The sequence below is a fragment of the Macaca mulatta genome, chromosome 10 (assembly GCF_049350105.2).
Source record: "Macaca mulatta isolate MMU2019108-1 chromosome 10, T2T-MMU8v2.0, whole genome shotgun sequence".
Lineage (NCBI taxonomy): Eukaryota > Metazoa > Chordata > Mammalia > Primates > Cercopithecidae > Macaca > Macaca mulatta.
The window spans coordinates 12,591,447-12,651,279 of record NC_133415.1 but is presented as its reverse complement, the minus strand read 5'-3'; the positions used below and the strand labels follow the sequence as shown (position 1 = coordinate 12,651,279).

The 59,833-nt window shown below is 43.9% G+C and overlaps 1 long non-coding RNA gene across 1 annotated transcript; it reads left to right on the top strand.

Annotated features, from left to right (window-relative positions):
• Nucleotides 1-14,322: 14,322 nt before the first annotated feature.
• Nucleotides 14,323-38,610, top strand: LOC114670587 (uncharacterized). Its single transcript, XR_003720281.2, has 6 exons — nt 14,323-14,458; nt 14,642-14,817; nt 29,685-29,842; nt 31,926-32,042; nt 34,297-34,356; nt 36,639-38,610. It is a non-coding gene; the product is annotated as an uncharacterized LOC114670587 (long non-coding RNA).
• The last annotated feature ends 21,223 nt before the right edge of the window (nt 38,611-59,833 follow it).

Sequence of the window (59,833 nt, the reverse complement as noted above, 5' to 3'; positions counted from 1 at the left end):
CGCTGGCTCTTAAAGGAGCCGCGCCGGCGGAGGGAGCAGCTGCCGGCGGACCCGATGGGTACCCGGCTTGTGGGCACGCTGCGGCCTTACGCTTATAACCCCCTCCCCCATCTTGCTGGCGCCCGATCGCTGACACCCTCTCCTCGCCTCTTAATCCCCACGCGAGTCTCACCAGGCCCCGGGCGGAGAAGGGCTGTGGAGCCGGAGTCTCTCCGCCAACCCGCGTCTCCCGCAGTAGCCTGCAAACAGTTAAAAATGATGCAGCAGAAATGCAGTTGCTGTTGCCTTGCCAGGCCTTGCGGGAATTTCTTTAAAACATCGCCCCCCATCCATTATTTATGTATTCGTGGGAGTGTGGTTTTGTAACCAGTTCAGAAGAGTTAAAACAAAAACGCCACCGCAGGAAAGGGGTGTGCAGCGAATGGGGCCGAGGAAGGCCTGGGTGACCGTGGGCATCTGACTGCGGCCGGGGTCTCGGGCGACACCTGCCCTCGCCCGGGAGACCGGGGAGGACTCGGCGGGTCCGGTGTGGCAGTGAGGGAGGGAGAGGGACCGCGGGCAGGAACGGGTCTCCCTGCACCCCACCTTGGGCCCACAGCGGGTCATCATCTGGTTATTCGGCAGAAGCCGCCTTCGCGGTCATATCTGTGTTTTCCGATTCCCAGCACCCCTCCCGGCCCCCCGACCCGGCCGCGTCCCTCTCCCCGCCCGCAGCTGCGCGAAGCTTCCGCCATTGCTCTGGGGAGCCCAGACCCCAGCTTCCTACTTGGGGAGGGGCGGGGGATCGAGCTGGGGCTGTCCGGGAATGGACACGAAAAACAGCCCTGCCGCGCAAAACGCTCCACTTTTTAAATGTTGAAATTACTTGAACTTTATTTCCCATTATGTTAGTAGTCTTGTTCTTTGTAAAACAATTTTTAAAAATACAGATAAAAAAGCAACTGTCCATAACTCCCATAAAACCATTGTTAACATCTTCACCAATCTTCCAGCCTCTGCTTTATGCCTACATGAACTTACGTACACCTGTGTACGTCTGTGTATGTATATGTATGTATATACATACACATTGTCTGTAGATTTGATTTTTTAACAAAATGGGATCACGCTATTCACACTGTTCTGGAATCTGCTTTTCTCCCTTAATGCTATAAAGTGGACATCTTTCAGTGTCATTAAATACAGATTTCCCCATCCTTCCAGTGACCACCTTGGGGTTGAGATGGGGTTGGGAGGAATGGGGATTGTGAAGAGTCAGGGTTGTATCTTGTGAACATCAATGGCTCATTAGGAAAGATTTTTACGTTTCTGTGCTACGATGCCAATTCTTGGGTTTCAAATCCACCATATCAAAATGTTAGTCTTTTCCTCCCGGCAGATTTGTCCAACTACTACCTTGAAAGAAATCCCTCTCCTCACTTAAAATAAGTATGTTCTAGGGAAACACCTATTTGCTGGCCAGCCCAAGGTGAGCTGCTGTGGTAAAAATAGAAATGTCCTCCTGGGAGATGTGGGTGGTGGTGGATGGGCAGGCGAGTGGAGTGGGTATGAGAGTGTGTGTGTTTGGGCTGAGGGAGACATGCGGGCGATGAAGCAGGTGAGTTCACTTGTTGATTCATTCAGCAGTGTTTGTGAGCCCTTGTGAAGCACCAGGCTTTGTGTTAAACCATCAGGAAACAAAAGCGCCCCAGGCTGAGGAGTTCTCAGTGGAGTGAGAAAAGCACAGTGTGACTAATGCTAGAATAAAAGTGTAGGAGTTTCGTGTTGCTGCTGTCACAAATTAACACAAGCTCAGTGGCTTAAAATGACTCAAATTTGTTATCTGATGACTCTGGAGGTGGGAAGTCCCAAATCAGTGTTACTGGGCCCAAGTAAAGGTATCCTTAGGGCTGGTCCCTTTTCGGAGGCTGGAGGAGAGTGTCTGTTCCATGCCTCATCCAGCTTCTAAATGTTGCTGGCATTTCTTGGCTCATGACTTCATCACTCAAATCTCTGTTTCTACGATCCCTTTGCTCACTTCCTGCCTCTTTTTCTTTTCTTTTTCTTTTTGTTTTTTGTTTCGTTTTGTTTTTGATATGGAGTCTTGCTCTGTCACTCAGGCGGGAGTGCAGTGGCACAATCTCCGCTCACTGCAACCTCTGCCTCCCGGGTTCAAACAATTCTCCCTGTCTCAGCCTCCCGAGCAGCTGGGATTACAGGCATACGCCACCACACCCGGCTAATTTTTGTATTTAATAGAGATGGGGATTTCACCATGTTAGCCAGGCTGGTCTCGAACTCCTGACCTCAAGTAATCCGCCCGCCTCAGCCTCCCAAAGTACTGGGATTACAGGCGTGAGCTACCGCATCTGGCTTCTGCCTCTTTCTTATAAGGACGCTTGTGATTACATTGGGTCTGCCCAAATAATTGAGAATGATCTTTCCATCTCAACCTCCTTAACTTAATCAGATCTGCAAAGACCCTCTTACCATAGGGTAACATGGATGGTAAGTAAGGTATCCTATCCACAGGTTCTGGGGGCTAGGGCATGGACATCTTTGGGGGAGGCATTGTAAGCTTACCATAAGAGTCTGAACAGGATGTCTTGGGGGTGGACATGGGGGAGCAACCTACTGCCTGGAGGTGAGACTGGGAGGCCTTCTCAGAGGTGGAGACCTCTGATTTGGGGCTGGAAAGACAAATGGGAATTGGCCTATGAGTGAAGAATGGGAAGGGTGTCCTGGGTGGATGTGTCAGCTTGAACAACAGAACACATCAGAGCCTGAGAGTGTGTTTTGGGGATGGGAAAGAAGTCTGCTATGGCCTGGGTTGGTGCAGTACGGCAGAGGATGGCGGTGGAAAGATGGGTTGGGCCTAACTTGGGAAGTGCCTTGAATGCTGGCTAGGTTTGGACTTTGCCTCGGGCAGTGGGAAGTGTGAGGGAGTTTTGAGTAGAGGAGGGACGTGATCAGATGAAGTGGGAATGCGGGCAGCCAGGCTTGGGTCCCTTTTCTTTTGGTAAGCATATGGTGTTGTCCAAGTCCTTTTCTCCTCTCTGGATCTTAGTTTTTCAACTTCAAAAATGGGGGAGGAACTGGCCCTTTTTAGTGCTCTATGACATTTTTTGGCAGATGACTTTGTTTTTTTTTTTTGGAGATGGAGTCTCGCTTTGTTGCCCAGGCTGGAGTGCAGTGGTGTATCTTGGCTCACTACAACCTCCGCCTCCCAGGTTCAAGTGATTTGTCCTGCCTTGGCCTCCTGAGTAGCTGGGACTATAGGCACATGCCACCATGCCAGGCTAATTTTTGTATTTTTAGTAGAGACAGGGTTTCACTATGTTGGCCAGACTGGTCTCAAACTCCTGACCTCGTGATCTGCCCGCCTTGGCCTCTCACAGTGCTGGGATTACAGGCGTGAGCCACTGCGACCAGCTGCAGGTGACTGTTTTGAAAATCTGTTCTTTTCAAGTCATTCCAAAATTTCGGAGAGATTTATGGACCTCTCACATGCCCTTCCCTTGTTTATGAGCCCCTGGAGAAGATAGTCTCTATGCTATGAGAAAAAAATCCCCTCTACCTCTGACAGTCTGTAGTTCTGAGGTTTGGTAGAACATCATGAAGGAAAAAAATTGATCTCTTAGCCTGTGGGACTTGTTGCCCAGACAGACGGCAAATCAGTTTCCTATGAAATTGTGAACCAAAACTATATGAGACAAATGTCAATCAATTTAGAAAGTTTATTTTGCCAAGGTTAAGGACGTGCCTGGGACACAGCCTCAGGAGGTCCTGATGACATGTACCCAAGGTGATAGGGGTGTAGCTTGGTTTTATACATTTTAGGGAGATATAAGACATCAATCAGCACTTTTTTTTTTTTTTTTTTTTTTTGAGACGGAGTCTCGCTCTGTCGCCCAGGCTGGAGTGCAGTGGCGCGATCTCCGCTCACTGCAAGCTCCGCTTCCCGGGTTCATGCCATTCTCCTGCCTCAGCCTCCCGAGTAGCTGGGACTACAGGTGTCTGCCACCACGCCCGGCTAATTTTTTGTATTTTTAGTAGAGACGGGGTTTCACCGTGTTAGCCAGGATGGTCTCGATCTCCTGACCTCGTGATCTGCCTGCCTCGGCCTCCCAAAGTGCTGGGATTACAGGTGTGAACCACTGTGCCCGGCCCAATCAGCACATTTAAGATGTACGTGGGGTTCAGTCTGGAAAGACGGGACAACTTGAAGTGAGGGTTTCCAGGTCATAGGTAGATAAGAAACAAAAGGTTGTATTATTTTGAGTCTGGTCAGCCTTTCACTGAATACACAATTTACATGTGAGGAGGGGTAGAGGAAGAGTCACTTATGCCTCAGCCTGTCTCACTGAATCTGCGTTTTTACATAAGCGACAGGCCAGAGGAAGCAATCAAATATGCATTCGTCTCAGGTGAGAAGAGGGGTGGCTTTGAGTTCTGTCCTTGTCCCACCATCTGTGAAGATAAACTGTCAATTTACATTGCCAAGGCGAAATTCAACACAACGGTTTCAGGGTGAAGATCTTGAGGCCCACATGGAAATTCCTTGGGGGCAAACTGTGAAGGAGATATGTAGTTTTTTAATCTTTGTAGCTATCTTATTTAGGGAAAAAATGGGAGCCAAGTTTACCTGATGCAGTCCCCAGCTTGACTTAGTGATTTTTGGGGTTCAATTTTCAACCCCAAGAAAGGCAACAACTTTCTTTCTTTCTTTTTTTGAGACGGAGTCTCACTCTGTCACCCAGGCTGGAGTGCAGTGGCGCGATCTCAGCTCATTGCAAGCTCTGCCTCCCGGGTTCACGCCATTCTCCTGCCTCAGCCTCTCGAGTAGCTGGGACTACAGGTACCCACTGCCACGCCCGGCTAATTTTTTGTATTTTTAGTAGAAACGGGGTTTCACCGTGTTAGCCAGGATGGTCTCAATCTCCTGACCTTGTGATCCACCCGCCTCGGCCTCCCAAAGTGCTGGGATTACAGGCATGAGCCACTGCGCCCAGCCAACAACTTCCTTTTCGGCTTCGTGATTTGGGGGTCCTGAGACTTACCTTCCTTTCATTAAAAAAAGTCTGTAGTACAACAAACAAAAATTTAGTGGCTTAAAACGCAATAATCTATTATCTCTCATGATTCTGTGTTTGATGGGCACCTTGGATGGTCCTCTTTCCTGCTCTTGTGTAGGGTAACTGGTGTGGCCACAGTCACAGACAAGGCCAAGGCTTCAAGCATACGTCTGGAGTGATAGTACTGGATGCTGGCTGGGCTTCTCTCTCCTCCTGGTCTCTCATCATTCATAGTCTAGTTTAAGCTTCCTTACGTGGTTCCAGGAGTCACATAAGGTGAGAGACACACAAAGCCTCTTAAGGTCTTGCCTTGGAAGTTACACAACGTTGCTCCCACTGCATTCTATTGGTCAAAGCAAGTCACAAGGTATGGTGAGCAGATTTCAAGGCCACCAAGGTTCCTGCCTCCCCCAACCCCGTGTACATACCCTATATAATCCCTTCCCTTTGAGCATGAGAGGGACTTAAGGAATGTGTTGGGATTTTGCTCCCATGACTAGGTTATATTGATTAAACAGGCTGGGCGTGGTGGCTCCTGCCTGTAATCCCAGCACTTTGGTAGGCCAAGGTGGGTGGATCACCTGAGGTCAGGAGTTTGAGACCAGCCTGGCCGATATGGTGAAACCCCATCTCTACTAAAAATACAAAAATTAGCCGGGCGTGGTGGTGGACACCTGTAATCCCAGCTACTCGGGAAGCTGAGGCAGGAGAATCACTCGAACCTGGGAGACGGAGGTTGCAGTAAGCCAAGATTGTGCCACTGCACTCTAGCCTGGGCGACAGAGCAAGACTCTGTCTCAAAAACAAAAACAAACAAACAGGGTTTTGTAGACATCATTAAGGTCCTTTCAGTTGACTTTTACTTATTCAAAAGGGAGTTTATCTTGGTCTAACCTAATCAGGTGAGCTCTTTGAAAGACAGTCCAGGCCTCTCCCAAGGGGAAAGGTTGGAAGCAGCAGAATCACTCTCCTGTTGACTTTGAAGAGGCAAGAGCTGCCATGTTGTGGAGGGGGCCATGCGGCAGGAATGGTGGTGGGTGGTTTCCAGGAGCTGGGGACCGCAGTCCTACAATCACAGGGATCTGAATTCTGTGACTAGCCACTGAGCTTGGAGGAGAACCCTGAGTTTTCAGATGAGGATGTGGCGCCAGCTGACACCTGGATTTCAGCCTGTGAGACCCTGAGGAGAGACTCCAGTGAAGCTGTGCCTGGACTTCTGAGCCACAGAAACTGAAACGATAAAGGGGTATTGCTTTAAGCAATTAGTGGTAGAGCACAGCAAACTAATATATCAGGCCAGCCCAGATTCAGGAACAGGGAAAGAGACTCCATGCCTGGATGGGAAGAGTGGCAAGGTCACACTGAAAAGGGGACGCACAGCTATTATTGTAATAACTGACCTCAAGGGTCCCTAGTTGGCACACAGCTCATGCTTAAAGCTGATGGGATCCCTGGGCCAGACACTCCTTTCACAAAGGCACCTGCAGAATTCTGAGCATCTTACCTTATGTGACTTCTGCCAGTTGGGTGTGGTTGGGACTCATGGGCTATGCCTCCATGTCCTTAGCATCAGACACATGTGGGTGCCTCATAAATGTCTGTGGGACAAATCAAGGAATGAAGGTGCTGAACTGGGCTTTCCAGGGATGGAGAGTGAGGCCTTTGCCAAACAGGGTTTGTCTGCACCTGGGGCAAGGAGGGTCTCAGGGATGGGAGGAGGTAGCTTTGTCCCAGGCTTCGACTGTCAGCCTGGCATCGTTGAGGCACAGAGTCTCTTAAGGCTGTGGACAGTGTCAGAATCGGGAAAGAGTGCTTTAGCTCCCGTCTTATTGAACATCTATCCAAGTCCACTTTCCAGAATGGACTGTCCTCTCCCTGATGCCAGGAGTCAGTGCCTTGAGCTTGGAACCACAGGCCACAGGCCTTCATTCTGTCCCTGATTTGAGGTCCTGGAGTGCTGGGGTGTGGGTTAGAATGTGGAGGGTGTAGCATCAGCTGGACGTTTAACTCAACAGAGAGTCAACTCTGCACTTGTCTCCATCATTTAGAAAATGTAAAATGATATTCTGCAGATGTCCTTATCACTATACACTGCACATTGCTGCAACTCAACCCATTATGTGATTGTCTTAGTCACATGTAAGTGACTTATTAAGGAACTGTTCCCAGGGGAGATTGCTAAGGGAATGAGTAAAGCAAGATAGGAAAGTGAAGGAAGCAAGCAGAGAGCAAGGCGTCGAGCTAAAGTCCTGCAGTGGGTGGCCCCAGCCTCACTCCTCAGGGGATCTGGAAAGTAAGTTATTCCTCAATATTTGCCCCCACCCACCAGACCCTAGTTACAGGCTACAGGGCAAGGGTGGGGGGAATGTTGATCCCCCAGACACATGCTGCTTTCTGCCTTTGTGTGCAAAGTGGCTTCAGTGCCCTGGGGATGGCCTTTGGAAGGAGAGCTATAGATGCTGGCTGCTGGAGGAAAGGCACGTGGGTGGGCTTGGGGGAACATAGAACAGGGACCCCTGGGGATCTGAGCTGGGAACAGATGTTACTGTGGAGGGTTGAGGCACAGCAGCTGAGTATGGTACTTTATAGGCTCTGTAAACTCCAAGCTGCTCCCACCCCAGGCCCTTGGTCCTTGCTGTTCCCTCTGCCTAGAACAGTCCCATCTTCTCCCAGGGGTGGCACGGTGGCTTCTTCAGTTCTTTCAATCTCTGCTCAGACGTCACCTCTTCAGAAAGATTTCCTCTGACGACCTTATGTAAAGGAGCCGCAACTCCTACCCACCACCCTCTCTTCCCATAGATGGGAAAGGAAAATGCAAACTCAGGACCCAAATTCACTATCTTCCAGGTATGTCCCTGACCTTGGCAAAATAAGCTTCTCGATTGCTCGAGGACTGTCTCAGACACTTTTTGGTTTACAATGTCTGTTTTTTTCCCCCTGGTCCTTAACACTATCTGGCATTGTAGGAATGGTTTGTTTAATGTGAACCATTTATTTAATGCCTGACTCCCTCACTAGACGCCAGGATCCACAGTGGCAGGGACTTTGCCCATCTGGTTCCCACTTTCTCTCCAGTGCTAGCACAGGGCCCTGCACACAGTGTGTATCCCATATATATATATATACACACACATATATATATATTCAATTAATATTTGTTGGATGTGCCATTGAAGGGCCTGTTAAGAGTAATTTTGACCATATAACATGTATAGGGATTCAGGCCCAGCAACTGCTCACTGCGTCTCTCTCGCCTTCCCTGCAATGGGCTCTGGGAATGCAAAGTAGAAAAGATGGGATTCCTGCCCTGGAGGAACTGAGATGCACGGACGGATGGATGTGCACACGGATGAATTTCAGCGGTGCAACTTTTCATCATCAACCTCTCTGAGCCTCAGTGTTCTTCATCTGTAAAATGGAGATAATCATTCCTATCTTGTAGGATTATCGTAAGGATAACAACATATGATATATATCAGCATCCGCAACTGTGTTGGGCACACAGCAAGTCTGCAATGGTGGAAGTGTATGTTTATCTATGCCCTGAGCTAGGTTATACCTCAAGAGAGATGAACATCACACCCCTATCCCCACGACACACACACACAACGTATACACTTACATATTTTTCTTTCACTGAAAGTATATTGGACCAATTCTAGAAATTGAAGCTATATTGGCCAAAAATAACAACAGCTAACACTTTGTATAGAACTCCTTATAGGGCTCATTCCTGTAATCCCACCACTTTGGGAGGCTGAGGCAGGAGGATCATTTGAGGTCAGGAGTTTGAGACCAGCCTGGCCAACGTGGTAAAACCCCGTCTCTACCAAAAAAATACAAAAATTAGCTTGGTATGGTGGTGGGCACCTGTAATCCCAGCTATTTGGGAGGCTGAGGCAGGAGACTGTCTCGAACCTGGGAGGTGGAGGTTGCAGTGAGCCAAGACCACGCCACTGTACTCTAGCCTGGGCAGCAAGAGTGAAACTCTGTCTCAAAAAGAAAAAAAAAAAAAAAGAGCTCATTATGTTTCAAGGACTCTTCTGAGAGCTTTACATTCAGTATTAATAATTTATTTTATTTATTTTTTCTTCTTTTCTATCTCTACCTGATCAGAGAAAAGGTGTTAATAATTTGATCTCAAAAGGATCCTACGAGGTGGATGCTGTTATTATTCCATTTTACTATTGAGGATACTGACTTTCTACCAAATGTGGAAGACTCAGAGATGAATGAAACTTTCATTCTTCCATTTAATGCCCTTCCCTTATCTCTTCCTGCTGCCCAACGAGACCAGCCACGTGATGCTATTTGACCTAGGAAGCTGTGGACAAAGAAGCCAGAGACGAGAGTTCAGGGGACAGTGTGAGCTCCAAAGAATAGAAACATGTAGAGTTCCTTCTGAAACGTTGCGCTGTGAACTTCTGTGCCTCTGAAGACAGGCTTGCTATTTTTAGAAAGAGGGCAGCAGAGTTGTTGGAAATATGCCCGAATACGGTCATGATTGGGCAAGGGACACGGGAAACGCCAATTTTGGCAAAGGGATTATTTGGAAGTGCAGTTCTGACCAAGTCATTCCTCTGTTTAAGATGTTTCAACATTGAAGGAGCCAAACTATCAACAGTGAAAAAACCTCTCAGTGGCTCTTGCTGTCTCTAGAGGAAGCCTGAGCTCTCTTTCTCGTGGCAGAGCGGCTCTTCCCCATGTCCCTACGCCCTGTACCCTCAACCTGCACACCTTCTTCCTTGGGTGTCTTTGAACCACCTGCTGTTCCAGGGTGGTCCCCGCTTTTCCACACATTTGTACCTTCACCAGGGATGCACCTATACATCTTTCGAAACTCAGTTCTGGGGTCTCCTGTATGAAGCCATATCTGGCCCTCTCAGGTAGAACTGGGAGAACGGCCTTCCTTTGCCCCATTTGGGTGTGTATAGAGTGTCAAGAACACTGGAGAGTTCTTCCTGGTGACTTGCCACCTCCCTGCAAAGCATGAGCTCCCTGAGCGCAGGGCCCCCTGTGCCTCCGGTTCACTGGACAGGGCCTGACACTAGGTAGCCAGTCAAGTAATATTTACTGGGCTTCAATCATATGCTTGTACTATTCTAGGAGCTGGGGACATGGCAGAGAACAAGACGGACAGAGTCCCTGCCCTCAAGAGTCTTGGATTCTTATGGGGGCAGCAGACAGACAAAAACACACAAGACAAGGTGATTTCAGGTCAGATACGTGTTGTGAAGAGGCTGAATAGGGTTGCACGGTGGAGAGGAACAGGAGAGGAACGGGTGCGGTGCTCAGCAGGGTGGCTAGGGCCGGCCTGTAGAGCAGCCACATCTGAGATGAGACCCACACCAGGAAAAGGAGCCGGCTGCATAGATCTGGGAGAGGAGCTTTCCTAGCAAAAGGCCCTGAGGCAGGGACACACCTGACATATCTGAGGGACAGAAGGAAGCCAGTGGGGCTGGAGCCGAGTGGACACAGAGAGTGAGGTCAGCGAGGGAGGCAGGGCCCTGCAGGCCGTGGAGGAGAGCCTGGGCCTTGATCCAAGTACAGGGAGGAGGCCCCCGGTGACAACTCACTGCAGAGGCAAAGGGGCCTGGCACAGCAAGCTGGATGCAGAGGCTGAGCCCTGGGTGAGGTTCCGAGGGCCAAGAGGCAGATGCATCTCCAATCTGCTGCAATGCAGCCTCCTCGATGTATATTCAGAGAGGCAACAGGCTGTACATTAAAACGGAAAGAGCTGGAAACTCCATGCCTGGATACCGTCTCACAGACGGGTGCACAAGACAGAGGGAGCCATTGCCCTCTAGTCTGCTAGTTACTTAGGGCTTCTCTACAAAGACACTTGGAAATACAATGATTTAAAGAAGAGTGTTTGTTTCTTTCTTCCACAGCAGTCTGGCTTGTCAGGCCAGGGGCCCCCAGCAAGGTCTGCGGGACTGACGAGGGGTGGCCAAGGCCACGGTGGGAAAACTGACACCTGGGCAATTGCAGATAAAATCCAGGGGCGCTTCTGGCTCCCGCGGGCCCCTCGCCTGGACACCTCTTTCCAGGGAATGCGAAGCAGATGTGAAGAGATGCAAAGCTCTGGTGTGATGTCTGTCATCTCTCAGCTCTGTGCCAACTTGTCCTCTTCCTGCTCTTCCTGTTTTGCTGGGAAGCAGGTTTTTTTTTTTTTTTTTTCTTCCAACTACATTTCAGTGGTTTAGGGGGAATGCTAGTTTCTCCAGCTTCTTTTTTGCTTTAAGGAAAGGTTAGGGCACCCTGACAGGGGGGTGCTGGGAGGCTGGTGCTCGCTTGGGTTCCATTCTGCCAGTTCTTTTTTTTTTCTGTCTTTTTTTTTTTTTTTTTTTAATGGCGTTTTGCTCTTGTCGCCCTGGCTGGAGTACAATGGCGCTCACTGCAACTCCGCCTCCTGGATTGAAGCACTTCTCCTGCTTCAGCCTCCTGAGTAGCTGGGATTACAAGTGACTGCCACCATGCCTGGCTAATTTTTGTATTTTTAGTGGAGACGGGGTTTCGCCATGTTGGCCAGACTGGTCTCGAACTCCTGACCTCAAGTGATCCGCCCGCCTTGGCCTCCCAAAGTGCTGGGATTACAGGCGTGAACCACCGCGCCCAGCCCCATTCTGCCAGTTCTGCTGAACTGTGTGGACTCTTGCCCTGGAGCAGAGGGCTGGCATATGGCCGGAGAAGGCTGGCCACTGACCCGTGCTGCTGACCGCCTGCCCTCCCCAGCATTCTGGCCCCGGTGCGGTGCCTATCCCTGCTCATAGCGGGAACCGGTGTCACCTGGAGCCTGCCGCCCTGGCGGGAGGAGGAGGGCCCCTCACTATGCATCCCCTCACCTTTGCCTTTTCCTCCTCATCCCCTTCCCTGGGGTCTTGAGGGGGCCTCTGAGGGGGAGTGACAATATCAAAAGCTTGCTGATAGGAGATGGCCTATGTGGTTCCTGTTCCTGTTGTGACACAGCAGTTCTGGAATTGTTTTAGGAGAGAAACTTCAAGAGGTTAAATGAGAAAGGAGCCTTCTAGTGGGTTCATTGAGCTCTGCTTCCAAAGCACACACCCAGCAGAGAAGCCCCGAGAAAGTGCTGGGCCCAGCTAAGCACCCGAGATCCTGTGCCCAGGGACACACCTGGGCCTCCCAGACAATCCTGGGAGGGATTTTCCAAGGGTGTGGAGTTCTTGGTGAGGCAGAGTCAGCCAATAGAAGAATGCATCAGTGTGATTATGTAGTTAGTTTAGAACCAAACCCAATTTCGGGAGTCCCCGGCTCTGGGAGACTGCCCCCACCTTCATCACCACCAAAATGCATCATCTTTCTTCCGTCTCTCTAGTGTCGTGTGTATGACTCCAATTTGTGATGTATCCCCCACCGCCTGGAGAGGCAAGGACGGCTGTTATCCACCTGGGAAGTCCGGCTGTCCAGGGTGGGCGTCACCTGTCGGGGGTGCCAATAAGGACGCCGCCTAAGGGAACCGCATCCTGATATTCATGTTCTGAGCCATGGGGGAACCCTGCTACACTCCAGCCTCAGCCTCTGGGACAGGTTGGAGCCCCAGTGACTCTCACATGGAGATAAGACATCCCTCTGGGGGACACTGTGCGCCACAACCTCAACCCATTTGGGCTGGGGATTCTCTGTCCCTCGGGTCCTGTGTGACCTGCAGCTACTGAATGGTGTGTAGAATTGGAAGAGTTATGACCAAAGGCCAGTTCCTGTGTGAATTTAAGGGTAGTGGGTGGTTAGTCCACGGGCCTACTGAGAACTTGTCTTATTCTTTTTTTTTTTTTTTTTTTTTTGATGGAGTCTCGCTCTGTTGCCAGGCTGGATTGCAGTGGAGCGATCTTGGCTCACCGCAATCTCTGCCTCCTGGTTTCAAGAGAATCCCCTGCTTCAACCTCCTGAGTAACTGGGACTACAGGCGCGCACCACCATGCCCAGCTAATTTTTTGTATTTTAGTAGAGACGACGTTTCGCTGTGTTAGCCAGGATGGTCTCAATCTCCTAACCTCGTGATCCACCCACCTGGACCTCACAAAGTGCTGGGATTACAGGCGTGAGCCACCACGCCCGGCCCGAACTTGTCCTATTCTTGACCCCACATAAACAGAAATAAGAGGTAACAGGACTGTCTCAACCTCATATACACATTAATGTGAATTTTTTGGATGCCCTGAAAGGTAGATTTTGTGTGCAGAAACAATTATCCAGGGGTTTTCTTAAGTTTAAAAAATTAATATTTAATTTTATTAAAGTTGTAAATAAAAGGAAAAACCTAGTTTGTCCTTACACTTTTAATTTCAGCTGAAATAACTTATTATTTTAATTATAGATCTAGCAAATTTAGCAATCACTTCTAAGAAGGCTCCGATTAATTTTAGTATCATTTATGAAATTAAACTCCTTTAAACTTTTCATATTGCATTATTCATCACATATAATATATTTGCTTAACTTCCTAAGTATAATTGGTTGACAAACCTTCTTAAGCGCTGAAGCGATTCTTATAAATTGAATACATTTAGCATATAAATATGAACTTGAAGTCTGACTGGCTGTTCCAGTACTATGTGTAAAAGAGCAAATCCCAAGTCCAGATCATTTACTCAGTTACACATTTAAAATTGTAATCATTTACTCAGTTACACATTTAAAATTGTACTCATTTACTCAGTTACACATTTAAAATTGTAATCTATTATTTTAATAGACTGAGTTCTCTTAAATATTATAAGAATATAAAATAGAAAAACCACCTTAATATAAAAGATGGCCGGGCGCCGTGGCTCATGCCTGTAATCCCAGCACTTTGGGAGGCCGAGGTGGGCGGATCACCTGAGGTCAGGAGTTCGAGACCAGCCTAGCCAACATGGTGAAACTCCATCTCTACTGAAAATACAAAAATTAGCCGGGCGTGGTGGCAGGCACCTGTAATCCCAGCTACTTGGGAGGCTGAGGCAGGAGAATCACTTGAACCTGGGAGGCGGAGGTTGCAGTGAGCCAAGATCGAGTCACTGCACTCCAGACTCCGCGACAGAGCGAGACTCCGTCTCAAATAAATAAATAAATGATTAAGATTTTGTTCTTTTTACATTTCTGTACATAATTCAAGTCTTCCTGGGGGTAAAAACTACTTACTCACTAAGGGAATAATTCAGTCATTTCAAACCACTTTTGAGGGTCTCTACTCAGCCGTTCGATGCTGCATAATGGTTCAGGATTCTTGCCTGTGACCCTGATGAGCCATTCCGGGGTCTATTTATAGATGCTTATCTCAAGACCTTCTGTGTGGGTCATCTCAGAACCCTTGGGACTGCCTTTGTCAACAACGTTGGGTTTGAGTCATATCACTACGGAATTCTTCCCTCTGTTCATGGAAATCTGGTAACTACGTCAACGAGGTAATTTCTACAGAACTATTGGGTTTTTTGTTTCTTTGCCTCATAAGATATAAAAATGTCTAAAGGCCCTGGAACGTCACAGTATTAACAGCTGATGCGTATGGAAGGCCTATTATGTACTGAGTATCATTCTCTGTGTTCTTCATTTGTTAATTTGCTCAATCCTTTTTTTTTTTTTCCGAGATGGAGTCTCACTCTATCGCCAGGCTGGAGTGCAGTGGCACGATTATATTCACCTAGAAGTTTGTGAACACTGTTCCTCTTTCAGCAAATCTATGTTATAGATGATGCTGGATTTTAGGCATCCAGAAAGGCCTGAGATTGGCAGCTATTTGTTGACAATTCGATGGCCATAAAAGGTAAGCACTTAAGATAACCAACTATTAAAAGACTGAGAATGAGGGTGGTGGGGAGTATTCAGGGGACAGGAGAGCAATACATTCTGGTGATGCCATTTTGGTTCATTATTCAGCAATTTTTTTTTTTTTGATGGAGTCTTGCTCTGTTGCCCATGCCAATCTCAGCTTGCTGCAACCTCCGCCTCCCAGGTTCAAGTGATTCTCCTGCCTCAGCCTCCTGAGTAGCTGGGATTACAAGTGCTCGCCACTATGCCTGGCTAATTTTTGTATTTTTAGTAGAGATGGGGTTTCACCATGTTGACCAGGCTAGTCTCGAACTCCTGACCTCAGGTGATCTGCCAGCCTCGGCCTCCCAAAATGCTGGGATTACAGGCGTGAGCTACCATGCCTGACCTGAATTAACATTGTTAAAATGTCCATACTACCCAAGGCAATCTATAGATTCAATGCAATCTCTATCAAAATTTCAATTGCTCCTCTTTAAGTGGAGGCCTCTGGCAAATAAATAAATAAATAAATAAATAAATAAATAAAAAAGAAAAAATCCAATGGAATTCTTCACAGAAATAGAAAAGAAAAATCTAACATTTGCGTGGAATCAAAAAAGGCCTTGAATACCCAAGCAATCTTGAGAAAGAATAACAAAGCTAGACACATCACAATCTTGCTTTCAAACTATATCACAAAGCTACAGTAATCAAAGTAGCATGGTACTGGTATAAAAAGACACATAAACCAATGAAATAGGATAGAGAGCCCTGAAATCAACCCATGCTTATACTGTCAACTAATCTTCTGCAAAGATGCCAAGAATACACAATGGGGGAAGAGTAGTCTCTTCAATAAATGTGTTGGGAAAACTGGATATCCACATGGAAAACAATGAAATTGGACCTGTATCATACACCACACACATAAAAATTAACTCAAAATCAATAAAAGACTTAAATGTAAGAACTGAAACTGTAAAACTCTTAGAAGAAAACAAAGGGAAAAAGCTCCTTGACATTGGTGTTGGCAATGATTTTTCATATATGACACCAAAAGCATAGGCAACAAAAGTAAAATAAAGAAGTAGGATTACATCAAGCTAAAAAGCTTCTGCACAGCAAACAATCAATAAAATGAAAAGATAATTTATGAAATAGGAGAAAATATTTGCAACTCATATATCTGATAAAGGGCTAACATCCAAAATATATAAGGAACTCATACAAGCCAATAGCCAAAAAAAAAAATAACCTGATTTTAAAATGAGCAAAGAAATAGTAATAGACATTTTTTCCAAAGAACACAGCAAGTATGTGAAAATGTGCTCAGCATCACTAATCATCAGGCAAATGGAAATCAACACCACGTGAGCTAGCAACTAACATTTGTTAGAATGGTTCTTTTGAAAAAGACAGAGATAGTAAATGTGGGCTAAGATGTGGAGGAAGACAAGGGAACCCTGGACACTGTTGGTGGGAATATAAATTGGTACAGCCATTATAGGAAACAGTATGAAGCTTCCTCAAACAATTAAAAACAGTGCTACCATTTCATCCAAGAATCCCACTTCTGGATGTATATCCAGATAAAATAAAGTCAGTATCTTAAAGAGAAATCTGCTCTGTCATGTTCATTGCAGCATTATTCCCAATAGCCAAGATATGGGAGCAACATAAATGTCCACTGACGGATAGCTAAAGAAAACGGTAAATATATACACATTGGAATATTATTCAGCCATAAAAAAGGACGTCTTGCCATTTGTGACAACATGAACCCAGAGAACACAATGCTAAGAGAAATAAGCCAGACATGCAAAGAAATATTGTATGTCTCACTTATATGTGGAATCTAAAGCGCACACACACACACGTAACAATGTGAGGTAATGGATATGTTAATTAGCTTGGTTATGATAATCATTTCACAATATATACATATATCGTTGTGTCATATATGAAATCATCATGTTGTATACCTTCAATATATTCATTTTTTTGTCAATTATGATATCAGTTTTCTCAGTAAAACTGAGAACAAACAAAACCAAATGAAATAACAATGGTAAGAAAGAAGCTAGTAAAATATATCCTGTAATTAAATCCAAATAATCGATGGTGCAGCTGACTGTAAATTTTAAGCAAGAGTCAAGTAGAAACATTTATTGAGGGCTTACTTTACACCAGGCATTGTGCTAAGTGCTTTCTGCACCTGTATCACCTCATACAATCCTCACAGTAGCCCTATGAGGTTTATACCACTATCAGCCCAAATTAGTCTTCTAAAAATTTATTTATTTATTTTTGAGACAGGGTCTCACTCTGTCACACAAGCTGGTGGAATCTTAGCTCACTGTAACCTCAAACTCCCGTATCATCCCAAATTTAAACGAGTCAAATGGCAGTTAAAGGACCTATCTGGGATCACAGAACTAATGAATAACACAATCCAGATCCAGACCCAAGCCCAGACTATCTGGTTCCAGCACCTGGTTCTCAGGTTCTCAGCCTTTGCAGTGTGTAGCGCAATTTTTACCAAAGAGTTCCTGAAATGAAAGCAACATAACTTAAAAAAAAAAAAAAGGCCGGGTATGGTGGCTCACACCTATAATCCCAGCACTTTGGGAGGCCAAGGCGGGTGGTCAGGAGTTGGTGAAACTCCATCTCTTCTAAAAAAATACAAAATTAGCTGGGTGTGGTGGCACATACCTGTAATCCCAGTTACTTGGGAAGCAGAGGCAGGAGAATGACTTGAACCCAGGAGGTGGAGGTAGCAGTGAGCTGAGATCGCACCACTGTACTCCAGCCTGGGCAACAAGAGGAAACTCTATCTCCAAAATAAATAAATAAATAAATAAATATCACAGATGGAAGCCCGAGGTGATTTTAATGAAACCTCTGTGAAGCAGTGAGGAAAAAAGGTGTGCTAAAATTATATCATTTTTAGAGCAGATAATTTTATACATATTGATGAATTCTTTTTAAACTTTTCAAAAATGCCAACAGCTAATTCTATTTATCCCAAAATGGGAATCACTTTGTTTTTCCTGATTATAAAAATGATATATAGTCATGGTAAAAAATTAAACACTCCGGCCGGGCGCGGTGGCTCAAGCCTGTAATCCCAATACTTTGGGAGGCCGAGACGGGTGGATCATGAGGTCAAGAGATTGAGACCATCCTGGCTAACACGGTGAAACCCTGTCTCTACTAAAAAAATACAAAAAAACTAGCTGGGTGAGTTGGCGGGCGCCTGTAGTCCCAGCTACTCGGAGGCTGAGGCAGGAGAATGGTGTAAACCCGGGAGGCGGAGCTTGCAGTGAGCTGAGATCCAGCCACTGCACTCCAGCCTGGGCAATAGAGTGAGACTCCGTCTCAAAAAAAAAAAAAAAAAAATTAAACACTCCATTAAGTCCAAAGAAGATAAACGTCATTCTAATTCCCACTACCCAGTGATAAACTATGGTGCAGTGTGGTGAATGACCTTCTAGACCTCTTTTTTTTTTTTTCGCAAATATGTACACAGATGACTATGTGTATATCGGATCGGCATGTGGGTGTGGGTATAGGTGTATCCACCTATCTCCATGTCAAGAAATATAGATCTTGCCTGGCACAGTGGCTCATGCCTGTAACCCCAGTGCTTTGAGTGGCCGAGGGGGCAGGTGGATCACCTGAGGTCAGGAGTTTGAGACCAACCTGGCCAACATGATGAAACCCCATTTCTGTTAAAAATACAAAAATTAGCTGGGCGTGGGCACGCCTGTAGTCCCAGGTACTCGGGAGGCTGAGACAGGATAATCGCTTGAACCTGGGAGGTGGAGGTTTCAGTGAGCCGAGATCGCACCACTGTACTCCAGCCTGGGTGACAGAGCAAGACTCTGTCTCAAAAAAGAAAAAACAAACAAAGAAAGAAATATAGATCTCCATTGTCCCTTTAACAGTGCAGAGTAATCCACTGTATGGCTGTGCCATTATTCATGTATATAATCAAAAGTTAATGGATCTAAATGTATGGTTTTCAGTTTTTTGAAATTACAAAGAGGCTGCAATGAATATCCTTAAACACATGTTTTCATGCACTTGCCCAGTTATCTTCTTGGGATACCTTTAGTGGAGTTTAGGGAAAATTCACTCACATTAGGGACATTATACACTGCTGAGTTTGACCCATCACATTCAGTCATGGATTCTCTGCAAACCCAGGGGCCGCCCAGCTCCCCTGAACAGTGGTCTTATTCTGCTGGGTCCTTGTGAGGGCGTAGCATAGCCTCACATCCTAAATTAAATTCAGTTCACTGGCCATTGCTCGGAAAACTGGCGAGAGAAAAGAGCCTTTGCCCCTCCGCAGCCGGGGAATTTCCAGATTCTGAAATTGTCCTGCCCAGACACAGTAAATAGTTTGGCCACAACAATCTCTGCGTCCGCCTCCCTCCCATCTGTCTGGGCTGCACATGCCCGTAATAAGTTTTTCATTCGTGACAGGCTCAAGCATCCTTTTCTGAAAGGAGATGAAGGAGATAAAAGGGTCTGGGCTCAGAATTTTGCAAACAGAACCCACGGAGGCTGTGCCAAGACAGAGATGGCGGCTCGATGGCCAGCTAATTCTTGTTTATCCAACAAGCCACGCTAGTTGCTGGGGAGACCCAGAGAAATGAGACACAGTCCCTGCTCATGGGAGTTAGCTGTGTAGTAGAGTTGATAGACCCATGGGGCCACGGAGCGGGTGTTGGAGATGGGGCAGAGGCTACTCCATCATCACAGACTTCAGAATGTCTTTCCAGCAAGACTAGCCACATAGTCTGCCTTTAAAGTCCCCTGGTAAGTCACTCAAAATGATATTTTCAAGTGTCTACCATTTACATCTTCTGGGTGTTGGGGATCGACATCTGTTATCACAGGAAATGGTGCTTTTATTATCGTTGGAACAGGTGGATGAGGATGTCAGCCCTCCTCTGGCAGGACCAAAGCACTGGTCATCTGCAAAGAGAGGACGTTTGGGTGTCCTCAGACTTGGGCAAGGTGCACGCTAGGCTTTAGAGAGCCCAAACCAATTATCCTCCAAATGTCCTCTATACCTGGTTTTTCTATGTTAGGGTTTAGGACCCAATCTGCTTACATCCACAAATCTCTTTTAATTTAGAACAGTCCCTATTTTCATATCGTGAATTGAAGGAATTAAGCTACTGTCCGATAGAATATTCTACCTTCTGGATTTCACTGATTGGTTTCTTACTGTGAATTTGGATAGTTCTGTCTTGTCTAACATACCTCACTGAGTAATTCAGAAGGAGAAAGTAGAAAAAAAAAAGTCAGTGAGTGTAGAAAAGACGAGAGATGAGAATTGTGGAATTACAAATTTTACTTAATGGGAATTTCCAGAACATTTCACCAAGTAACTGCAGACATTACATTATTTTCAAGCACGTCTGGAACATTTATGAAAATTGACCATTTATCTTGCCAAGAAGCAATCTTTTGTTAATGCCAAAAGAATGGATTGAACAAACAGTACTTTCAGACCACTGTGTACTTCAATAAGAAATAAATAATAAAAAAAGCGTAGAAATAGAAAAAACTTTTAAATAATTCATGAGTAAACAAAGAAAGCATAACCGGTTTTAGAATATGCTTAGAAGCAAACAATAACAAAAATTCCACGTATCAGAACATACGAGAGGCTTATGCTATAGGAGAAAGAGCCTGAAAATCAATAAGCCAAACATTTAACATGAGAAATTAGCAAGAGAACAGCTGAGTAAATCCTAAACAGTAGAAAAAAGAAAGTTTACAGGTAAGAGCAGAAATAAATGAAACAGACAGCAATCATAAAAGAGACGTAATGAACAGAGTCAAATTTTGTTTTTTTGAAAAAACTAATAAAACAGGCAAACCTTTGGCAAGACTAATTAGGAAACAGAGATGGGACCCATAAAGTATAGCAGAATTGAAAGGAAATTGGCTGGGCGCGGTGGCTCACGCCTGTAATCCCAGCACTTCGGGAGGCTGAGGTGGGTGGGCCACCTGAGGTCAGGAGTTCGAGACCAGCCTGACCAACATGGAGAAACCCCATCTCTCCTAAAAATACAAAATTAGCCGGGCATGGTGACGCATGCCTGTAATCCCAGGTACTCAGGAGGCTGAGGCAGGAGAATTGCTTGAACCCGGGAGGCGGAAGTTGCAGTGAGCTGAGATTGCGCCATTGCACTCCAGCCTAGGCAACAAGAGCAAAACTCCATCTCAAAAAAAAAAAAAAAAAAAAAAAAAGAAAGGAAACATGACTTCAGATGAAGAATCAATTTTAAAAATGTGATAATATGATGCAACCTTCTGCCAATAATTTTGAAAATGTAAATCAAATTGCACGAATTTTACATTTAAGATATTTTAAATGTAAATAATGTTTTAACCATTTAAAAAATTGAATTGGTGATTAAAAATCTTCATATCAAAAAAACAGCAGGACTAGATTTTTTTTTTTAAACAGGAGAGTTTTACCAAACATTTAAAGAATGAATACTTTCAAATACAAACTATTCCAGCAAGTAGAAAAATTACCAATACTCCCTAATAATTTTTATGAAGTTGGCTTAATCTGCTTGTTATCCCAACCAAAGACTGTTTGAAGAAGGAAAATATAGGACAATCTTTTCCATAAACAAAATATCAGTAAACTGATATAAAAGATGTATTCTTTTATAAGCCATAAAAGATGTATTCTTAAAAATTCCCCACAGTGAAGACTTTAGTAAATGTTAAAAAATCCAAGATAATGCATCATGGCCAAATTGGATTAGAGTACACTAGAATAGATTAGAAAATTAAGTAATGTAATTTTTCACATTAACAGATAAAAGGAGAAAAACCATAGGATCATCTCAATAAATACAGAACAGGTGTTTGATGAAATTCATCCTCTATTTATGATTTAAAAACTAAACAAATTAAGAATATAAAGAAACTCTTTTAACCTAATAAAGGATGTCTTTTTGTTATTTATTTGTTTATTTATTTTATGAGATGGAGTCTCGCTCTGTCACCCGGGCTGGAGTGGAGTGGCACAATCTCGGCTCACTGCAACCCCTGCCTCCTGGGTTCAAGAGATTCTCCTACTTCAGCCTCCCGAGTAGCTGGGAATTACAGGTGTGTGCCCCTACACCCAGCTAACTTTTGTATTTTTAGTGCAGATGGGATTTCACCATGTTGCCCAGGCTGGTCTTGAACTCCTGACCTCAGATGATCCACCTGCCTTGGCCTCCCAGAGTGCTGAGATTACCAGCATGAGCCACCACGCTCAGCCATAAAAGATGTATTCTTAAAAATTCCCCACAGTGAAGACTTTAGTAAATGTTAAAATGTTAAGGTCAGTAACAAGCCAAGGACACTTACTTTCACCATTCTATTCAACATTAAAGTATAGTAGGGCCAGGAAAAATGAATGAAGGATATAACATTGGGACAGAAGACACAAAACTGCCATAACTTCCAGATAATATGATTACTCTGTCTCATAGTGGAACTGCCTAGAACAATGCCTGGCATGCAGTAGGCTCTCAAAAAATATTTGTTGATCATTATGTCGTGACTTACTTTATCTTGAGTTATTTTATTTATTTATTCTTGCCTTGAAGCCTTCTGTTTTTTTCCCCAATCTGAATACTGAAAGATGTATATGTGCTTTTTTCCTTCTTTTTTTCTTTTTTTGGAAACAGAGTTTCACTCTTGTCGCCCAGGCTGGAGTGCAGTGGCGAGATCTTGGCTCACTGCAACCTCTGCCTCCCAGGTTCAAGCGATTCTCCTGCCTCAGCCTCCCAAGTAGCTGGGACTACAGGCATGCACCACCACACCCGGCTATTTTTTGTATCTTTAGTTGAGACGGGGTTTCACTATGTTGGCCAGGTTGGTCTCGAACTCCTGACCTCAGGCAATCTGCCCACCTCAGCCTCCCAAAGTGCTGGGATTACAGGCATGAGCCACCATGCCCGGCTGATCCTGGACTTTTGTTGTTGGGAAATGTTTTAGTACAGGTGCAATCTCTTTCCTTGTAAGATTTATGTTCAGATTTTTTATTTCTTCTCAAACCAGTTTTGGTAATTTGTGTGTTTCTAGGAATTTGTACATTTCATCTGGGTTACCTAATATATTGCTGTATTATTCTCCCATAATCCTTTTTATTTCCATAAGGTTGGTAGTAGTGTCCTCGCTTTCATTTTTGATTTTAGTTTTTGGCATTTTTTCCTTTTTCCTTAGTCTAGCTAAAGCTTTGTTAATTTTGTTGATATTGTTTTTTCAAAGATCAACTTTTGTTTTTGTTGATTTTCTCTATTGTTTTTCTATTTGCTATCTCATTTTTCTCCATGCTAATCTTTTATTTTTATTATTTCCTTATTTCTGCTAGCTTTCTGTTTAATTTGCTCTTCTTTTTCTAATTCCTTAAGGTATGAAGTTAGGTTATTGATTTGAAATCTCTCTTTTTTGATGTAGGCATTTACTGTTATAAATTTCCCTTTGAGCATCACATTTACAGCACGCCGTTATGTCCTTGCCTTTTAACAGGAAAGTTTAATTAATTCAAATTTATTATGATGACCTATATATGAATTTATGACTACATCTTGTTTTCTTGTTTATTTATTTTTTTCCTGTTGTTTATACCTTGCTCTTTTTTGGACTGTTTTGAATAGATAAAGATTTTTCTCTCATTTCTGTTTTTCCACTTTGTTAGTTTGGAAGTTTTATATTCTGTTTTTATTCTCTCAGTGACTACCCTACAATTTATCATATACATTGCAGCCTGAAACTCCTGGACTCAAGTGATCCTCCTACCTTGGCCTCCCAAAGTGTTGGGACTAAAGGCATGAGCCACTGCATCTGGCCTATCATATACATTCTAATGTTAACCAATCTCTTTTCTCTATTTTATCTTACCTGTAACAGAAATTTTATTTTGCTTCCCTTGCAAACTTCATATTATGGAAAATTTCACATATATACACAAGTAAAAAACAATATAGTGATATCGGTGTGGTGGCTCACACCTGTAATCCCAGCACTTTGGTAGGCCAAGGTGGGCGGATCACAAGGTCCAGAGATGGAGACCATCCTGGCAAACATGGTGAAAACCTGTCTCTACTAAAAATAAAAAAAAATTAGCTGGGTATGGTGGCACGTGCCTATAATCCCAGCTACTCTGGAGGCTGAGGCAGGAGAATCGCTTGAACCCAGGGGGCGGAGGTTGCAGTGAGGCGAGATCGTGCCACGGCACTCCACTCCAGCCTGGTGACAGAGTGAGACTTTGTCTCAAAAAAAAAATATGTGTATGTGTGTGTGTGTATATATATATGTATATAGTGAACACCCATGTTCAACAGAGTGAGAGTTCATCTCAAAAAAGTATATATATATAAAATATGTGTACATATATATAAAATATGTATATATATAGTGAACACCCATGCACCAATTATGTCTCCAACAATTATCAATATTTTGCCAATCTTGTTTCATCTATTTCCTTATTTTTCTTTTTTTGTTTTCTATATTATTTTAAAGTAGATCTCAGACATGTCGTTTCACCTGTAAATACTTCATTGTGAAACTTTAACTCATAAGGACATTTTGTTTTTATATAACCACTGTCTAATAATTACATTGTTTCTTACTGTCATTCAATATTCAGTTCATATTCAAATTTTTCTGTTTCAAAAGCATCTTTTCAGGTTTTTTTCCAGATCAGGATTCAAACAAAGGCCACACATTGCATTTTATTGCTGTTCCTTGTCTCTTTTATTCTATAGGGCACCTTGTTTTATTTTCCTGCCACTAATTTATTAAAAATCTGGTCATTTTGGAGTGGCATGTCCTACATTCTGGATTTAGCTGATTGCTTCCTTGTGGTGCCTTTTACCTTGTTCTTCTATCCCCTGTATTTTCTATTAACCAGTATGTATGTCTAGCTAGCTAAATTAGGTTTAGATTTATTTACGTAGGAAAGAACACTTCACAAGTGATGCTCTTACTTCCTGTTTCATCACATCATAAAGCATATACGGTCTGGTAGTCTCCATTTTCTAAATGATAATTTTCATAAATGGTTTCAGGTGCTATCAGCCTAATCTCTTCCTTATGAAGTTCCCTATCCATTTTTCACTTAACAGATTTATCATTCATTGATGATCATTGGCTACATCCATCGTTTCATTGGGGATTGTAAAATAGTGATTTCCTACCATTTTTCTGCATTTAGTAGCTGAAATTCTTCTATAAAGAAATTTCCCTCATGCACTATTTAAATCGACCCATCTTAGTAAAAAGAAAAAACTCAAACAACAAAGAACTCTTCAAGTTGGCTTCTGTGTCCTTTGATGTGATCCCAGCAGTCTGTGATAGCTTCCTTTTTGTCCAACACAACATATTCTAGGCAATTTTTACAATTCCTGCCCCAGACCTGGAATCAGCTGTTTTGTTAAGAAACACTAGTTCTTTAGGGGAAAATGATATTTAGAGACCACAATCTGGGGACTGAGAAGTGATCATTACTAGTGTGTTTTCATGCCTCCCAGGATTTTCAGTGCACATATTGGGAAATGACCACATTCTAAAAGAAAAGAATTACGAGTTCATACTGATATTTCCAGTTCAAATTTATGATTATAAGAGTTTAACTCAAAATATTTGATTTAATACTTGTATATATTTTCTTCTTTCACTGAAAATTTTTGTTTTTGTTTTGTTTTGTTTTATATTTGGAGATGGGGGTCTCTCTATGTTGCCCAGGCTAGGGTGCAATGACTGTTTACAGGCACAATTGTAGCACACTACAGCCTTGAACTCCTGGGCTCAAGCGATCCTCCTGCCTCAGCCTCCCAGTCTATAGGTGTGCACCAACGCACTCGACTGAAAATTTTGGTTTTTTTAAATGAGCAAACGTATGTATTATTTGGCTTATCCTATAATATACCTATAGGTATTCCAAAATTAATAATTTCAAAATTACTACTAACAACAAGACCCTGAATATAGTTTGACATTTCTATGTAGTTCTTTTTGTCTTTAGAGTATTTCCCACTAGGAATGTACACTTAAAATACTGTGTTTTAAAGTAACATGAAATAATTTTTTAATGTTCTTATGCTACTAACTTGATATATTTTAGTTTAGCTTGTTTAAATTTGTTTTCAATTTTTAGGGATTTTTTTTCTATTTTGATTTAATTTTATTTTGTATTTATGTAAAATTTGCTTTATTTTAAAATGAAAACTGTAAAACAAGGCGTCTTCACAGAAGTCTCCTTTCCATCCTACTTTACCCTGTTTACTGCCTTCCTCTTCACATTGTATAGATTTTTGGTTTGGTTTGTCCTCACCTTGCATTGCTCCCTTTTTGGAGACACGTTTTTTTTTTTTTTTTTTTTTTTTTTTTTTTTTAAATCACATATAACACCTCTTTATCAACTTGATATATCAGATTTTGTATGATAACATCAGGGTTTCAGGCTACAAATCCAAATTATTCTCCCAAGTAGTATTATCTAAATCCAAAACCATCTTGAATCTTTACCCAACCTCCTCCGTACACACTTAGAGAATTTTTTTTCTTTTTTCTTTTTTTTGACAGAGTCTCCCTCTGTTGCCCAGGCTGGAGTGCAGTGGCATGATTTTGGCTCACTGCAACCTCCGACTCCCAGGTTCAAGTGACTCTCATGCCTCAGACTCCTGAGTAGCTGGGATTACAAGCATGCACCACCTCACCTGGCTAATTTTTTTTTTTTTTTTTGTAGTAGAGACAGGGTTTCAACATGTTGGCCAGGCTGGTCTCAAACTCGTGGCCCACTTAGAGGAATTTTATTTTAAAATTCTTTATTTATTTGTTGAGATGGAGTTTCACTCTTGTTGCCTGGGCTGGAGTGCAATGGCGCAATCTCGGCTCACTGCCACCTCCGCCTCCTGGGTTCAAGAGATTCTCCTTCCTCAGCCTCCCAAGAAGCTGGGATTACAGGCATGTACCACCACACCCAGCTAATTTTTGTATTTTAGTAGAGACAGAGTTTCATCATGTTGCAGGCTAGGTTTTAGGGAGAGATGATGATGATGATGATGATGATTATTATTATTATTATTTTCTTTTTTGAGATGGAGTCTCACTCTGTCACCCAGGCTGGAGTGCAGTGATGCAATCTCGGCTCACTGCAACCTCCGCCTCCCAGGTTTAAGCGATTCTCCTGCCTTAGCTTCTCTAGTAGCTGGGATTACAGGTGCCCACTACCACACCCGGCTATATTTTGTATTTTTAGTAGAGATGGTGTTTCACCATGTTGGCTAGGCTGGTCTCGAACTCCTGACCTCAAGTGATCCTCCCACCTCAGCCTCCTAAAGTGCTGGGATTACAGGCATGAGCCACCACATTGGGCCCACTTAGAGGAATTTTAAAAAGAATACTTAAAATTTTGGAGTGCCATGTGGTTAGTATGTGAAAATATTTAGGTTTGCCCTAAAACCTTCTAATTTATGGGTGAAAATGCCTGCTTCAATCCATATGTGTTTGTGTTTATATTTTAATTGCAGGTGATCCTAATGTAAAACTTCTAATTTATTACGGAGCTTTTGATAAAACCAAGTATCTACTGACTCATGTTTAAAATTCAAATTTCTCAAAGCATATTATGAAATATGCCCACATTATATTTAAAAAACTAAAAATAAATAATTATTGAAAAAAGCTATTGTGTCTTTGGTTCTTTACCCCAAAAGTTCAAGTGGAATTTTATTTATTTATTTATTTATTTATTTTTTTTGAGACGGAGTCTTGCTCTGTCACCCAGGCTGGAGTGCAGTGGCCGGATCTCAGCTCACTGCAAGCTTCGCCTCCCGGGTTTACGCCGTTCTCCTGCCTCAGCCTCCCGAGTAGCTGGGACTACAGGCGCCCGCCACCTCGCCCGGCTAGTTTTTTTGTATTTTTTAGTAGAGACGGGGTTTCACCGTGTTAGCCGGGATCGTCTCTCGATCTCCTGGCCTCGTGATCCGCCCGTCTCGGCCTCCCAAAGTGCTGGGATTACAGGCTTGAGCCACCGCGCCTGGCCTCAAGTGGAATTTTAAAAATAGATTTACATAATGTTCTATTTATTTATTTTTTTATTGAGACAGAGTCTCACTCTGTCGCCCAGGCTGGAGTGCGGTAGCTTGACCTTGGCTCACTGCAATCTCTGCTTCTCAGGTTTAAGCATCCTCCCAGCTCAGCCTCCCAAGTAGCTAGGACTACAGGCGTGTATGCCAACACACATGATTAATTTTTTTTTTTTTGTAGAGACGGAGGTCTGCCGTGTTGCCTAGGCTGGTCTTGAACTACTGGACTCAAGTAGAAGTCTTGCCTCAGCCTCCCAAAGTGCTGGGATTACAGGTGTGAGCCACTGTACCCGGCCTAGATTTACATAATTTCCACTAAAACCAATTTATAAAAGACAGTAGGCTTTATAATTGTATCACATTTCCATTGTAGTACACTTCAGTTGTGGTCCTATGATAATACATTTGCAGAAGGTTTTGCCTGTTTAGTTTTAGTGCAAAAATTCAGGTTTTTGCATGGAAGCAGGCTGTGCTATGCGTCCAATTCCCAATGTTGTATTTTGTAGTAATTGCACTTAACCTTAGGGAAACTAACAAAATTACTAAGCTTTAAAATTCAGATTAAATGTAAAATGTTGGCTTTCATTATACATTTCCTATAACTGTAATTGAGAACACATACCATCTCTCAAATTTGAAAAAAATTTAGAAAAACAACAAAATTTATATATGCTTTACAGATAGTCATACCTGAGCTCTTGAGATTATCTTTGAAATTTAATACACCAAGCTCTTTCCTTGAGGAAAAACTTTCTATCCGTAAAATAATCTGAAATCAGAGTTGCTTCTAATCAAACACACTTAAATTTCAGTATCTATAGGCCGGGCGCGGTGGCTCAAGCCTGTAATCCCAGCACTTTGGGAGGCCGAGACGGGCGGATCATGAGGTCAGGAGATCGAGACCATCCTGGCTAACACGGTGAAACCCCGTCTCTACTAAAAATACAAAAAACTAGCCGGGCGAGGTGGCAGGCGCCTGTAGTCCCAGCTACTCGGGAGGCTGAGGCAGGAGAATGGCGTGAACCCGGGAGGCGGAGCTTGCAGTGAGCTGAGATCCGGCCACTGCACTCCAGCCTGGGTGACAGAGCAAGACTCCGTCTCAAAAAAAAAAAAAAAAAAAAAAAAAAATTTCAGTATCTATTTAGTGTCTTCTAGTACAGTAGGATTCTTTATTGGAAATAGAAACAATTTTTGGCTGCAATATTCTGAGTTTAACCCGAGGAAAAATATTCATTTTGATTAATTTCTGATTTTTCAGATGTTCTACTTTCAATAGACTAGTGAAATGCTGTCGTTTCTGACCTTTTATTTTTTTAAATGTGATATTCTCTTTATTAAATGCATAAACTCAAACTCCTAGTTATTTTTGGGATTTCAAGTTCATTTTACACTTTGTATTATTTAAGAAGAGCACATTTTAACAAACTCTTGCTAGAGATTTGATTCATGCTTGGTTCCATTTACAACCCCTTTATTCTTTAAGTTGCATTTATACATTTAGCATCTTTAATTTCCTTTGCTACTATTTTAATTGCCTGACCACAATAGTGACATGTGACCTGAGACCACAAACTTCTCTCCTTCTTTCTTGTATCTCTGAGATAAACTGATCATCCTGGCTACAGTATCAGCCAAGGAGTAGTGTAATCGAGTATCCCAACCTCAAAATGCATTTTAAAACTTTTTTTTTTTTTCCTTTCTTGCTTTCAGCCTTGAAACATACTTTGAAATTCTTTGTTTCTCTTTTTCCCACCAGGTGCTCCCGTGCACGATGCTGGCATATCCGATTACATGCTTGCTTAGAAATTTCAGGGGGCAATTTTGAAACAAGCCAGGCAGAGAGACCCAGCTGCTGAAGTTAGTCCACCACCACTGGGCTGAGGACAGGATGACACAAACCAGACCTTCAGATGGGTAATTATCTGAGATAGCCATCAGAACAAGACATGCAGACCTGCATTCTCCTACACCACTCCCGCATGTTTTCTACACCTTTTTCCTTCTTAAATCCCTTCACTCAGCCCAGAAGGCAGCGATGGTTCCTTTGAAGATTGAGCCTGGCTGTGATCCCATTTGCTAAAATTTGACCAATAGAAGTCACTTTCCTTTCACTACATACCAAGCTTCTCATGCTTTGACTTCTGAGCAGTGAGCAGCTGGACTTGAGCTGATTACAGACTTGGTGCCTGAGTGAGGAGCTGTGTGTTTTGTGCAGCTCAGCCTGTATGCCTGGTTTCCAGCGAGTGGAACAGTTGGCCAGGCAGTGGACTAGGGCTTACCCGCTCATGGTACTAGGCAGGGCAGGGCCATTTGCAAATGCTAGCTACTTGTGGCCAGTGGACCCTGCTACTGGGGCCTCGGGAACTCCCAATAGATGCAGAGACTGCCTTTGTCTGGGGTATTTTCCTTTGCCTCCCTTTCATGGCATCAGGTGCTATCATGCTCTGATGGTGTAAGGAAAGCAGCATTCAGTAAGTTGATGGCCTTCAGGACTGGGTAAGTGAACCAGAGTGCACCTGGGGTCGTCTGTCTCTGCCATCTGGACTGTCCAGCCACCTGGACCTAGCATAGGTCATCTTGGTGCCATCTGAGCCTCCATGCCATCTGCACCTAACACAGGTCACTGTGTGGTGCCTTCTGGGTTTGACACAAGATCTCAGGACTTTTCTCCAGTTTCTTCTCTTTGGGGATTGGTTTGGAGTGCTCTGTCTGCATGGGATCTGTCTGTGTTTGTGTCTCTGTTTAGAGTTACCCCTTTCTCCAAGGGTGCTTTGGACCAGTCTCCATCTCACCCACCAAGACTAGGTCAGAAAGTATCAAGATAGGCTGCTTCTCTTCTCGCCAGGGGAGAAAGTTTCCAATATCCTAGCCCCTAATGTTGTCATTCTCTCTGAGACTTCCAGGGTATTTCCTGAATCCAAGTCAAGCTTTGTGGGGGGAGAAAGCAAGTCAACTCTCTTTTCTAGACAATCTGAAACTCCACCTGGTTACATATTATGGCCAACTTTTGTGTACATTTTAAGCTGATGGGCAAATTACAGTAAGGGAAATTCAGAGGTCAAATAGTTAACCTGCAACTCTACAGTTAAGCAGAGTCTTCTAAGGCTATTTCTCTTTTCTTTTCTGCCTTCTTTGAATCTGCTGTTATTAAGCTACTGGTGTTGAGATAAAACTTACTGTTTCCACGTTACTTGGAGGTTTTGTTTTTCTTATACATTTCAGCCAGTTCTGGCTAAAATGGAAACGCTAGAAACTCACTTGAAACTGCAGAAAAAAGAAGGGTAAAAAGGTTTTCAAAACCAAACTGCCATAGAGACTGCTTTACCCAAATTTTGGTTCACAGCTTTCCTTAAATTGGGGTAAACAGCTTTCCTTAGCCATGTGAACAGGTTCCAATTTCATGGGAAAAATAATTTGGATCCAGCTATCTTTTATAAAGTGGTGAGTCTGTACTGCTATCTTATGGCTGGAGTACCAAAGTAAAAGCCATCAGATCTTTGTGCATGTAGGTGTACATGTTTAGATATGCTTGTGTGTACATACATGTATTATGTTGTATATTGTGTTTAGCATGTTGCCAAATTGGATTATAAGTAAATGAGTACTCAATAAGTCCAGATGCTTTTCAAATTCACGTGAATCTTTGGTAAATAAAACTAAAATTTTTGATAGAAATGTCTTCAGAACTGTCAGCATACGTTTTTGTCTGAGTTTATTAACCAAATAGTTTTATATTTGTCTCTGTCTACATATTAAGGTGTCAGAGTTTAACATAAAGGTTATAAGACTATAAACCCAAACAAAACCAAAATTATCTTTGTGTAATTTTTTTCGACAAAAAGACTAATTTAGATTGTTGGTTTAATTAAAACAGCTGAATCTTCTGAGTTATTGGCAAAATGTGTTTACCTTTAAGGTTCTTGGGTGTTCACCTGCTATTCAGACTTTTTAAATGGTTAATAAATAAATAACTTTATTTATTTATTTATTGAGATAGGGTCTTGCTCTGTTGTCCAGGCTGGAGTACAATGGTGCAATCTTGCTTCACTGCAACCTCCTCCTCCCAGGCTCAAGTGATCCTCCCACCTCAGCCTCCCAACTAGCTGAACTACAGGTGCTAATTTTTGTATTTTTTTGTAGAAATGGAGTTTCTCCATGTTGCTGAGGGTGAAATAAATTTAAATAATGACTAGATATGTTTAACACCTCAGTTTTCAGAAGTAATCTAGATAAACTGTTAAAAATGGAAAAAATTGAGTACATGAAATTGAGATAAATTCATGTAAGTGAATTCTTGTATAATTTAAAATCTTAACATTATTTTCAATTGAATAATAGATGCTGTTTTGGATGTCTGTGTCATTTCCAATTAAGAAAAAAATAATGTGTGTGAAAACATGTTATAATATTATAATATGGGAAAACGTAATATTATGGAATGGTTTATAATATTATGGAATGGTTTGTTTCATCTATAAAATACTAATATCTGACAAAGAGTTCAGGATTTCTTGCTTCATAGGTTTTTACTAAAATTTAAGGTTACCAAGAATAAAAATTCTAGTTAATACATGATCCTGTAAGTTGTGTTATTGAAAACTAACACAATACTTTTATGTAATTTGGGTGTTATTTAAAAGTTACTTCTAAAAGAAGGTAGAAAGGACCAGTAAGTAGGAGAGAGATGTTAAGAAAGTTGTGGTTATGAAGATGTATTTTTGGTAAGAAAGGTTATAAAGAAAATAAAATGGTTTTGTATAAAAATATAGTCTCATATGATAAATTTTTGTCCTAAAGAAAAATGATTATTTAGGAAAGAGAGAATTATAGGACAAGTCAGAAATGCTAAGCATGTCATGTATGGTCTGTGTAAGTCGCAAAATGCTCATGAAGGGGAATTTATAAAAGGAATTTTGTGGGGTTTTTTTTTTTTTTTTTTTTTTTTTGAGGTGGAGTCTGCTTTGTCGCCCAGGCTGGTGTGCAGTGGAGTGATCTTGGCTCACTGCTACCTCCACCTCCCAGGTTCAAATGATTCTCCTGCCTCAGCCTCCCAAGTAGTTGGGATTAAGGGCATGTGCCACCACACCCAGCTAATTTTTGTATTTTCAGTAGAGTCAGGGTTTCACCATGTTGGCCAGGCTGGTCTCAAACTCTTGACCTCAGGTGATCTGCCTGTCTCGGCCTCTCAAAATGCTGGGATTACAGGCATGAGCCACCATGCCAGGCCTATAAAAGGAATTTTGATTAAGTTAGCTATGATTAAAAGGGAATTATTCATAATAGTCTTTCTAAAGAACAGTCCCCTATGTTTAAATGGGGTTTTCTTAAGGTATTGATTTGCTCTTAATGAAATTACAAGAAAATTTGCTTTTTAATTCTATAACCTGTTTCTTTTGAAAACTTCTCAGATTCATATCTCAAAAGTTCAGCTTTTGTTGTATCTCACTGCATTCAGCTTTTTCTGACTTTTTCTCCTGACCTTTTTTCCTGACCTTGTGATCCGCCCGCCTCAGCCTCCCAAAGTGCTGGGATTACTGGCGTGAGCCACCGTGCCCAGTCCAGATAAAAATATTCTTTAAGAAAAAGTCATTACTAAGGATAGAGAGGGTATGTACATAAAGATAAAGTATTTTAATTCACCAAGATGATAAACTGATTTAAAATTTGTACATATCTTATAGCCTTAAAATGAATACAGCAAGAATCAACAGAAGAAAGAAAAGAAACCCAAGAAGAACTTGACAAATCCACCACCATTATGGAAGATTCTAACATATTTCTATCATTGGTAGATCATGCAGAAAAAAAACCCTGTAAGAGTGTAAAAGATTTGAATAATACTGCTAACCAGCTTGATTGAATGCTCATTTATAGAATGTTTTGCATAAGAATTAGATAATACACATTCATTTCAAACTCCTGTGGAACATTTGTGAAAAATGACCATATATTATACCATAATCAAGTCTCAACAAAGACTAAAGATTGAAATTATGCAGTTCACCTTCTGTGATTATATTGTGTAAATTATAGATCAACAACAAAAAATACATTATTAATACACTTGGAAATGAAGATGTTCACTTTTTATACAATCCATTAGTCAAAGACAAAATTCTAATGGAAATTAGAAAAATGTTAAACTGAAAGATAATGACAATATCACATATTAAAACTTGTGGCATGCAATTAAAATAGTACTTAGAGAAAAATTGATAGCCTTAATTTCATACAATGGAAAACAAGGGAGACTAAAAATTAATGAGCGAACCATCTATCTCAAGAAGTTAGGGAAAAAACTGCAGCAAAATAAAAAGAAAGAGAAGGAAGCTAATTACTATTGTCTGAATGTTTGTGTCTCCCCCCAGAACCATGTGTTGAAGTCGTAACCTCCAATGCGATGGTATCAGGAGATGGGGCAGTTGGAGGTGAGTAGGTCATCAGGGTGGGGCCCTCATGAATGGGATTAGTGCCTCTTATAAGAAGAGGCACAAAAGAGATGATCTGTGTCTGCCATGAGAGGGCATAGCCAGGAGGCACCCTCTACAAACCCGAAAGTGAGCCCTCATCAGACACTGAATCCATTAGAGTCTTGATCTTGGACTTCCCAGCCTCTGGAACAATGAGAAATAAATTTCTGTGTTTATAAGCTATCCAGTCTATGGTATGTTATTATAACAGCCTGAACAGACTAAGACAGAAATAATAAAGGGTAGGCCAAGTACAGTGGCTCACACCTGCAATCTCAGCACTTTGAGAGACCAAGGTGGGTGGATCGCTTGAGTGCAGGAGTTGGAGACCAGCCCGGTCAACATGGCAAAATACCATCTCTACTAAAACCACAAAAATTAGCCAGGCATAGTGGCGTGTGCCTGTGGTCCCAGCTACTTGGGAGGCTGAGGTGGGAGGATTGCTCAAGCATGGGGATCAAGGCTACAGTGAGCCATGAATGCACTGCTGTACTATAGCCTAGGTGACAGAGTGAGATCTGGTCTCAAAAAAAAAAAAAAAAGAGAGAGAGAGAGAGAGAAAGAGAATACCTTAGTAAGTGGCACAATCCATCTTTCTGGCTTCTCAGCATTTGTATCAACACAAATCTGACTTTCAAACAAGAGGACAGGCTGGGTGTGGTGAAGGGGTGGCCTGCCCCTCCACACCTGTGGGTGTTTCTCGTAAGGTGGAACGAGAGACTTGAGAAAAGAAATAAGACACAGAGACAAAGTATAGAGAAAGAAAAGCGGGGGCCCAGGGGACCGGCGCTCAGCTTACAGAGGACCCACGCCGGCCCCGGCCTCTGAGTTCCCTTAGTATTTATAGATAATTATCTTTACCATCTTAAAGATAAGGGAGTGGCAGGACAATAGGATCATTTTTAGGGAGGAAATTAGCAGTAAGACATAAGAACAAGGATCTCTGTGACATGAATAAGTTTAAAGGAAAATCCCGTGCCTTGAGATAAACCTTTTAGCAACGTTGTTTCATCCTATCACATGGGGATAAACCTTGGACAATACCTAGCTTTTCTAGGAACAAAGACGCACCCTGCACGCCCAAAATCCATTAAACCTTGAGTTACCACAGCACATGTCTCTTGCAAGGACAAGGTTGGGGGTAGGGTCACAGATTAACAGCATCTCAAATACAGAACAAAATGGAGTCTCTTATGTCTACTTCTTTCTATATAGACACAGTAACAGGCTGATCTCTTTCTTTTCCCCACATGTGGTGGCTCATGCCTGTAATCCCAGTACTTTAGGAGGTTGACATGGGCAGATCACTTGAGGCCAAGAGTTTGAGACCAGCCTGGCCAACATGGCAAAACCCTGTCTCTACCAAAAATACAAAAATTATCTGGGTGTGGTGGCACACACCTGTAATCCTAGCTACTGGGGTGACTGAGTCAGGAGAATCACTTGAACCCAGGAGGCAGACGTTGCAGTGAGCCAAGATTGTGCCACTGCACTTCAGCCTGGGCAATAGACAGAGTCTCCGTCTCCAGACAAAGAAAAAAAAAAAAAAGACAACTCTATGTTTACACTTAACAGGATGCAACTATCCTTCATGCAGATGAAGACATTCTCAGTCTCTCCCCAAAATGGGGAGATGCAAAGATTCCAACAGCATTGTATTCATCCCTGGACAATGTTAATAACCCCTCAAATCCAGTCACAGTGCTGGCTAAATATTCCATTATCTAGATACTGAATTGGAAAGTTAACTTCCAACAAAACTTATCAAAAAATAGATAATAGGAAGGGGGAGAAAGAAGGAAAAAAAGTGGTTAACATATACAAACACATACACACACACAAACACAGCAAACAAGGAAGAAAAGGTTCACAACTGCTACAGTCCTTGTTTCTGTAATAGGTCATGTGGCTGTAGTTGACATTTCAATTCTGTCTTCCACTCTTCCTTGCACATATCTTTTGCTCTCAAGTGGCTAGGGCTCTTTGCATGATGGAGTGACCTAAATCTTCATCCTGAGGTGTCTGGGTCCTTAGTGGTCCTGCCTTTTTTGACTGTCACGCTTTTTTCACTTATTTTTATGGTTGGACATGCAAGTCCTAAGGGGGGCATCCTAGAGCATCCTTGGGGGTTCAGATGTGGTCCTCCCTACCTCCACCATGTGGCAGCAACCCAATTTTTCCTTGTAATAGGGATCAGTCGCCCCAGGCAGTAGAGTAATCCCTTTCTTCTCTTGGTTCAGTGGCATGAAGACTCCCAATGGCCAACAGCAGTCTCAACATCCAATTCAATGGAGCTGCAGTTGTGTCCTCTGGTGGAAGCATTTGTCTCTTGGGAGCTATGACCGTGACCTCCAAACCTGCAGAGCTCAGAGCTGTGGAGATGGGAAGAAAAATTCTGCAAGCAGGTTATTAGGTGTTCAGTGAGAGGAGCTGCTCCCATGTCTATCTGGAATCCTATATTCTGGTGACGAGAGAAAAAGCATCACATTCTGACTGATTTGTGATCCAAAGCATAAACTGCATCCTGTACAATAGAAGTCAAATCCTTTCAAGTTCTTCTTTCACCCTGGACGATTTTCTCTTGAGAGATCATTTATCGTACCAGAAATCTGGTATGGTAAAGCAGATTTTGGAGGCAAAGACAGGGAGGTGAGGCCTGAGTCTTGAAACAGAAAGAAAAGAGGACCATAGAGAGAAAGCACACAGAGGGGCCCAGACTTTGTGTTGTCCATGTCCTTGAGTGAGGGGTTAACAGGGAGAAGAAGAGTCAGTAGAGGAGTTCTCATAAGAAGAACTCATAAGTGCCACATGAATTGCTCTAAAGACAGAGTCTCAAGGAGAGAGGCTCAGCACTTCCAGGCACCACAGGTTAGCCAGCAGAGAGGGATGAGCTTGGCTCTGGGCATCCCTTGCTAGGGCACCCATTCTCTGTGAACTCTTGTGCCTCAATCTCATTGACTGGCTTTCGAGGCTTAAAGCAGAAAAGCACCGTGTAACTTGGCTTAGGAATTGCTCTTAGGCAAATCTATAGATCCTGGTCTTTTTACATCTACTCTCCCCAGAAGCCAGCAGTGGGAGCTCCACTGATGAGTCCAAATGGAAAACGTTCCTGGGTATTTTTGGTTCCCAGCCCCATCTTCCAGCCTGGAGAGGAGGGTTGTAACAGTTCACAACATGAGTTCTGGTCAAAATTCAGTTACTCCAGCAGCAAAAGCCAAACCTGTGAGAGGCAGAGGGGTTGTGCCTTCAGACTGGCTCTTGTACAGGGTGAGAAGACCTTGTGCTGATAGGACTCACCTGTTTGGCACAGGCGGCACCCATTGGCGCTGTTCATGGTCCTGAACTACAGCTGCTGGTCTCTCTCTCTCTCTTTTTTTTTTTTTTTTTTGAGACGGAGTCTTGCTCTGTTGCTCAGGCTGGAGTGCAGTGGCACGATCCTGACTCACTGCAACCTCCGCCTCCGGGTTCAAACGATTCTCTGCCTCAGCTTCCCGAGTAGCTGGGATTACAGGTGCCCACCACCACGCCCAGCTAATTTTTGTATTTTTAGGAAAGATGAGGTTTCACCATGTTGGTCAGGCTGGTCTCAAACTCCTGACCTCAGGTGATCCGCCCGCCAAAGTGCTGGGATTACAGGTGTGAATCACCGCACCTAGCCCAGCTGTTGGTCTCTATTGCACTCTCCTTCCACTTTCCATAGAGTCAGGGGTGACTTCAGTTCAGCCCTTCCCAAGAATTGGGAATCAAATTAGCAAGGACGTGAGAGGAGAGGGGAAAATGGCTGGAATCCTTTGGAGAATACTGCTGCTGAGACCTTTCCAGGGAGAAGAAAATGGGATTTTTTCTTTTGGTCATCTTTGACAAAGTTTTACAATTATCAAGACCTCTGAGTAGCTGGGAAGCACATGACAACACTACACCACATCCCTCTGCTGGTAAGTTTATAGAAGGGGATGGAGACCCAGGACTGTGAGTTCCTGGAGTGCAGGGTCCATATTGGACTCCCTTATCCCTTGCCAGTGTACAAGGCAGGCATTCAATAAGTGTTGTTTGAACTGATAAGATGTTGGGTGTAAGAGACTAAGTACAAGAATACCTCAGAGATACGGTAGGTTTGGTTCCAGACCACCACAATGAAGTGAATATTGCAGTAAAGCAAGGCACGCAATTTTTTTTTTGTTTCTGATACATATAAAAGTTATGTTTATACTGTAGCCTATTAAGTGTGCAATAGCGTTATGTCCAAAAAAGTACATACCTTAAAAATATCTTATTGCTAAAAAGGCTAATGATCATCTGAACCTTCAGTGAGTTGTAATCTTATTGCTGGTGGAGGGTCTTGCTTTGATGTTGACAGCTGCTGACCAATCAGGGTGGTGTGGTTGCTGAAGGCTGGGGTGGTGGTGGCAATTTCTTAAAATAAGACAACCATGGGCTGGGTGTGGTGGCTCACAGCTGTAATGCCAGCCCTTTTGGAGGCCAAGTTGGGTGGATCACCTGAGGTCAGGAGTTCGAAACCAGGCTGGTCAACATGGTGAAACCTCGTCTCTACCAAAAATACAAAAATTAGTCAGGCATGGTGGCAAGTGCCTGTAATCTCAGCTACTTGGGAGGCTGAAGCAGGAGAATCACTTGAATCTGGGAGGTGGAGGTTGCAGTGAATCAAGATTACACCACTGTACTCCAGCCTGGGCGACAAGAGTGAAACTCCATCTCAATAAATAAATAAGACAACAATGAAATTTGCCACATTGATTGACTCTTCCTTTCATGAAAGATTTATCTGTAGCATGTGATGCTGTTTTATAGCATTTTACCCATAGTAGCACTTCCTTCAAAATTGGTGTCAGTTCTCTCAAACCTGCTTTATCAACTAAGTTTCTATAATATTTAAAATGGTTTGTTGTTATTTCAACATGTTTACAGCATCTTCACCAGGAGTAGATTCCATCTCAAGAAACCACTTTCTTTGCTCATCCATAAGCAGCAACTCATCATTCACTCAAGTTTGATCATGAGATTGCAGCAATGCAGTCACATCTTTAGGCTTCACTTCTACCTCTAGTTCTCTAGCTATTTCCACCACATCTGCAGTTCTTTCTTTCTTTTTTTTTTTTTTTTTTGAGACGGAGTCTTGCTCTGCCGCCCAGGCTGGGGTGCAGTGGCCGGATCTCAGCTCACTTTTTTTTTTTTTTCTTTTTTTTTTTTGCAGTTCTTTCTTTTACTGAATCTTCAACTCCTCAAAATCATCCACAAAGGTTGGACTCAACTCCTTTCAAACTCGTGGTAGTTTGATATGTTCATAATGGCACTTAGAATGATAAATGCTTTCCAATAGGTTTCAATTTATTTTGCCCATATCCAGACTTGAAAGCTGAAAGGACTCCTTGGTCCATGGGCTGCAGAATGGACATTGTGTTAGCAGGCAGGAAAGCAACATTCATCTCCTTGTGTGTCTCCAGCAGAACTTTTGGGTTCCTAGGTCCATTGTCAATGAGCAGTAATATTTTGAAAAGAATATTTTTTTCCAAGCAGTAGATATCAACAGTGGGCTTAAAATATTCAGCAAACCATGCTGTAAACAGATGCGCAGTCATCTAGGCTAGAGCACTGGCAGAGTAGATTTAGCATCATTCTTAAGGGACCTAGGATTTTCAGAATGGTAAATGAGCGTTGACTTCAACTTAAAGTCACCAGCTGCACTAGCCCCTAACAAGATAGTCAGGCTGTCCTTTGAAGCTTCAAAGCCAGGCATTGTCTTCCCCTCTCTAGCTGTGAATGTTCTAGGTGGCATCTTCTTTCCTTTGAAGCTTCAAAGTCAGGCATTGCCTTCCCCTCTCTAGCTATGAAAGTACTAGATGGCATCTTCTTTCAATAGAAGGCTATTTCATCTACATGGAAAACCTGTTGTTCACTGTGGCCACCTTAATCAATGATCTTAGCCAGATCTTCTGGACAACTTGCAGCTGCTCCATCAGCACCTGCTGTTTCACCTCACACTTTTATGTTATGGAGACAGTTTCTTTCCTCAAACCTCATGAACCAACCTCTGCTAGCTTCAGACTTTTCCTCTGCAGCTTCCTCACCTCTCTCAGCCTTCATAGTATTGAAGAGAGCTGGGGCCTTTCTCTGGATTAGGCTTTGGCTTAGGGGAATGTCATGGCTGGTTTGATCTTCTATCCAGACCACTCAAACTTTCTCCATATCAGCAATAAGCCTGTTTCACTTTCTTATCTCTCATGTACTCATTGGAGTGGCGCTTTTAATTTCCTTCAAAAGCTTTTCCTTTGCATTCACAACTTGGCTAACTGCTTAGTGGAAGAGGCCTAGCTTTCGGCCTATCTCAGTTTTTGACATGTCTTCCTCATTAAGCCTAACCATTTCTAGCTTTTGATTTAAAGCAAGAGACATGTGACACTTCCTTTCACTTGAACACTGAGAGGCCATTGTAGGGTTATTCATTGGCCTAAATTCAATATGGTTATATCTCAGAGAATAGACAGGCCAGAGCAGAGGGAGAAAGATGGGGAACAGCTGTTGGTGGAGCAGTCAGAACACACACAACATTTATCAACTAAGTTTGCTGTCTCATGTGGGTGTGGTTTGCAGTGCCCGAAAACAATTACAGTGGTAACATCAAAGACACTGATCACAGATCACTGTAACAGATAGAATAATAATTTAACAGTCTGAAATATTGTGAGAATTACCAAAACGTGACACAGAGACCCCAAAGTGAGTATATACTGTTGGAAAAATCATGCCAGTACTCTTGCTCTATGCAGGGTTACCAAAAACCTTCCATGTGTAAAAAAACACAGTATCTGTGGCTCAATAAAGTGAAGCCCAATTAAATGAGGTGCATCTGCACTCAGGATAAGTTTTGCTTTCATCCCTCCTCTAAGGAGAGGAAAAGGGCTCAAATTCGAGGTCCAACTATGTGTCAGGCATTTGATATTAGGGTCTTTCACTTAATTCTCATAGGAGATTTATCACAAATTTCCCAAACAAGAATCAGCCTCATAGAAGTGAGCCTCCTGAGTGAGACTCTATGGCTCCTAAGTGGGGAATCTAGGGCTCGAACCCAGGTCTTGCTGATCCCATGCTTTTCTCACTATCACTGGATACTTCCTTCTTATGCAAAGAGAGAAATGCAAATTCTACAAGAGAAAAATGGGCTCGCAGTCCAGACAAGCATCTTGATTAATGTCTGGAGGTCATGTTAAAAGGTTAGAAAGTGGGCCGGGCGCGGTGGCTCAAGCCTGTAATCCCAGCACTTTGGGAGGCCGAGATGGGCGGATCACGAGGTCAGGAGATCGAGACCATCCTGGCTAACACGGTGAAACCCCGTCTCTACTAAAAAATACGAAAAACTAGCCGGGCGAGGTGGCGGGCACCTGTAGTCCCAGCTACTTGGGAGGCTGAGGCAGGAGAATGGCGTGAACCCGGGAGGCGGAGCTTGCAGTGAGCTGAGATCCGGCCACTGCACTCCAGCCTGGGTGACAGAGCAAGACTCCGTCTCAAAAAAAAAAAAAAAAAAAAAAAAGGTTAGAAAGTTGGTTTTGTCTGCTGGGCATGGTGGCTCATGCCTGTAATCCCAGTACTTTGGGAGGCCGAGGCGGGCGGATCACCTGAAGTCAGGAGATCGCACCATTGCACTCCAGCCTGAGTGACAAGAGTGAAACTCTGTCACAAAACAAAACAACAACAACAACAACAACAAAAGCCCCACTTCTGCAGTTCTCTGTATCTCTAAGTTCATCCTTTGGGTTTGGACAGGTGAGCGTGTTTCTCGTACTACCCACACTAGTGGGCCCTGCAGGCTTCCTGGTTGGTCCAGAGGTGGATGCCTGATGCAGGTTGCACAAATCAGAGTCTCCCTTCTGGAGATTTACAATCGAGAGCTAGTGGTTCTCATAGGTTAGCCTTGGCTGTCAGACCTGGAAGGTCAGGAGACCTGGGGCTGAGGGCTCCCTTTTGGGACAGGTGTCAAGTCCTTGTACAAACAGAGAAACCAGACTGACAAGGGGGTGGGATGAAGGACCTGAAGGAGAAGCAGAGCCACAGAGGACCGGGCAAAGAGAGGGGCTGCCTTGGTGGGGACAGCCTGTAGGCAGCGCCAATAATGTGGGGCTGGTGCTGTCCCCACTGTGGTCTCAAACACCGGACTAGTGCCCGGTCAGCACAGAGTTCAGGACAGTGGCGCAGCTGACACCCAGAAAGACACCACAGTGGAAAGTCTGGCCTGACTCTCCCAGCTCTCTCCCTGCCATGCACTGATTCCATGCCCTGTGAGGAAGAGATGGGAGGAGAGTTTTATTAGGGGAATTCATTTGTAATAATTGCTTAAGTATTTGCTACTTAGGAGAACATGGATCTGCAAACGGTATTTATTTATTTGAGACAGAGTTTTGCTCTTATTGCCCAGGCTGGAGTGCAATGGCGTGACCTCAGCTCACGGCAACCTCTGCCTCCCAGGTTCAAGTGATTCTCATGCCTCAGCCTCCCAAGTAGCTGGGATTACAGGGGCACACCACCATACCTGGCTAATTTTTGTATTTTAGTAGAGACGGGGTTTCACCATGTTGGCCAGGCTGGTCTCGAACTTCTGACCTCAAGTGATCCGCCCGCCTCGGCCTCCCAAAGTGTTGAGATTACAGGTGTGAGCCACCACACCCAGCCTGCAAGGGGTATTTTTAGGTGTTAGAAGCATCTCGAGGCATCCTTTCTCAAAGTTTTCACACCACAGACCACTGAGTGGGCATTTGGCACATTCATAGATCATCAATTTGTAGTTAAAAAAAAAAAAAAAAGTAGAGTTTCATCAATGATTTTAAGTCTAAAGAGAGTGTTTGAAACATTAATAATGATCTCATATCCATGAAATCTTCATTCCTTTCTTCCTCTCTCTCTCCCTCCCTTCCTCCTTCCTCTCCTCCCTCCTCCTTTCTTCCCTCCCTCCCTTCTCTCCTTCCCTTCCTCTGCTCCCTCCTTCTTTCTTCCCTCCCTCCCTTCTGTCCTTTTTGCTGCTGCTTTGCTGTTTGTCGCTGTCAGGGCAGGGGTGGAACAATAAGTGGGTTCCACCCCCAGCCACACCGTGATTGGCTCAGGAGTGGACACTGTGCCCTAAGCCAGTCTACTCCACGCGAACCGCAGGACCTTCCCGGGAATTGTGAGACACAGACACTCTCTGTTGGTCCGGATAGGCGGGGTGTGCTGTGGGCTTGGCGCTGCTGTAACAATTTTTCTACCACAGAAGACGCTGGTCTGAAAGAAGGCAACGTGAGGAAGAGAACAGAGCCAAGGCACCTGCAGCGAGCCAGAGCCAGAGCCCTGACATCACAAATGCTCTAATTGGATCCATTTATTGTTTAATCCACTTGTAATTGAATTTCTGTCATCCCCGACTGGAAGTGTACTGACCTGTATACTACCTGTGTTTCCTCACAGCAGGCTGAAAAGCTGTGCCAATACTGAGCTCATCCAGAATTAGACGAAGTGTGTATTCTTTTTATAACTTCCTCTAACCCTGAATCAGGGTCCAGAAGCATTTTGTTGACCACTAACTCTTCTCTGTGAATAAAGCAGCATGAGGAACAACATCTTTTATTCGCAGAGCAAAGCTCTTCCCTGCTCAGCCACAGCGGCTTCAACTCTGGCACGGGTCCTGAAGTGCCATTTCTAGCACATGACTCACAAAGTAAATAATCTGTAAATGAAAAGCCTCTTATCATACTTTGGCACGAAAAACAAGGAGACAGGCCAGGCAGCATTTTTCATGTTTGAACCCCACATGCACCAAGGGCTGTTTTATGCCTTGCACATGAGTTCGGGTTGCTCAAAAGCAAAATGTTGGCTAACATGTGTGCGCACTAGTAATTCTGTTTCTGCTTTGTGTGCTCTGTTATCTGATAGAGGAGCTTTGTCATATCCTTTGGGTGTCTCTCCAAGTGTAGTCTTCGTTATGATCTCTGAGCTGATTTACGGGTTTCTCAGCAATTTTACAATTGATATCTAGGTGCATTTGCTAAGAGGAGAACAATGTAGAATGATGTTTCTGTAGCTTCAGTCTCCTCTGCACCTTTAATAAGAAGAATAATCAATCTTACGTTAGAAACTTATTTTGTGCTTGTTCTGGAAAAACGGAATTGGTTGCTTTTTCTAAAGATAATGAGAAACATTTTTTATGGCTCCAGACTGCTATATATCAGCATTTTCATGTTAACAGTAATATATCGAGGACTAGGGGCAAATGGATTGCTTGTCCAATAAATGAAATGTTCAAGTATTCTTCACTGAACTTAGACTCACCATTTTCATTTATGGTTGCATGTGTAAAATCACCACCCAAGAATTTGTTTGTCCTTGAATATACAGTTTTGTATTTCATAGTTATATTGCAGAACTATTTGCTCATTATGTTTAGAGTACCCTTCTGAGGATTTATGCTGCCATTTTCATCATTACTTTGCATTTCATAGAACCTCTTTTGAGTCATTGATCCATTTTGGTGAATTGGAGACACAGTGTGACACATCTACTACAATAACCATGAAATTAAAAAATAACAAATATAAACTATAACTTGCAAGCTAGAAGCCCTATGTGAATATGATTCATTAATACTTTGTCTTAAGTCTCTTTCCCCCGGTTCTCACCTATTGAAGCCTTTTGCTTTTCTGTCGGCCAGGAGGTGCCAGGTAGGTAAGGAGCATACTGGGTAACTGTGTACTGCGTGCCCAGGCCTACTCGTGCCTCTGTGGGCTGGGCACTGATGCAAACTTCTGCCAGGCGTGGCCCTCTTAAGTGGACAGATGATAGAAAAATAACCTAGAAATGATGACAAATGTGACTTATTTTCAATGATCACACCTCTTCCCTTTTCCTTGGCTTACTTATTGGTTCAGACCTTCACAGAGAAGTTGATTAAGTGCAGTGACAAGATGATGTGCTGGCCCTCATGGCTGGTGGCAAACGTCCCTTTCTCCCTTTTTGGGCCCCTGGTGGAGTCAGGCTTTCCTGCATCATTGAGGTTAGGTGTGAATGTGTGATTTGCTTTGGCCAATGAAATGGGAGTGAAAGTGACACATCCCTCCCAGGCACAAGCTTTAAGGACCAGGGAACAATGTGCATCATCACTGTCTTGACCCTGTGGTCAATGCTCCAGACACGGGTCTGTGTCAGCCTGTGTCCCTTAGTGAGGACTGGGTATAGACTGCCCCTCCCCACTTCATAGATATTTAACTTAAGCAAGAAAAAGGCTTCATGAGCTTAGGCCACTGAGATCATGGAGGTTTGTTTCTGCAGCATAACCTAGCCTCTTCTGTCCAAAACAAGTGGGTACACAAATCCGAAAAGGACACAAATCCCTTTGCCCGGTTCCCTTCCTGAGAGCTGACACTGACTGGCACCCAGCCTCAGCCCCCAGCCCAGGGCCCTCATTTATAGACACTCATCTGTGTTCAAGTTTTATTCTTCAGGTTGCCATTCTTCCGTTTTCCCTTTGCCAGTAACATGCCAAAAAAAAAGAGATTTTCTCAGTATTGGTACGGATTTTCAATTAACAAAAACAAAATAGGATTTTTTTTTTTTTTTTGAGACAAATTTTCATTCTTGTTGCCCAGGCTGGAGTGCAATGGTATGATCTCAGCTCACTGCAACCGCCGACTCCCAGGTTCAAGTGATTCTCCTGCCTCAGCCTCCCAAGTAGCAGGAATTACAGACGTGTACCACCACATCCGGCTAATTTTTGTATTTTTAGTAGAGACGGTGCTTCACCATGTTGACCAGGCTGGTCTCGAACTCCTGAACTCAGGTGATCCACCCACTCGGTCTTCCAAAGCGCTGGAATTACAGGCATGAGCCACCGCGCCCAGCCTCCCAATAGGAGTGTTTAAAAACACTCTCGTTTTTAAAAACAAACGAGAGTGTTGGGTCTAAGGGCCACAGTGGTAATTAAAACACAATGCACTATTCAAAGATTTCCGGTACGTGGCGCTGCTAGAGTCCCTGAGTTCTCACAATCCGGGCTCGCGCGGGCGGCGGTGGGAGTGTCGCGGCCCGGGGTGGGTGGGATTCAGGCTGCCGGCAGGCGGTGGGGGGCTGCCGCGGAGGGAGCTGGGGAGGGCGGCACCCCTCATTACCCGCCCTGGGCCCTGCGTCCCCTGGCGGGCTGCGGCCAGAGCGGGTGGCAGCACCAGCGCTGGAGGTGGGAGACCCCCGGGAGTGAGCATCGGAGTAGATCACCAGCAGCAGGGCAGGGGGCGCCGTGAGTCGCCTTGGCCGAGCTGTCAGAGGGGAGGTTATTCAGCAGATGGTAGTGAAAGGAGGCGCCTGGCCAGATTGGAGCAGAATCAAGACTCAAAGCCAGGGCTGAGGTGCCTGTTCTTACAGTCACTGACCCCGACCTGTTCGAAGACTGGCAAGATTCCGTGAATATGGGGAGGAAGAGTCAATGATTCCCAGCAGAAGACACAAAATTCTCCAGTGTCATAAACTGGATAGTATATGCAGAGTATATGGAAAAACCCTAGCTGAGTTGTTCCCCAAGCAATGCAAATACCCTTGTCTCTTCCCTCCAAGCTATGCCTTGTCTGTACCAAGAACTGCACAGAATTTGGGGTGTCATCGAGTGAGAGAAAAAGGACCCAACAAGGCACAACCGCTCAGTCCGAGAGGCGGGTGTATTGTCCTCGGCCAACATCTGAATGACTGTTGCAAACTGAATTTGCCATGTGGGGTTTCCAATAACAGGCATGTTTTCCAGATGCTTTGAAATCCTCTTTTAAAAAAGTGTACAAGAGGCCAGGCACAGTGGCTCACGTCTGTAATCCCAGCACTTTGGGAGGCTGAGGCAGGCAGATCACAAGGTCAGGAGATGGTAGACCAGTTTGACCAACATGGTGAAACCCTGTCTCTACTAAAAATACAAAAATTAGCTGGGCGTGGTGGCACGTGCCTGTAATCCCAGCTACTTGAGGGGTTGAGGTAGAAGAATTGCTTGAACCTGGGAGGCAGAGGTTGCAGTGAGCTGAGATCACACCACTGCACTCCAGCCTGGGTGACAGAGCAAGACTCTGTCTCAAAATAAATTAAAATAAAAACCTACACAAGGCTGGCTGCGGTGGCTCACACTACTCAGGAGGCTGAGGCAGGAGAATCGCTTGAACCAGAGAGCTGGAGGCCTGGCAACAGAGTGAGATTCCATCTAAAAAAAAAAAAAAGTCAGATCCACTTACTCGTGAGATATTTTCCCCCATAACTTATTTTTTCTTTCATGGCGCTGATGTGTTTAACAACATCGGAATAGTGGGAACTGGTGAAAAGGATCATTCATGGACCCAAAGAAATTTTACATCCATTCCAAAACTTGTTTTATATAATCATAATTTTAATTATAAATTTCAGATTTGGGCTAGTTTTGTATTGTCTAATAATTATTTTGACAAACGATTTACTTTGCTTTTCTTAGGAACTCATTTGTCTCATTTTTTTCTTTAAAAGTTTTTTTTTTTTTTAATTAAAGACTTTTTTTCAAAAGCAGTTTTAGGTACGCAGAAAAATTTGGGAAGAAGGTACAGAGATTTCCCATATGTTCCCTGCCCCACACATGCAGAGCAGCAGTTCTTAATTTTAATCAAGTCCAGCTCATCAACTATTCCTTTCATTGGTCAGGACTTTGGTATTGTATTTACAATGTCATTGTCACACCCAAATTCATTTAGGTTTCCTTCTATGTTATCTTTGAGGAGTTTTGTACTTTTGCATTTTACAATTAGATCTATGATTCTTGTTTTTTTTTTGAGACGGAGTCTCGCTCTGTCGCCCAGGCTGGAGTGCAGTGGCGCAATCTCGGCTCACTGCAAGCTCCACCTCCTGGGTTCACGCCATTCTCCTGCCTTAGCCTCCCGAGTAGCTGGGACTACAGGCGCCCGCCACCACACCTGGCTAATTTTTTTGTATTTTTAGTAGAGACGGGGTTTCACCGTGTTAACCAGAATGGTCTCGATCTCCTGACCTCGTGATCCGCCCGCCTCGGCCTCCTGAAGTGCTGGGATTACAGGCGTGAGCCACTGAGCCCGGCCCTATGATTCTTTTTGAGTTAGTTTTTATCAGTGGTGTAAGGTCTGTATCTAGAATCTTTTTTTTTTTTTTTTTTTTAACATATGGATGTCCAGTTCCATCACCATTTATTGGGCCAGGTACGGTGGCTTACACCTGAAATCCCAGCACTTTGGGAGGCTGAGGCAGGCAGGTCACCTGAAGTCAGGAGTTCAAGACCAGCCTGGCCAACATGGTGAAACCCTGTCTCTACTAAAAATACAAAAATTATCCAGGCGCGGTGGTGGGCGCCTGTAATTCCAGTTACTGGTGAGGTTAAGGTGGGAGAATTGCTTGAACCTGGGAGGTGAAGTTTGCAGTGAGCCAAGATCGCGCCACTGTACTCCAGCCTGGGCAACAGAGTAAGACCCTGTCTCAAAAAAAAAAAAAAAAAAAAAAAAAAAGATGATCTTTGTGTCTTAGTCCATTTGTATTGCTATAAAATAATTCTTGAGGCAGGGTAATTTATAAAGAAAAGACGTTTATTTGGCTCATGGTTCTGCAGTCTGCAGGCTATACAGTAAGCATGGTGCCAGCATCTGTATCCGGAGAGGGCCTCAGGCTGCTTCCACTCATGGCAGAAGGCAAAGGGGAGCAGGTATCACATGGCAAGAGGGGAAGGAACAGAGAGAGGGGAGGGAGGTGCCAGGCTCTTTTTAACAATCACCTCTTGAGGAATGAGTAGAACAAGAACTTATTCATTACCTCAAGGACAGCTGCAGGCTTTTGAGGAGGGATCTACTCCCATGATCCAAACACCTCGCACTAGGCCCCAACTCCAACATCGGGGATCCAACTTCAACTTGAGACTTGGCTTTCAACATAAAACTTGGCAGGAAACCAAGCAAACCATAGCATTTGGCTACATTGTATTGCCTTAGGTTTTTTGTCAAAGATCAGTTGACTGTTTATGTGGGTCTATTTCAGGACTTTCTATTCTGTTCTATTATCTGTTTGTCTATTTCACCAGTACCACATGGTCTTGATTACTATAGCTTTTAAGTTAGTCTTAAAGTCAGCTAAAGTCGGGCCTCCAACTTTGTTCTTCTCCTTCAGTGTTGTGTTGCTATTCTGGGTCTTTGGCCTCTCCATATAAACTTCAGAATGTTTCTTTATATCCACAAAATAACTTGTTGACGTTTTGATTGAGATTGCATGGAATCCATAGATCAAATTGGAAAGAATAGACATCTTGACAATATCAAGCTTTCCTATCCTTAAACATGAACTATCTTTTATTTTCTGTTCTTTCTTTCTTTTTTCTTTTTCTTTTTTTTTTTTTTTTTTTTTTTTTTTTTTTGAGACAGAGTCTCACTCTGTTGCCCAGGCTGGAGTGCAATGGTGCCATTTCGGCTCACTCCAACCTCCGCCTCCCGGGTTCACGCCATTCTCCTGCCTTAGCCTCCTGAGTAGCTGGGACTACAGGTGCCCACCACCACGCCCGGCTAATTTTTTGTATTTTTACTAGAGATGAGGTTTCACCGAGTTAGCCAGGATGGTCTCGATCTCCTGACCTTGTGATCCACCTGCCTCGGCCTCCCAAAGTGTTGGGATTACAGGCGTGAGCCACTGCGCCCGGCCTATTTAGTTTTGTATTTCTTTCATCAGTTTTATGGTTTTCCTTATATCTATCTTGTACATATTTTGCTATATTTATATCAAAGTATTTCTTTCTTTTGAGTGCTAATGTAAACGGTATTGTGTTCTTAATTTCAAATTCACTCGCTCATTGCTGGTATAAAGGAAAGCTATTGACTTTTGTATGTTAACCTCGTATCTGGCAATCTTGCTATAATGCTTATTAGTTCCAGAACTTTTTTTTGGACAATTCTTTCAGATTTTCTATGTAGACAAACGCTATGTAGTATGAATGTTTGGATTCTCTCAAAATTTATTTATTTATTTATTTATTTATTTATTTATTTATTTATTTATTTTTTTGAGACGGAGTCTCGCTCTGTCACCCAAGCTGGAGTGCAGTGGCCGGATCTCAGCTCACTGCAAGCTCCGCCGCCCGAGTTTACGCCATTCTCCTGCCTCAGCCTCCCGAGTAGCTGGGACTACAGGCACCTGCCACCTCGCCCGGCTAGTTTTTTGTATTTTTTAGTAGAGACGGGGTTTCACGGGGTTAGCCAGGATGGTCTTGATCTCCTGACCTCATGATCCGCCTGTCTCGGCCTCCCAAAGTGCTGGGATTACAGGCTTGAGCCACCACGCCCGGCCTGGATTCTCTCAAAATTTATATGTTAGAAACTGATCCCCAATACAGTAGTATGAAGAGGTGGGGCTTCTGGGAGGTGATTAGATCATGAGGGCTCCACTCTCATACATGGGATCAGTGCTGTTATAAAAGAGGCCAGAGGGAGCATGCTTGCCCCTTCCACCATCTGTGAGGAATGAGCCCTCACCAGATACCAAATCTGCAGGCATCTTGATCTTGGACTTCCCAGACTGTATCTCTGTGAGCAATGCATTTCTATTGTTTATAAATTACTTAGTTTAAGTTATTTTGTTGTAGCAGCCTCAATGGACTAAGACAATTGTCATGTTATCTGCAGACAAAGACAGCTTTATTTCCTTGCTCCTCATCTGTATACTTTTATTTCTTTTCCTGTCTTATTGCATTAGTTAGGACTTCCAATATGATGTTGAAAAGCAGTGTGAGACGGGGGGCATCCTTGGTTCATTCCTGATCTTAGTGGAAAAGCTTCTAGTTTCTCAATTTGCGTCAATTTTCACAGCTGGTATTTTGTCACTGGCTACTGGCTACCTGTTATGACTATTTCCCCTAATAAGTTAAGATTCGTTTCAATACAGTGTGCAACTCTTGAAGCTGGTAACTTTTAGGGAGGCATTGTTAAACAAATGCAAATAGTAAATCCATTTTATCATGAAAGCTGTATTTGATTTAGCATGCTCAGTTGCCAACGCCCTTTATCCATAATCTCCCTTTGCATGGAATAATTTTGAAACCTGTTTGCTTCAATGTTATTTTTTTTTTAAGTATTTTCAGTTTTTGAATTTAGTGACACCTCTTCAGTTAAATTTGCCTGTTTACCAATGACCACAGGATTGGACCCTAACCTTGCAAACTATCTGAATTTGCCTAGTGTTTGTATTCTAGGCAACTTGCAAACTTCCCAGGACTTCTGTTTGTATAATGAAACAGGAAATGGTTGTCACACTTTGAATTTGTGGTTATTTAATTTGATTCTGGAGCCCACTTGAGCACAATTAGAGGAAAGACCCTAAGGAGATTTAGTTCTTTTTTTTAAGAAAATGAGTCAAACATTTCAGGCTACAACAGTCAACCCTATATAGATAACAAACAGTGTCTACTATCCAAGCCTCCCACAGTTGCAATGCCGGGACTACCATCTGTGCTCTCTGAGTGATGGTTGGACAAACTTGGGCAGCTAACCTTTACAATCCTACGTGCCTTCCAAATTAAAAAAAAAAAAAAAAGAAAAAACAAAACAGACAAGAATTAGTGATTATAAACTCATATTTGCAGGCTTGAAGTAGACACTATCCTGCGTGTTTTGTAAACAGTTGACATTTTACCAAGGGCAGAGGTAGGAGGAAATGGAAAGTTGGTGTTTAATGGCTACAGAGTTTCCATTTACGATGATGAAAAAGTTATGGAGATGGATGGTGATGATGGTTGCACAACACTGTGAATGTACTTAATGGTGAATTTGATGTGTGTATCTTACCACGCATTTTTTTTTTTTTTTTTTTTTTTGAGACTGAGTCTCACTCTGTCGCCCAGGCTGGAGTGCAGTGGTACAATCTCGGCTCACTGCAACCTCTGGCTCCCGGGTTCAAGTGATTCTCCTGCCTCAGTCTCCTGAGTAACTGGGATTACAAGCACATGACGCCACATCTGGCTAATTTTTGTATTATTAGTAGAGACAGGGTTTCACCATGTTGGCCAGGCTGGTCTCAAACTCCTGACCTCAGGTGATCCACTCGCTTGGCTTCCCAAAGTGCTGGGATTACAGCATGAGCCACCGTGCCTGGCCCGTACCACACTTTTTAAAAAGGCCTTCTGTGTGCTGATTCTGCTGCCTGCTCAGCCCTGTTTCTGCTCCTCTTGGCCCTAAGGTCACCTCCCTGTAGCACCAGCAGTGTGTAGTTTCTGGCCTCTCCTCTCCCACACCTGGCTTCTCTATTTGCCTCTCACCTCTGCTCGGCTCTGCTTCCTGCCTGCCCTGCCCTCCTCTTCCTCTTCACCTGCTCATTCCACTCCCATCTTTCTGACTTATGAACTGAACATTTGGGAATCACATGACTAATGAAAACCAGCTGTGGGAGTCATAGACACTCTCAGCCCTTCCCCTCTCTTTCCTTTTCATTTGCAGCCAAGTAGCCATTAAGTCAAAAGGCACAGGGCAGGATCTGGAGACCCTGGAATTAATTATTGACATTTACCTTGGCTTGGCCCCAGCAGCTTTGATGCAAACTCCACCCTTGTTGGGAGCCCCATCCCCTGCCCCACACCACCCAAGAACATTTCTTTCCTTTCCTTTCCTTTTCTTTTTCTTTTTCTTTTCTTTTCTTTTTTTTCTTTCTTTTGAGACAGAGTCTCGCTCTTGACGCCCCGCCCAGGCTGGAGTGCAGTGGCGTGATCTTGGCTCACTGCAACCTCTGCCTCCTGGGTTCAAGCGATTCTCTCTGCCTTACCCTCCCGAGTAGCTGGGATTACAGGCGCCCACCACCACGCCTGGCTAACTTTTTTTTGTATTTTTAGTAGTGATGGGGATTCACCATGTTGGCGAGGCTGGTCTTGAACTCCTGACCTCAGGTGATCCGCCCACCTCAGCCTCCCAAAGTGCTGGGATTACAGGGGTGAGCCACCATGCCCAGCCCTTAATAATGTTTTCTGATGATAAAAACAACAGTCACTCGTCATAGGCAATTTGAAAAGCAGTGAAAAATTACAAAAGGAAGTGATCCCTATTACCACCTAGAGATGGTGGATATTTGAATTTTTTGTTTAAACTTTGAATTTCATTTCAAATTGACAGAAAATTGCACAAAAAGAGGATCCGTATACCCTTTACCCAGATTCATCAGCTGTGGACATTTCCCCGGTTTGCTTTAACCTTGTGTTTGTTCTGTCAATCATGTATTTCTCATTTGGATTATAAAATTGACACTTTGCTGTATTCTGGTGTTCCTCAGCTTTGGTCTCTTTGGTGTTTGACCACAATTATGTGACAGAACGGGCCTGGCCACTGTGTCCCTGGCTGCACCCCAGGTCCCAGCCTAGCCCTCATTTGCACCATGGGGTGTGATCATCCCCAGCTCCCAGGCACCATGCCATGCCAAAGTCAGGTGTGGCCATGCCAGGGCTGTGGGCAGCCTGCCAACAAGACTGCAGGTTCCGCCTTTATAGCAGGGCGTGCACCAGGGCTTCACTGTTCATGCCTTCTGTCCTTGTGACCTTGTAAGATAAAGGCGTTAGGCAAGGAAAGCGCAGGTAGCAGCATGGGAAATGAAGGAGATGTGAATAAAATAGTTTGGTTCAGGTAGATCTGGGCATCACCAGGCCCGAAGAAAGGTGTATTTTCACTGATGAAAGAAGCCATGTTTTTGTTTGTTTATTTGTTTTGTTTTGTTGTTGTTTGTTTGTTTTTTGTTTGTTTGAGACAGAGTCTTGCTCTGTTGCCAGGCTGGAGTACAGTGGCCTCAGTCTCCTGTAATCTCGGCTCGCTGCAAACTCCACCTCCTGGGTTCAAGCGATTCTCCTGCCTCAGCGTCCCGAGTAGCTGGGATTACAGGGGTGTACCACCATGCCCGGCTAATTTTTGTATTTTTAGTAGAGACAGGGTTTCACCATGTTGGCCAGGCTGGTCTTGAACTCCTGACCTCAGGTCATCCGCCTGCCTCGGCCTCCTAAAGTGCTGGGATTACAGGTCTGAGCCAATGCACTTGGCCGGAAACCATGTTTTAAGACAGGTTTTAAACGCTGAAACCAAAAGGCCAACAATTGTATCTAAAAGGGAAGATATAACCAGAGATTTTGAGACACTTTTAGTTCCTTAGGAATGGAATCCTCCTGAAAATATGGAAGTTGAGTATTCTTTCTTTTTAGCTTTTTCAGCAACATTGTGGATACAATTTCTTCAGACTTGTTCTACTTTATTCATGTTCTACATCATCAGAGATTCCATGGATGCATCACTTTAATGACCAAGTTATAATATTTTAAGCATTGCTAAATTAGATGGCAGTTAGAATAGCAACAATCAGTAAGTTGGACTTAAGGGTTAGTAGAACACTCTTCTCACAGTGGACAGTATACTCAGAGGAAACAGTAGAACGTTGCCTGAGGTATCTGCTTTTTGAGTCATAAAATCTGAAATAAGGACATTTTCCGTATATTTTTGTAAAGTTTGCTGAAGTGGTTGAAAACCCATTTTGACATAGTTTCAGTTCCACCTGAATCAGCATTCTGAAAAGAACATTCAAGAGGTTTCCTGAAACTTACAGAGCTGAAAAGCCAGTGTGCCTCCCGGAGTCAGGCTGGAGAAGCGGATTTGAGGGCTGCAGCAGAGCTGTCATGGCTGGTGTGAACGGCAGAGCCAGCTCCTGGAGGGAAGGAGCCCAGAGAAAGGGCGGATGGTCAGGGCTGGGCTAGAGAAGACCTAGAAAGACGACACGAGGAGATGAGGAGACTTTAGGGGAAGGAGCCGAGTTCACCACCTGGAGGTTGCAGGAAGCAGAGAAAAGGTGACACTGACCCACTGCTGCAGGGGTCGGGAGTACCTGGGTCTCAGCTATGCCCTTGAGTCCATCACCCTTTGCCTCTGTCTCTGAGTCTGACCTCTGCGTCTTCCTGCTCCCATTCCCAGTTTTGTTTGCATTTTCTGTCCCAGGAAGCTCTCTTTGGTATATCTGTAGACAGCAGACCCTGCTGCCACATGGCTGGGCCTACCGCTTCTGTGGCTTGGTCACACTCACATGTACGCACGTGTGCATGCACATACACACACATGCATACACGCACACACACCTGCATGTGCAGGCACACACACACGCACATGTGCATGCATGTACGAACACACATGCACACACGCATGTACCATGCAGAATCAGAAAAGGATCCTGCCCATAGCTCACCCCAGACTCCTCTGGGTGTCGCATCTTGTACCACCCAAAGTCAGGGTGTCCCAGCCCTCTCCAGGAGGCCTTTGCTCCCCACGCGCTGTCATTCCCAGAAGCAGGGATCTAGCATGTGACAAGGAATGCTCAGGCTCAGGTATGGTCAGTCTGGGCAGCAGGGACCAAATCCCGGTGGAAAGGCGCAGGCCAGTGAGTGAAGGCCTGGTGTCCATCTAGTGCTTCCAGAGGGCAGGGGCCAGCCTGGACTGATCTGCACCCGACAGAGCCCCAGCCCAGGGCTTCCCACGGCATAGGTGAACCGGGTCAGGTGGACTTCACAAGGTGTGGGGAGAGAAAAGACGCTGGCCTGGGAATCGACCACCCGGCTTTCTTTCCTGGACCTATGGAGGGAAGGAAAGGAACATTGAACTCCCCCATTTCGGGCCCTGGACCGAGTCTCCCACTCAATCGTAGATGCCATCATGCTGGGAGGTGGTTTTATCCCTGTTGAAGAGAGGAGGAAGCAGTTCCACTGAGAGGTGAGGTCATGATGAGTGTGTGCATGTGGGTGTGCATGTGTGCATGGGTGTGTGCATGTGTGTGCATGTATGCATGTGTGTGAGTGTATGTATGCATGTGTGTATGTGGGTGTGCATGCATGTGTGCATGTGTGTGCATGTGTGCATGTGTGAGTGTATGTATGCATGTGTGTATGTGGGTGTGCATGCATGTGTGTATGCATGTGAGTGCATGTGTGTGCATAGGTGTGAGTGTATGTGTGCATGTGGGTGTGTGCATGGGTGTGAGTGTATGTGTGCATATGGGTGTGTGCATGTGTGTGCATGTGGGTGTGTGCATGTGTGGATGTGTGTGTGCATGTGTGCATGCATGTGTGTGCATGTGTGTGCATGCGAGTGTACGCATGTATTGAGGGGCTGGGAAGTCTAGTCAAGGTGGAGATATGTCCTGGTTCTGTTGAAAGGCTCCCTGCAGCACCTCTGTAGACACTGATTGTAGGGAGAAGATTGAGAGTCAGAAGGTTCTTCACCATCCCAGTGAGAGGTAATGCTGCAGGCTGTGGGGACAGAGATTAGCAGGCGAATAGGGGTAAGTTTGGAGGTGGCATTGGCTGGACTTGCTGATGAACTGGATGTCAGGAGAAAGAAGAATCCTGGTAACACCTTGGGCTCGGGCTTAAGCTCACTGCTCGCTGGGTGAATGCTGGTGTCCTGTGTAAAGTTGGTGAAGTCTGAGGAAAAATATATTTTTGCAGGGGGGGAACCCACAAGGAGTCAGGGATGTGATTTATGACGTCCATCAGACGTCGAGGGTGGATGCCCAGTAGGAAGCGGGTGTCTGAGTCTCAGGCTCAGGTGAACTCCAGGACTGGAGAGGTGAATGGTGTGCACGTGGGGCGGGCTGAGGTCTCCAGGGAGAAGGTGGGAGACACAAGCGGGGAGGACCCTCAAGTCTGGTACTGGTGTCTACAGATCCTGGAGAAGAGGAGGAGCTACTGGGTGAGCAGAAGAGAGAAAGCCACGGGACGGGGGTGTCACCAACAATGAGAGAGGAGGCGGCTCGGGAAGAAAGTGTGCTCAGCCGGGTCATCTGCTGCTTGTGGAGGGGCAAGATGAGAACTGAAAACTACCCCTTTCTCCTGGCAACCTGGAGGTCACTGGTGTTGTGGCCAAGAACAGTTTTCTTGGAGTGTTGTGGACAGGAGCCAGATTGCAGGGGGATGAAAGTGAACAGGAGGCAGGAAACTGGGACAGAACATGTAGAAAGATTTTATATCTATAAATCATATATAATTTTTTTCTATGAAGGGATGCCAAGAATGGAGGAAAATGTGACTACACAGGGTGGAGATTGCAGTCCATGTGGCTTGCTGATGGAAAGGAGCCTCCAGTAGGGGAGATGGTGTGGAAAGCTACAGAGAGAAATCCACTGAAGGAGAGGCCCAGCCCTGAGCAGGAGCAAAAGGCTGGGCTTTGACAGGGCACAGACTATGGCAGACCGTGGAGTGAGGAATTGTGTCTGTTTTTGTTTGAGTCTGTTTCCACCTCCTAGAATAGTACCTGTCACATTGTAGCTACTCAGTAAAAACAATGTTGCATGAATGAATATGGACACCGAAGGAGGCAGGGTTTTAGAGGTGGAGTGAAGGTGAGTGTGATCCTTTCTGCTTTTTGGTGCTCAGTGACTGCTGAGGTGGGGTCATGGGCCGAGGACTAGGAGGCGACGGGCTGGGAATGGGTGGCGGCGGCAGTAACCGTGCGGGAGAGGAGCTGTGCTCACCGTGCCCCAGGAATGCCAGAAGGATTCATTTCTCATCCACTGGACACCACCAGCTGAATCGAGGCCCATCTTTCCACCCCTGAATTGCAGCTCCACCTTGATTATATACCAGCTTCCCAAATATCCTTGATTTTATTTGTGTGTGGCATTTTCCTCATCTCTATTTCTGCGACTAGTGCGTATACGGGTCTTTTGATTACAGTAGCTTTATAGCTTTCCTAGTTTCTTTTTTTTTTTGAGATGGTGTCTCACTCTGTTGCCCAGACTGGAGTGCAGTGGCACAATCTTGGCTCACCGAAACCTCTGCCTCCTGGGTTCAAGCAATTCTCCCGCCTTAGCCTCCCTAGTAGCTGGGATTACAGGTTCACGCCAGCATGCCTGGCTAATTTTTGTATTTGTAGTAGAGACAGGGTTTCACCATGTTGGCCAGGCTGGTCTCAAACTCCTGACCTCAGGTGATTCCCCTGCCTCGGCCTCTCAAAGTGCTGAGATTACAGGTGTGAGCCACCATGCCCGGTCAGCTTTCCTAGTTTCTGATATATTGTAGGCACCCCCTCATTTCCTTCAATCACAATTATTCTGTCACTTGGACTTAAGTAACCCACTTACTACTTTAAAAAAAGAAAGAAAGCTAAGAGCAATCATGCTGATTCTATTTGTATTTGTGCTGTATTTCTGTCTATCGATGTATTTGGGATATTGTATGTCCGTTAGTAAAACTGTTCCCTTCTTAAAAAATACAGGCTTTGAAACTGTGTTTTCTTTCAAAAATGTTTATATTGGAGTATAACTTAGAGTTAACTGCAAAAGCTTAGGTTTGCAGCTGATGTAACCATTGGCCAGATGGGGTGGAGGCTCTCACCAGAATCTCAGGTGGCTCCTGCATGTCATTCGACTTGTTCCCCTGCACGGGAAACTGGTGTTCTGACTTCTATTATCATCGATTGATTTTGCCTGTTCTTGAACTTCATATAAATTATACAGTATGAATTCTTTTATGTCTGACTTCTTTTGTTCAATATTACTTTTGTGTGGTTCACTGATGCTTTGTATGCTAGGAGTTCATTCATTTTTGTTGCTGTGTAGTATTCCATTGATGGAGAGAGTACAATATATTTACCATGTATAACATATTCACAATAGATTTTAATATATATCTTAAATTATAATATATTAAAATTGCATTATATATAATTCATATATTTAAATAATTTTATACATTATAATATATTTTAATATATACCATTGTTGCTGGACAGACCGTTATTTCGAGTTTTTTGGCTGTCATGAATAAAGCACCATGAATGTTCTTTTTTTTTTTTTTTTTTTAGAGTCTCGCTCTGTTGCCCAGGCTAGAGTGCAGTGGCACCATCTCCGCTCATTGCAACCTCCACCTCCCAGGTTCAAGGGATTCTCCTGACTCAGCCTCCCAAGTAGCTGGAATTACAGGTGTGTGCCAACATGCCTGGCTAATTTTTGTATTTTTTTTAGTAGAGATGGAGTTTTGCTGGCCAGGCTGGTCTCAAACTCCTGACCTCAGGTGATCCGCCTGCCCCAGCGTCCCAAAGTGCTGGAATTACAGGCGTGAGCCACCGCGCCCAGCCTGTGAACGTTCTTATGCAGCCTTTGGTGGACATAGCATCCATTTCAGTTGGATATTATAACACCTAGGAGTGGCATTGCTAAGTCATGGAGTAGATGCTTGTTTCGCTTTAGTAGCTGCAACCAAACATTCTATGCTGCCCCTTTTATGCTGCCATCAGCAGTATAAGAGAGTTCCATCCTTGACAATATTTAGTGTTGTCAGTCTTTTGGATTTGAGCCATCCTGGTGGGGAGGGGGTAGTGGTATCTCACTGTGGCTTTACTTTACATTTCTCTGATGATTAATGACGTTGACCACATTTTCATGGGCTCACAGGCCATTT